Below are 72,089 nucleotides of genomic sequence, written 5' to 3'. Positions count from 1 at the left end.
CGTTGAAGGAAATATTACAGGCAGGAAATAACGGCTTTTCGGTATAATTAGATACTATTATTACGGTCGCTTATTTGTTTGTGGAAAGACGCTTGCAGTACAGATAGAGTCGTTTGGTAATTTTCGGAATCTATTGTATGGTAGGGACGGTGTTGGGTCGAGCGGTCGAGCCACGTATGCTTTATTACTATAGGTAGCTTCTATATACTTTTAACGCGGAACAAAAAGTCTTAGTGGACATGAGGCGAAAAAAGATAGAATTACAATTGGCTTATGTGCAAATGCGTTAGGCACACATAAGATTATGCCTACTGTAATTTATAAATATAAAAACCTAAGAGCTTTGAAACATGTACTTTCATTACCTTACAGGCAGGAAATAACGGCTTTTCGGATAATTAGATACTATCGTTACGGTCGCTTATTTGTGTGTGGAAAGACGCTTGCAGTACAGATGGTGTCGTTTGGTAATTTTCGGAATCTTTTGTATGCTTATGCCCCGACGGTATTGGGTCAAGCGGTCGAGCCGCGTATGCTTTATTAATATAGATAGCTTCTATAATACTTTTAACGCGGAACAATTGCAGTTTCTAAGTTTATGATTTTTTCGAGCCGTCTTCTTTCCGGCAATAAAGTCATTTCTGCATTTTCGAGTAAAGCACGCCTCATCGGCAGCATTTTTTATAACAGGGTCGTTAGCACGCACCGCTTCGGTCGCCCGTCCAGTGTTTCTTGCTACCTGCGGCACTGCGTGCTACGTCACTTTTACATCCCCTTTCATCGCGTCACTGGTCAATCAATTTCTAGTCTTCTGTCCACGAAACGGTATAAAAGCTCGAAACCGATTCTTCTCTTTGTCATTGGTCATGAATTATGAGTCATTGTGTCATTAGTCATCGGCCATTGGTGTCTTGTGTCTTGTTCGCTCAGTAAGTGTCAGTTAAAATAAAACAGCTGTTCATCTTTAATTAGACGAACAGCGATACTAATTAATTCCGTCGCTCAGCGTAATTGGCCTTACAACCCGAGAGATTTTGTAATCGCGGAGTTTTAGTATTGGGTATACTCGACGTGCACCCTACAAACAATGATAACTATTTTTACTAACATCATATTTAAAGGTTAATAATGTATAGCTGGTAATCCTGATATATTAAAATTTGAATTTAAAAGAATTACAACAGAATAATGAATTCTTATCTACTTTAAATAGAATAGTAATTACTGTTTCCATGTATTTTTATCGTCAGTTATGAATACTGTAATAGTCGTTAAATTTGATTAAATATTATTGTTATTATGCAAATAGAATACAGATTCATTTACAATAACTGTTATCGTATACGAATTAATTTTATATGCTTTTAGAGATTACTGATTATTGAAACATTAGACAAGTCCAATTAATAATATTACAATTAGAGCGATTGAAAGTGACACAAAATTTAATGTAAATAAAATCAAAATAATTTTTCTAATAATGCGGGACTTGAAAAAATAGTTGTGCCCTGTTATGATTTATGCAACAAACTGTTACAAAATTGACACAATTGAGAACAAAATAATTTATTCCAATAATGTAGAAGTTGCAATGTTTAAAAATATCTACAAAATTAAAGAAACTACAAAAAACTTATTGAAACAGGAAATGACTCTTGCAACAATGTTGACGTTAAAACAAGGACTGTGTTCCACTATAATTTATGCAACAAACTAGTCTACGTCAAAATGAAAAACCAGAAACATTAAAAAACACCGTAAAAGTTTAAATTTGGTACAAGTTAAAACAAAATAATTCTTGCAACTATTAATCAACGAAGTGAAAAACAACGAAAAAGGTTGACACGATTAAGAACAATGCGATTTGTTTTTCAAATATCATAAATATTAAAAATCCACTCAAAATAAAAAAACTCGCATTTTGTAAAGACAAAATAATTGTTCCAGCAATGTCGAAGTTAAAATATGAGCTCTGTCTCGCTACGGTTTATGCAATAAATTAATCTACTTCGAAGTAAAGAACGGCAAGAAAACTAGACATGATTAGGAACAATGCGATTTAATTTAAAAAAATCGTGAATATTAAAAATCTGCTTAATAATAGGAAAACTCACACAAATAAAGACAAGACAACAATATCGATGTTAAAAAATGAGCTGTGTCTCGCTACGGTTTACGCAACAAATTAAACTACTCTGAAATTAAAAACAACGAAAAAATTGACATGATTGAGAACAATGCGATTTGTTCTGTAAAAATCATAAATATTAAAAATCTGTTGAAAAATAAAAAAGACTCACACGAGTAAATGCGAGATCGTTTTCCCAACAATATGAACGGCGAAAATGTAGCTGTTCCTTTTGGATAGACAACTGGATAAGTCCCCTTAATAGAAACGATCTGACACGTGCTACGTCGCAGCTGTTCTCTCCGTTCCGACGGCGTAGTTCCAATCAAAACCCGGCGGAGATAAGAAAAGTTCATGGTTTCCGATGAAAGGAAGAACCCGAGATTGAGACTTAGTTTTACAGACACACAGAGGGTGGAGAAAGTATCCGTACGTTGCGGATGAAAGAAATAATCCCTGCGCGGAATCGCAGAACAGCTTAAGGTGAACGGAAACGACCGACGAAACCAACTTCTGCCCGGTCAGCTGTGGCTCGATCTACGGTGTATTGAAATCTCTCAACAGTTTGTTGATCAAACGAACACCGTCCTCGCTTCTCCAGATCCAAGAATCAATTTTTTTTCCGCGTCCGAACGCTGAACGTCGACGTTGAAAAATGTTTAATTGGTGTTTTTGATCAATTTCTTGTTCTAATAATTGTAACGTCGACGCGGCAAAACCGACAACCATAATGGCGTACGACATTGTTTAAAAGTCTATTTTATTTGGATAATTATTTTGTACAGTAGAACTTCGGTTATGCGAATTAATTATAACAACGTGGACGTTTGCATAATGGAACAATTACTTAGTATTAGTTATACAAGCAGTATAATTAGTATTACTTATACAGCAGATTTTGGGGTACCCTGTAGTGTTCAGCAGCATCGTTATTGTATTTTTCAGATATAGTAATCAGTGTTTATTGATTTGTGTAATAAATAAGATTATATTCAGTATTAATAATAATAACAATAATAATAATAATTTTATTTCAATCCATACTTTCGCATTGAAGTTTCGAGTGTTTTTACAGTTACTTAAATTTTTTTATTACACTGTTTTGTATTCAATAATACAGATATAGTATATAATTATACTACATCTGTACTATTGAACACAATAGTATGTCGTATAAAGCTTGATTTAGACTGTGACACCAGTTCGTATAATAAAGGCTGCCAATAACAGTTAATTTTTTAAATTTAATGTCGTTAAAAAAATTGTAGCATATTTAATTTCCTAATCAATGTTTCGTTAAATATTTTATCTGGACGAATGTCTTAAAATATTTCCTAAAACAGGCCTGTTATATAATATTGCATAAATACCTGCTCACGATCTAATTTCCAATTGCAATGACTCGAACAGTATTCCATTGATACCATTCTTTTAATGTTAACCGTTTAATTTCATTAATCTCTCATTTCTGTTCCCACGTGACTGAATAAAACACTTAATAATACATTACATAATTACAATATTCATGGAAATTCTCGTCCTCGTACATCATATTACAAAAATTAAAATTGGAGAATTTCCTTTATCATCGAAAAGATTTTTCATTATAAAAATAAAATAAAAACGCTGTTAATCCTTTGTTAATTTATATGTTTTCTTGAATTTAGGAACCAGCACTAATAATAAATGAGTAACTAAATGAATAATAAGTAAATCTGTCGAATTTTATAATTAGACATATCTAATTAGATATGTTTTATAATTGTAATGTTATTATAATACGATTAGACTAAATAATTATATTATAATGTTATAATAGAATTGTTTACGAATGATATTCTATAAATACGACGATTATCAAATATATAATTTTGTATATAAAATTTTTTATGATTTTTGTGAAATGCGTTTATAATTTTGGTAAGATGTTTTTATAATCTTTATTAAATGTTTTGTTAGGGATATCTTCGTATCCCTTAGTGCCTCATCCTGGCCGCCCCGAGGTCGTCGCCGACGCGTCACCGGCGCGTCCACCGCGTACCACTCTGCTTGTTTCTTATGGTCACAGTCTGTGGGACCCATGTGCACGCTAGCCACGTTTTGTACTAATGTTTATTAAACCACGTTGTGTTAAGTAATTAACCTGTGTCTCTCACTTCCATACCTCTTATCATGTTTCTATCATTTTTAGAAAATGTTTCCTCGATTAATAAAATGTAGTTATAATTCTTACAAAATGTAGTTGTAATTCTTACAAAATGTAGTTATAATTCTTAGAAAATGTTTCTATAATTCTTATAAAATGTTTAAATAACTTTTATAAAATGAATGATGAGAAGTTTGATACAAAATTTGCAAGCTTTCCGTGAGATTAGGGTTATCCAGAAGTTCTGGAAAAATATTAATCCTTCGCTCCTGCGTTGTCATATTTTCGTTTCGTTATCGGATATAAATGATTCAGCTAGAGCCGATAATCGAATGCTTTTTTCGAATACAAAAGTGAGTTTGGTTTTTATTTCCTGTGGATTGAGATTCTCTTCGCTCTGCGTGAATACATTGGCATGCATATCATACTAACTGTTGTTGCTGCAGACTGCATTGATTTTAATCGCGCAAATTTTCTCATATATTACCATCGAAATCTAACATGAGTATTTCAACGAGATTTAATGTGCAGTAATATTAGATTAAAAATTACAAAATTTAAATTTGTTGCATTCAATTCATTTATTTTGTGTATAATAATCTAGTTTTATTTTGAGTTTATTCAATATTTATAGTTTATATACATAATTATTTATAGTTCATTTAGAACTCTTTTTACATGTACACAATTATTTATATCTTTTATACGATTTATTCTATATACACATACGTAATTATTTATATTTTATTCAGGGTATATTTTATACGATATATTTTATACAATTATTCATATTTTATTTCTAATTTACTCTATATGTACATAATTATTAATGTCTTCTCGAAAATATACATATCTACATGTAATTTTAGTGACGCCTTATTTCAAATTCATTTTGTATAAACATAATTGTTTATGCTTTATTTATTTGTTCTATATACGCATCATTACATATGCTTTAATTAAATGCTGTCTTAATTGTTATACTTTAAAATTGATTTTATGCGTAACTATTCAAATTTGACTTAAATTTTTCGACAAGATATATTAACGCAACAAACATTCCAAAAATAAAATTGACATTCGCGTAAACGATTCTTGAAAGTATTTCTATTTTAATAAATCAAATACTTGCTCGCCTCGAAATGCAATCAGCCATTTTGCATACAAACATTTGAGCGGAACACTGAATTGACATCCGCAAACTTAGAACTTCGAGTAACAAAACAACGGCTCCATTTCTTGATAAAAATCAAATTTCCCTTTCCAGCTTTATCCATTTCTTTTACCGTACTGTTTTAGAATTTTTCATATATTCCACGCCGGGGAACCGCTACACTCCAGCAGATTAACAATCTTTTTGTTTCTCCTCTCGTTCGGAGAACAAAGCAGGTTGATTTTATGGCCGCCATGCAATCTTTCGAGAGCGCGTTGCAAGAAGCAGTATAATTTCCGACAGAACCATTCCTCTGGCGTGGAAAGAATTTTACAGACTATTCCGGCTTCAGCTAATCTGTCCACAAAGTTTTAAGTCCATGATCTTATTACTCTCGTTTCGAAAAATGACCGAAGATCAATTTCTGTTTTGGTTGTTCCGATTTTTAGAAAAACACTTCTATATAAAAGAATATTCGTACGTTCGTATAATTTTTCCTAAATAAACAGCGAGAATGGGATACTTTTAGATCATTTAAAAGTTATTCATTAATAATATTATTAATATTAATATTATTCATATATTAACAATTTTATTATTAATACTAAAACATTTCAAAATTTCATATATTTGATTAATCATTTAATTGATTAATCAATTAAATTAAACTTGCAAAGCAAAGTAATATGACATCGATTACTATTTCAACATTCTTATCTATTGCAAATCTTAATAGAATTAAGAAACTTTTATGAATGAGCATAGAAATTAGATTTTAAATAATTTTGTCACTCGCATACAGGTGACGTAGTCAAAGTGTTAATGATGCAATTAATATAATTTAATAGTTTCACTTAAGTTGGATACGTTAGAATTAACAGTTAATTTTTGTATAAATAATTTCGAAAATGAATATCTTATCGGTGTTTGGGTCAAAATAATTGGTACAAGTAGCTTTTTCAAGTGTCGGTAATTGGGACATCTGCATTATTTTTATTCTTCATTAATTTCACATCAAATTTATGCTTTCTACAAGTATTTATATATATATATATATATATATATATGCAACAGATGAACAAAAAATCATGCTTAATGTGTCGGTAATTGGGACCCTTACCCTACAGTGCACGTTACAGTGCATTCTTCTAGAGCACATTGAGCGTTACAAAATAATGTACATCCTCGTCCAAAAGTATTGGAACTATATTTATTTAGCATAAATTATAATATTAAAAATAAACAAACATGGAAAATAAAGAAGAAATAAAGAAGTAAATTTAAGAATAAGTTAAAATAATTCAGGCAATTTCCTATCGAATTTTCTGCAAGCCTTCTGATACTTTTGTAGGGGGGTGTACGAAGCACCCGGACACCGAGCGACTGCGATCTCTTTAAAAATCGAACGAGAATCAACGTTCTTGGAGAAAAAGCGCTCGTTTACGATTTGGTCCAGCAATTAATAATTAGTTTATTGGGTTGTTGGCGGTGAAACGTGCTCGACGTGCGGAACGCTTTAATTAAAATTGGAGCAGAAGCGGCTCCGTGGTCAATATTCCATGAATATTTTGCACTTGCGAAAGAACTCCATGAATGCCACCTCCTCTGCCGGCATTATTAAATCGCCGGCGTCTACCGTAATGTATTGTGCGTTACGTATTGTCGGTGTATGAAAACAAGCGCGAACGGCGCCGCGCCGCGCCGGGATAAAGGGAACGCAACCATAATATGCTGACGATAATGAAAGTGTGTTGCCGGCAAGAACGGTCAAAAGTGCCCTAAATTCGGCTCGCCGCGATGTCGAAATACGATGAAGCTGCAAATAACTTGTGCCAGCAGAAACCACCGCCTGCCGAAATATGGCTTTGCAATCGTTATTTGCAACGTTGTTTGTTAAATACGGGCCTTGAAACGCGACGCGGGCGACCTTTACCGCGATTCCGTGCCAATTCCCGTGATTCCGTATTTAATTGTTGAGAAAATATTATTAGCAACGTTATAAGCAATTATTATTATTTTTATTATTTAAATTGGTTTCTTTCATGAATTCGGACGTATTTTGAACGAAGACTTTGTGGAAATTGTGGAAGCTTTCATTGGACGGATGTTTTTTTAAACATTGTTTATACCGGCCTTTATTGGCAAATTTTTGACAATGGATTCGTTGATAAATTTTGTCAGTATCTGATTTATTATACTTGTTTCTTATTTTTGGAATTGTAACTCAATTGTGATTATAAATGTTAATTGAAAATTCGATATTATTTCACTTTATATATAAGTACGATTGTAATATTCAATCTTACTAACTTGGGCACACTTACAATGAAAATCATATAAAAGACTATGACTTTTCTTTTTGGCTTCTTTAATATTATAACTTTTAACAGCAACTTTCATTGTAAGTTAATTGTGATTTAATATCATTGATATTTCAATCAATTAATTTCAATCAGAACTTTGATTTCAATTATCGATATTTATTAAAAATTTGCGGTAACCTCAATGTTATTATTACTGTAATTTTCAAGTTACTTTGGGCACGATTTCAATAAAAATTGTGTAGGAACTGTATTTGAATGATCTTAATTCTTTTCCTTCATTTGATGTTGCAACTTTTAATAGCACATTTAATTGTATCTCTTATAATTTACTACCATTATCTTCAGAACAAAAATTGTAATTTAATTATGATTTACAATAAATACAAGTATCCAATACATTCGAATATACTGTAATTCGAATATACCGTGTCGAATATACTGAATATACTGTAATTATCAGACTGCAGACTTTTATGCATTTATGGCAAAAATGTGTCACACTGTTTTCGACTTATCAAAACTATTCCAAGAAACAATTTATTTTTACACAATGTAGATATTTCTTACAACCGTGTTGGAAAATTGATATTTTGCATAAAGATCCGCAGTTTAGTAATTACAATTATATGAAAACTCGATAAAAATTATAATAACTCCTTGACAAGATAATTTAAGAGGCTTGTCTTAAATAGAACACCCTGTATAACTAGCGTTGACATTTCCAAAATATCACCGTAAACATTAACATGTTCAACTTTCTGAACAAACCCTCCTCAGGCCGTCGTAAAGAAGCAAGCTAACAATAAGTAAATAAAACCGCAGCGTTCATTCGACAGAAAAGTGTACTTTGCAAGTGCAGGGACGTACTCCTTGGAAAAAAGATCACACTCCCCGACGTTTGAGCTTGACACACAATGTAAAATTACCTTGTTCAACTTTCTCCTATTTACTACAGAAACAGCGGCTCTCTCGAAATACCATCGTTCCGACTATTGTACATACAATTTCATTCTCAGCCTCAGTCTAAGTCTCAGTCTAAGTCTCAGTCTCATTCTTAGCCCCATTCTCAGACTCACTCCCATTCACAGTCTTACACTCAGTCTTAATCTGAGTCCCATTCTCGGTTTCAGACCCATTCTCAGACCCATTCTCAGACCTATTCTCAATCCCATTCTCAGCCTCATTTTCAGCCCCATTCTCAGTCCCATTTTCAGTCTCATTCTCAGATTCATTCTTATTCTTATTCTCGCCCTCATCCTCATTTCCCGAAGCCAGTCCCCGCCCGTGCTGCTCTACGTCGGAATTCAGCACGCTCAGCACTATTGCGTTCCGGAAAAAAGTGCGTGAGCGGTGTCGTCACACCGAAAAATCGGTTTAAAAGCCAGCCAAATCGTCCAAGCATTCAGTTCGCTACGATTGTTCAACCGATTCTACATCGATGAATTCGTTAACAGCATGTCTGTGCGGTTTGTTGGTAGCTGCGATGGCAGTGCAAGCAATGCCAGCTGGCAAACTGGAGACCAAGATGGCCGAATCCTCGGCGATCAGTCCCAAGGATTTCCATTTGGAGGATGCGGGTGCTGAGAAGGACAGGCTGAAGAAGCAGGCGTCCTTCTGCGTGGAGATCCGTCCAGGTGCTCAAAATGGACAGCAGGTGTCTCAGGATGGGTCGCAGATGAAAATGCAGGGCCTGAGCGTGGTGCAACAATCGCAGGTGGCGCCAAAGATGCAGAGTTACAGCTTCCAGCAGGCCCCGCAGCCTGTGCAGTCTCTGGGAGTCTTCCAGGCTCCTCAGGTAGCAATTGCGTCGTGCTTTCTAATTTACCATGCTTCTCTCGAGGCATAAATTCACTATGATCTGCATGTATCTTGATTTTGTGTTATTTCTTGAGAATCGTGAGAGATTTAAAGTTTTCGACAAAAGTTGTTCGTTTTTCGTAAGAGCTCTCATTTAGTAAATAATTCATCGATTGTTAATTTCGATCGATGAAAATGTACACGTAATTCTCCATTTTGTGTCATAAGTCTTTGTAATTATTTGTATAATTTAAAGGGAGAACTTATGCGTTCGAAGTTTTTTTTATCGCTTATGGTTACAGTAACACTTAATTTCTCGGTGATTCGAAGAATTTATTCGAAAAATTGATTCAAAGGATGTCTTCGAAACGTTATTCGAGAATTTATTCGAATCATTATTTGAATGTAACATAATTCGAATAAAACTTTACTCGAATCATTATTTGAAAGAAACTTTATTCGCGAATCATTATTTGAATAAAACTTTATTCAAATCATTATTTGAATTCGTTATTTGAATAAAGTTATATTTGAATAATTTATTCGAAAGATTAGTCGAATAAAATTTTATCCGTAAAATTTATTTTCAAACTGTACGAAAAAATATTCATAAAATTTATTCGAATTGTTCAAATGAAATTCTACTTGTATAATGTCCAACTCTGCTATTCCGCCATATCGTTGATTTCATCGCCACTGTGAATTCTGTTGGCGTAGTACCGATCTCCAAACTTCAACTCTAATTGATAGTTCTTAAAAATTCGTACCGACGGAGATTGTGTGTGTTATGAAATAGTTTTCCATCCTCAGGCATACGTGGTGCCCCAGCAGTCGTTCGTGGTTCCCCAGCAGGTGGTGCCCCAACAGGTGGTTCCCCAGCAGATGATGCACCAGCAGGTGGTCCCTTCGGTGCAGACTCTGCAGATCATCCAGCCATCTCAATCTTGCCCTCAGGAGTCGAAGGTGCAGATCGTAGAAAGGAGAGTCGAGGTCCCAGCACCGACTCCAGTCCCCGAAGTGGTCACTGTAAAGCCCCAGCCCCAGCCCGAGAGGATCGTGGAACCGCAGACTCAGGTGATCGAGACCATTAAGCTGGTCCCAGTGCCCCCAGTTTGCAAGGATAAACTGGTTGTCGTGCCCTCCAAGCCCATGGTGGTCGTTCCTGAGCCAACTATCGTCAAGGTGCCTCATTGCACTCATCAAAGCGAAGGGATGACCTGCAACTGCAATCAACAGGCGATAAGGGCTGCCGCCGTAGGACCTGTTGATCACATGCATCACATGCACATGAGGGCTCATACTCATCCCATGCACCTTGGCAAGATGATGACTGACTTTCGTTTCCTCAAGGACCCAAAAGCTTAGAGGTAGGTGAGGAAATGTGTTAAATGAGCATTATTTAGGGACTTCGGAGTGTTAACCAACGCGGGGGTGCTATTGAAATATGAATTCAGGCAATTTTATGAATCTAGGGAATTTCGGTTTCATGAATCGGTGGCTATCTTTCGGGAATTCACAGTAAAACAGGTTAGGGAAGTTTTTGTTTATTTGTTAACCTGGTTTTACGAGATTCACAATGTTGAATTCTGGGGGAAATTCTGTTTTATAATTGCATCAATGCAGAACAGAATTATTTGGAACTTAATTCAAATGGACGGGTTGACTTTTTTAGATCCAAGTTCAGGAAATGTGTGGTTATGTTTGTCAGTTTCCGGCACTCTGCATCGAGATTCCTTCAAGTTAGATGCTTGAGTAAATTGATAGTTCGTAGGGTTGAGAAGGAAAAATTTTCAATTCTGAGTCTAGCAGTTTGGGGAATTCTTGTTTTATGAATTGGTGGCTATCCACAGGGATTCGCAAAGTGGCAAACTAGAGAATTATTGGATTATAAATTCATAACAGTGCAGGTTACTTACGATATTAAATTCTAGGGGATTTTTTACTATGTAGAGCAGAATTGTTTGGACCCATATTCAAATGAAAAGTTGATTTCCTTTTTAGCTTCAGGTGTAAAAAATGTGAGGTTATGTTTAACAGTTTCAGACATTATAATATTGGGATTCCTTCGTGACAGAAGCTTAAGTAAATTAATGGTTTTTCAGCTTGAGATTTTTCAGTTTTTCAGTCCAGGAAATTTTGTGTTTCATAAATTGCTGGCTTGTCTCTGGATATTCAGTGTGTGGCAAGCTATAGATTTGATTTATAAATAGAATGTTTGGGGACAGAGTGGTGGTCTAGTGAAAATGTTATTTTTATAAGTCCATCTATACAGTAAATATCTATTTTAATCTTTATTCAAACGAAAAGTTGATTTTTTAGCTCTGAATCTAGTAAATGTGAGGTTACGTTTGGATACTTTTGCAGCACGACGTATTTCTTACACTACAAAATTAAAATTTCTTCTCTTCTTCTATAAGATGTTTAATTAAACGCATGATTCATGGGGCTCGGGCAAAATCAAAAAATATTAAACGACCTTTCACGAATCCGTGGCAGTTTAAGGCTAGGGAATTATTGGTTTATGTGCTGGCAACAGCGCCTAGGGGATTCAAAATGTGGACTTTTAGCAATTCATGTGAAACAAAATAATTCAAAACTTTATTTCATTAATCCTGAGTGATTTTTATTGAAGTTTCTGGGATTATTAAATAATAATTATTAAGGATATTAAATAGACGGGGACATTAAAAGAGGGAATTAAATTAACATTGCAAAAATTCGTTATCCGATGCGAGAATAATAATTCCAACAATGTGTAGATTTATTTCAGCGAGCCTGGTGAAACTGCGAAATTTAATTTCGGCACATTCTCTGTATCGCAGATGAGCAATACACGTTGGATTTTCTGATGACTCTACAGCGAACGCGATGACGATCGATCTGTAGGACTCTAAAAGTAGATTCCGATGTAATGCTTCTGTACGCTCTGCGAGATCAAATAAAATGAAAAATTTGATGATACAATCACGTTGTTCAGCCGGCTAATTAGCCAACAACTCCCTGTAATAAATTTCCTACGAGCTAATTTAATTCCCCATCGGAAGTTTCCTCACCAATATTTAAATCTTCGGTCCCTCTATTTATTTTAAATTACGCTTTTCGGTTCGGCGGCTTTTCACGTGAAATAATTACACGCCGTTTAATTTATCTCATTACGTTCATACTTGCTACAATTACGTCATTGATTAAACAACGAACAGCCGTACTTTTAATAATGACTCGAACATTTGATACGATTTTAACACACTTCCCGGCCATTAATTATTTTCAGTTTCTATTCTCATCGTTGTTTAAATAATTTATTAAATGGAAGGTATCGCTATTACGAAATATTTAAACAATTTCGCAAAATTAAGCTAAAAAAGGTAGTAGGCTCCTATATATTTTGTGACTTTTATATAAATTAATTTCGAGCGATGGATAAGCATATAATTTTATAAATTTGGCATACTTTGGGCAGACTTGGCATACTTTTACACTGTCCGACACGATTTTTGGGTTCCTATAGCCACTATGAAATTCTTGTAGAGCTACAAGAATCCGTAAACCGAATTACTCCATCACCCTCAGTTTTTTAAATAAACGAACTTTTGTAAAAACCCAAAATTTTCGACAAAAATGAGGTATTGCAAGAGAAAAGTAAAAACGTTAGAAAGTTCTAATTGGTGTTGAAAGATAGAGGAGTTACCAACTCCAAATACTCTGGTGTGATTTTTTGTGTGAAATATAACACAGTTTGGTGATTATTATCCACAGAAATATGTAAAAAAAAACAGAACATTGAAGTACTAAACAAAGTTCAAATATTATTTACGAAAAGTGGATGCCCCATTGGATCTCTCCATCGGTGTCGATTACGCGTAGTTTCGGCCCTGTCAGACAGAGAGAAGCGAGCAGCGAAGCTCATGGCGGCAAAACGTCGTGTACATGTTGCCGTCGAACATTTTCTCGATCTACTCGAAATGTATATCGTTCCGACGCTTTTACCGGGCCGTTTCTTCTTCAGAAATGTCTACAGAATCCGATCCTGGGTAGAGTTTTCGTGCCGAACAAAAAACTTTTCGTAAAAATACAAAAATATTGCGCAGAAACTGCTCACGTCGACACTTTTTTAAATTTTCACATTAATTTATTGTTATTTAGGACCAAAAACAATTAATAAATTGCATGCCATTATATTCGGGAAACTCTCCTCTATCTTTTAACACTAATTAGAACTTTCTAACGTTTTTACTTTTCATGCAATACCTCATTTTCGTCGAAAATTTTGGGTTCTTACAAAAGTTCGTTTATTTAAAAAACTGAGGGTGATGGAGCAATTCGGTTTTCGGATTCTTGTTCAGGGAGTGTCACAATCTTGTCGGACAGTGTAATTAGTGATATATAAATTGTGACAATTAATATCGTTTTTTAAAATCGTTTTACACTCTAAATTACATACACATAGCTTTACTATTAATATTATGGCATCGACATAAAAATATACGTCATTAAACGTGCAGCAACGCTTTTACGCTTTGAAAGATCTTCGAGAAACAGGTCTGTCAATTAAAAATATTGGAAAAAATTATGGCATTGGCATTAGAACAATTCAACGCATTCACATGATGCTACAAAAATGAATGCGCTTGGAAACAAAAATAAACGCGAACTTCAGCGAAGAAAAATAGTAAAGCTACATTATTACGATATACTAAATAAAAAATTATTATCATGGTTCGTACAAAGAGGGATACTAGGAGACCGTATAACCGATGCTCTTATATTAGACAAGGTGGCGGAATTAAGAGAAAATTTTCCGTCATATTCGGGATTTAAAGCGAGTCATGGGTGGTTAACAAGATTAAGAGACAACATGGCATACGCTTATCAAACATAGACAGGGAGAAAGCTAGTGTTGATCAGGATGCATCAAATGCTATTATAATCGATTTTGAAAAGATGGTAGAGGAAGAAAATATAAGTTTGGAAAATGTTTACAATATGGACGAAGGTGGACTTGTATGGAAAGCACTTCCAACAAGAATACTGGCTAGAGGAGAACGTTCCCGGCGAGGTCGAACAGTGAACTGTTAGATCTACGGAGGTCGTAAGTCTCCGATTAAATCGTGTATGACACCGAGTCTGCGCGATTTCCTATGACTCTTTCGAGTGATACGGATGGTAAGTTGATAAAGAATGGTTTTAACATTGGCTGATATCAATAACACTATATTTTAACATAACATAACAATTTTTAACGCTAGGGTGACTAACTGTACTTGGCTTAGAATGAATTGAGTTGATGGTGAGACCATCGACGGAGTCTTAACCAAATTTTTTACGCGTTGATGTCTGGTTAGTATTTATCCGTTCGTTGTCTGTTTTGTTTTTTAAGAAGATTCGTTAGGGGCGTGAAGTTTTCAATGAGACACTCGGATTCAATGTTTTTTCAAGTTTTCCGGATCTAGAAAGAGAGGCAGTCGTTTTGATATATTTATATTATATATTTATATATTTATCACCTAATACAGTATCTGATCTGGAACCAATGGATCAAGGGATCATAGGAAAAACAAAAAGGTGACCGCCCCGAAGTAACAGTCACTTGCAGGTATGAATCGTACCTGCGAGTGAATCTCACGAAGAATCCGCGCGTCTCGAAGGTTGACCGTGGCGCAGGTAATAAGACTGGGGAAAAAGTGGGTAATTGGGTAATTGGTGTTGTGCAGAAGGTAAGGGGAATACGTGACGGTGAGAGAATTTTGGCGACCAGATGTAGGCAGCGTTGAAGGAAATATTACAGGCAGGAAATAACGGCTTTTCGGTATAATTAGATACTATTATTACGGTCGCTTATTTGTTTGTGGAAAGACGCTTGCAGTACAGATGGAGTCGTTTGATAATTTTCGGAATCTATTGTATGGTAGGGACGGTGTTGGGTCGAGCGTTCGAGCCGCGTATGCTTTATTACTATCGATAGCTTCTATATACTTTTAACGCGGAACAACAAGTCTTAATGGACATGAGGCGAAAAATGATAGAATTACAATTGGCTTATGTGCAAATGCGTTAGGCACACATAAGATTATGCCTATTGTAATTTATAAATATAAAAACCTAAGAGCTTTGAAACATGTACTTTCATTACCTTACAGGCAGGAAATAACGGCTTTTCGGATAATTAGATACTATTGTTAATTTTACTATTGGTAATTTTCGGAATCTATTGTATGCTTATGTCCCGACGGTGTTGGGTCGATCGGTCGAGTCGCGTATGCTTTATTAATATAGATAGCTTCTGTAATACTTTTAACGCGGAACAATTGTAGTTTCTAAGTTGATGATTTTTTCGAGCCGTCTTCTTTCCGGCAATAAAGTCATTTCTGCATTTTCGAGTAATGCACGCCTCATCGGCAGCATTTTTTATAATAGGGTCATTAGCACGCACCGCTTCGGTCGCCCGTCCAGGCTTTCTTGCTACCTGCGGCACTGCGTGCTACGTCACTTTTACATCCCCTTTCATCGCGTCACTGATCAATCAATTTCTATTCTTCGTTTCTTGTGTCATTGTGTCATTCAACAAAAAGTCTTAGTGGACATGGGGCGAAGAAAGATAGAATTACAATTGGCGTATGTGCAAATGCGTTAGGCACACATAGCATTATGCCTATTGTAATTTATAAATATAAAAAGCTAAGAGCTTTGAAACATGTACTTTCATTACCTGTAATTTTTAAATCGCAGTCAAATGCACGGATGGGTAGAACGTTATTTTCAGATTGATTTGAAAACCATTTCAAACCATCAGTAAAACAATATCAGGAGGAAAAACAAATATCGGAGAAAGTAAAATGATGTTAAATGATTGCGAAGCCTACAAAATTTCGCTACAAGAAGAGGAAGATTTTAAAATTATATATTTACCATCTAATACAGCATTTGTCCTGGAACCAATGGATCAAGGGATCATGGGAAAAATAAAAAGAATTTTCCGGCACAAGCTTTTGCGACTTGTTTTAACATATGATCAAGGAATAAATGAATTTTATGACGATTACACATTAAAAACCTGTATTGACATTTTATCGGATTCGTGGTTCAAAGTTACAACAAAGAACATAAAAAATGCATGGAATAAACTGCTACATAATAATAATCCTGCTGGCCCTTCAATTCAATCACACATGGGAGAGTTTGAACCTGATTGGCCAGAGATAATGAGTGCAATTACAGGAGAGCAATGCACCCTGATACATGCCACACAATTTTTATTAGACTGTGAGGAGGAAGAAAGAAGGAACGAAAACGAAAAAACAGAACTGCAAAATGAACCAAACAACCACAATAAATTACATGCGGCCCTTAAGTTATTGACATCTTACAGTAAAAGAGAACCACCTTACATACAACACCTTATGGAGGCATTAAAATTATATCTTTTGAGCAAGGATAAATTAAATAAGTAAGTACATACGTATTCATATACAATGGTAAAAATTTGCAGCCAATTTGAATATGAATTATTTACAAATTAATGTTTTTTTTTTACATTATTTGTTATTAGAAAATAGAGGAAAAACACCACCTTGTTATAACGACGTATTTTATTTATTACGTAATTTACTAAAATAAAATGAATTACAGATTAAGTATCAAGTAAATAAATGTTGTTCAGTCTCATTGCAAGGCTGGAAATCTGTTTCGGTTTCCTTCCGTATTCAGGAAGGAGATCCGAAAGAACGAAATTATTTTATTGTGAAAAGGTGAAAGTTTTAGTATTTTAGGTGTACCCGGTGACTACGCGACGCATCCCGATTGCCATAGCCAGGGTGGTACCAGCGATCGCGAACTCTCTGACCACCCTTCGTACCTGCGAAAACTGTGACAGCAGCGCACCAATTTGCATCTGATCGATTGTACCAAACCATCGGAAAATAGCATTTAAAGCGACAAATTTGAATTTTTTGGGAGAATCAAATAAACATCATTGCCTAAACTTTTCACCATCGCACACCACGTGCATCTTGGCAGCGCATTACGCGCAACGTCTATCGTCTTTGATTCTATTGGCAACAGAAATATCTGTCCAAACTATATCACGTTTGGTCTCATTTGAATCAGAAATCCATCAGCAATATGTTAAAAAAAAATCAGTATTAAAATGTTAAAATTAAAAAAAATCTATGTCATTGTATTATGAGCTGTCTTCCGGGAATTCGAGTCAAAGGAGCCGGGGCGCGTGCCGCAGCACACGTGTTCACCGACTCGCATAGCGAGAAAATCGATAAATTACAGGGTCGCGCAATATCTCGGTGTCAGAAGTGGCATACTTAAGTCGCGCCAGGAAGAGAGACACTACTATACATGTATATACGGTCTAAGGACGTAACGCCCACGCGACACAATCTCTCAATAAGAGCGCGGTCCCTAGATCGAGATGTTCGATCTCAATCCATAAAACCGCGGTGTCACCAGTCTGGCTCATAACGCGTCACGGCTGTCTGGCCTCGGAAAGCGACGGAGAGGCTCTTCGGAATCGAGCAGATAGCACCGTAGGACCGCTGTCAGCCGGCAAAGACCGAGCACCCGGCGATCTATCATCCGCGATCCTCTCCCGGGAACGATTGTTAAAGAGTTTCGAATGACGGCCGGCCATTTGCGATCGATGGCCCATCCACGCGCGAGCGCGATATCGGTTTTTCCACCTAGAATTAGTATCTGGCTACGTTCAACCCCCCGTTTGACTCGGCAGCCGTTCCTCCCCCCCTCTCCATAAGAGACGAGAAGAATCCCGGGGGTTATAGGAAGAGGATTCTCGAGGTTCTAATCTCCTGATGGTCGGTCAGCTTAGCTTTTTACGGGGGCCGTATGAAAAATCTATCAGGGTTAAAGCGTCGCTGAATCATTGATCGCTTATGCACACCGGCGCGGCTTTATCGGATGGATTCTCCTGTGAGGAACCGTTTCCGAGCGGCGCGCCGATTTGAAAAATTCAGCCGCGTACCGGGCACTAATAGAGGACTTTTTGCAAGTTGACGAGCCATCCGAACCGGGTGCGCCCGTTAATTATTTTATGACGCGACGTCCACGGGATTCGCGGCGATGCTGGGGGAGGACTTAGGCTGTCTTCCCACTTGGAACCGTTTTATAGCCAATTTCAATCGACCGATTTCAATGAAATTTTCAGCGTGTACAGGGTGTTCCACGTAACCTTTGCCACGATTTTTTCCAGCATCTCCGGCGGTCTAACAAATAAACGTTTCGAACAAATGTTACTCGGTTTTTAGCCGGCTACGGATTGCGATATAAAAAGCTTCGGAAAGAAATATTTTACGTAAAGAAATCAAGGTCACTTTCATTTTTTTTTAAGTTGCACAAGACGAATTCGATGACCTGTTATACCACGACCTTCGGATGACCTTGACGTAACACAGTTTTCAATGACAACATATCACTTCGTTGATCGCATTTTTTGTGCGTCAAGGTTGTCCGTAGGACATGATGTAACATATCATTGGATTCGTCTTGGCACAAGCTACAATGATATGAAGTAAAAGATATAAGATGCAATTTAAGAAAATGAAGGTGACCTTAATTTTTTGGAATAAAACACTTATTTCTGAAACTTTTTATACCGCATTATTCCGACTATTTTTTATTCAAATTAACATTAGATTTACGGAACCCGTTAAAATGGCGTGTCACCAATTTTTTAATTTACGATTACGGCAAATGTTACAATAACACTTGTTGAGAATCAGAATAAACGTCTTATTGTTACTTTTATAAACTCATTTAAAACAGCTGTTTTTTGTCTAAAAATCTAGTATTAAATAAATATTCCAAAATGTATAATCTTATCTACAAACATCAATTCATCGAACAGTAGTATAAATATTCAACAATAACATTTTTAATCGTCGTAAAATCGATGATAATATTATACCCTCTGAAAAGCGTTCCGTAATAGGTACAGTAAATTCTCCTTAATTGATGCTCAGCTTAGAAACAAAAATGGACAATTTGGGAAGAAGAGATACAATTATTCGAGCTTTGCGGCTCGTTTTTATAGTTAACGATCGTCACCAGCTATAAAAGCGAGCCGCAAGGACACGAAAGCATTCTTTTTGGAAGAAAATTGCTGCTATATTTTTAGACATAATCATTTCAAATTTATATTTATTTATATGTAAAATAAAATTTGTATTCTAAAGATTTCTATGGAATTTTCAATGAAATAATCATCAATTATTAATGAATTGAAAATGAAATAAAAATTGAGACCATCTTCAACGAAAAATTTTAATTCTGACCAACGATGCCCTAAAATATTGGTAGCGGTACGGTAAATTTTGTTGGCGCCTCGGAGTCGCCATTCGAGTGCAAAGGGTTAGTTTTTATAATCAATCGTACGTCAGCGGTGTCTGGCATTCTTCGAGCGTCATTTAAAAATGTTTATTGCTCCATGATATAGTAAAAAAATATACGGTTACGATCGCGAGAGTCTACAGAATCGTTCTACGAAAAATTCGTGCCTCTAGCGTCACAAGTTACACCGGGAAAAATTCTCAAACGCGATAATTTGTCTGCTGAAAAAGAAACTCATCTCCCAGCAATTCGAGTTTCAAACTGAAATCTTCGAAGAACCGACAACGAGATCGAGAAAAGATCGTCTCGCGACGTGTAAATGAAATCGGAATCTACGAGATAAAATTCATCGTCGGTTATCATCACGGCCGGAAGCGTGACCGCGGCCTAATAAGTGTCCTCGAGCGGGTGGTTTCGCTCACCTCTTGGAGCTCTGCGCGCCCATCGCGGCGATCACGGCCGATTGGCGGGAAATTCGAACGGGGTTCCAGCGCGTCCGCGGTGCGGCAACAGCAATCAACCGAATAATTTAAGGGTCCATCGAGATAACGGTAGGTTACGACGCGGGTCGCGTCTGTATTTCCGGCATCGATGCGAACCTATTCGCTTAACGACGAGATTTCCCACGATGCGCAGCACGCACGCGTGCACAAATCGAGAGGACCGTTCGATACAGTCTTTTGTCCCACTGTCGCTGTTAAAATAACGTGATTCCGCGAAAGACACCGGGACAGGAGCGTAATAGAAACACTGATACCGAACCGGCCGCGGCCGGCCGATCGTCACCGATTTTACGATTTCCCGCTAGCTCCCATGGACCCCCGTGGACCCCCATGAAACCAATATGGCCGCCGGGAAATAATGGGACAGTAGGGCAGCTCTCTCGCGATACCCTGTGCGCATTTTATGCGAAATCAACTTTAAATTCATCGCGCCCCGCCAGCCGAGAATCATTCTCCCCGACGTGAAACAATTCGCTCGATTCCATTCGAAACGAGATTAGTTTTTTGGTTGATGCGCGCACCGGGACGAACATGAATTCTTCTGGAAATTTGGCGGTACGTCATGCGGCCAGAATATGCCGTGAAATATGATCGCCACGTATCTTTCTTTTAGAAAATTTTAACGTTTTCGTAGAATTTTTAGTCCGTTCTTCGATTTCCCAGGTTTTATTCGTCGATTGTTGTTTATGTATTTAATGTTGTTTTTATGTTGTATGGTTTTTAGTACGGTTTTTTGATGCAGCAATGGCTCGACGAGCATCACGGGTGATCAATTTTATAATTGTATGAAGTGATTGTTTAAACAATTTTTTATCTGGAGCGAGCGTATTTTTACGTTTGCAAGAAAATATTAATATTTCTTGTCCACGACAACATTGAGCTTAATACTAATTTTTAAGCAATTTTTAAGAATTTTTTGGAAAAAAACACGAGACTCTGACCTTTTTTTATAGAAAAATTTTTCGAGTTGGAGTAACTTACTAAAAATTGTTCCGGGTATTCAATTTTATAATCATTAATATCTGATGTTTGTTTAAACTGTTTAATTCTAGGAAAATACGTAGCAAAATATATTTAATGATAATAACAACCTTGAGGAAAACACTAATTTTTTAAAGATTTTCGAAACAACATGAGAAGTTGACGATTTTTTAAATTAGCAACTAAAGCATTCGAATAATTTTCTTTAATTAAATGATTTAATTTTCAATAATAATAATAATTATATAACTATAAACAATTTTCGTTAATTTAATTCAATAATTTTGTTAAATACAATTTAATTTTGTCCAATAAGTGTTAATAAATTATTTAAAAAATGGCATTTTAGAAATCGTTTTCGGTAAAATTATTATATTATTATATTTCATTTTATTATAAATTCCATTTTATTATTATAATTAACTTAACGTCCGACTTTGTTTCACGGGCCTGTCAAAGGGGAAATTTAGAAAATTTTTAAGATTTTGTGAAATATGTTCGAAGTCGCTAGAAGCTACAACGTAGTCACATTTAAACAAAATCCGAAACAGTACTCCGAACGGTGTCCGTTTTCGCGTGAGTAGACCCGAATTTATGGTTGCGTCTGATCGTTACATCGAAAATATCTGCGGATGCCAAGGATTAACCGTAGCAGGTAATAAATCAGAAAAGCGTTTTGTCTCGTAGGAAGCAGAAAGAAATGAGGGACTCGACGAAAACTCGCCACCGACTCTACTTTTGGCAAACGACTGCGGGCGATATATAATACTGTAAAATACTAAAATGTATAAGGGAGAATAACGTTTTCACGAAAATACTGCTTCCCACGGATAGATCGATATTGTCTACAATTCATCATCGGGAGGACAAGCGCAATACAAATTGAATCATTCGGAAATCTTAATCGTTTCTCAATGGTTAATTTTGAAAATAGTGTTTTTTTTATTTTGAAAAATTTAATTTATTATTTATATAACATTAATAATTATAATTATACATTTATTATTTAGATAATGATAAGTTATGTACATGTTAAAAATTTCACTGAAATCGGTTGACCTTCGTACGAGCTGTAAATAATTAATGATCGCAAAAATCGCAGTTTTGTTCCGACCTTTTACACTTTTGATCAATAAGTATGAGAAATTTGCAATTTTTACAATCTTTTAACGCTTGTAACTTACCATTGCGTTAAACGATTTCAATGAAATTTTCAGCATGCGTATAACTTACCGAGATCTACAAAACGCATTTTTTACATTTTCGTTAGATTTCATAATATAAACATCCTTTTTTATTATTAAATAATTAACTTTCATATTTCAAAAGAAGTATTCGAAATTTATAGATTTTGTCATTATTAATAAATATAATTAACTAATGATATATATTGAAATTATTAATAAATATTTTATTAAACATTCATTAATTAAATATCTCGAAGTTCGAAAAATCGGCAAAATTAGCCCAAAAGTGATCAAAAATAGCTTCCTCAGATAAGAAAGTTAAACAACGAGAGTTTTTTACTTCGTTTTGTCATTCCAAGTATGTAATAGCAAAATTGTAACATTATCTATTATACAGGTCCCTCTATGATCTAAAAAAAAATTCAAATCGTCTACTCTAATTTTAAAAAAGTTAAAATAGCACCTTGAAAAGTGTTCGAATATCAGTGGGAGTCACTGTATACATATAGCTGATGGCCGGCCTCGGCGACCAAGGGTTGTATTCGCGAGGCATTTTCATGCCCGGCATCTTTTTCGCCGGCATTGTTCGTCCTTGACGAATACGAGGTTCTCTGTTCTTCAGCAAGGGCGAAATGAACAGTCCTCTGAAGCATTGGCGGATTAATGCGTACTGGTGCCCGAGGCGCGATACAAAATTGAGATCCCCAATACGCTATGACACGCTATGACAAATAGAGCGATTATTAAAAAAAGTTTTATTTGAAAATAAAAACTTTATTTATGGCATTGAGAAATTAATTTCAATAACAGCTTTTCGGGACTTTTGCTAGTGCACAGTCGAATGCATGTGTAGATTTCAGCTAGCGACTTGCGTTCATTTGTCGCATATGCATTGCATTTATATCATTTTACCACATGAAATAATATCACGTCGTTCGTTTCAACAGACAGCTGTTATATTATGTACAAAAAAAACAAAATACTACTAATTTATCAATATGTAATTTAATCAAAATAATACATGTTTGCTGGCTTTAAATGGACTTACATCATTTTCATAATTAGTCAATTGTAATAATCATTTAATTTCAGTTATGAAATTTTAAATATCATTTGAAATATATTTTCTATTAATCCATATAATTTTGTTTATTAATAATAACAATAAATAAAATAGGAGTCTGGTTTCTTATTTTGAACGTCAAACATATTTATACATTGTTAAACTTAAAATAAGATATTGTTTTATTTATTTACCGTAAATAACCAGACCCTGTTTAGTCCCGGTAGGTTCTGCTTTCCCTTGCAAATCATAATTTTCATCAAGGCTCGGTGCGAGCCTGTTTACAATGGTTCCTTCATTGACTCATTTGCACTGGCTCGGCCTAATCCGCCGCTTCTCTTTTTTTTTTTAATTTAACCGAACGAGCCAATCCTTGCAAAATCCGTATGACACGACCGGTCATCGCAGGTACATGTGCTTACCTGATAGCCGGCAGCGGTGGCTAATGGTTTTCCACGGGAGACGTTTTCATACCTGGCGCATCTTTTCCGGTAGTATCCTTTTGTCATTGTTCGTCCTTGCTGATTAGGACGTTCTGTCCTTTAGCAAGGACAGTATAAATAGCCTGCCGATGTCAACGGAAACACTCATTCTGTGATCAGTGCAGCAACAATCAGCAATCAGCAAACAGCAGTGATCAGTGCGAAGACTTCGGCGAATTTTCTCAGTTAATTTTCCCAGTGAAGCATAGTGACAATTTCTTAGTGAACTAAAATGGCATGGTACGTACATTTTTGCTATATTTTTCCGCGAACATTCTTCAGTCACTTGTTTTGACTAATGTTTTCCGTGTGTCGGGTATAAGAAAGAACAATTTATTTTTACGAATTTAAATATTTATAAATAAAATATATTTTTCATCGAGACACGAATCAACCTCTAGTTTGGCCGGATACGGAGAATTCTCTCTAATTGATGCTCGGATAGTGCACGAAGATGGACAAGTCGGGAAGAGGAGATACGATTATTCAAATTTTTGTAAATTGAAATCTTGAAAATTATAACATTTAAATACTAGATAATTTAAAAAATGTACATTTAGAAATCGAAGAACTTAAAAATCGTGAATTTGTAAATCAAAGAATTTAGAGATTGAAATCTTAAAAATTAGATCATATAGAAATCAGCTAACTTCGAAATTGTAAATTTATAAATCAGAGAATTTAAAAACCGTCAATTTGAAAATCGGACGATTCAGACATTGGAATCTTAAAAATCAGAAAGTACAGAAACCAGATAATTTCGAAATTATGAATTTAGAAGTATGCGCATTGAAACATCGTGCCATTCGAAACGGTTGGATCGAGAAATTGCAAGTTTCTCGGAACGGAAAAATGTGTTTAATCCTGGCGTATAAATATTTCCAATTTATTCGCTTATAAAAACGAGTCGTCTACAAAGTTGTCGATTCACCGATAACTATAAAAACGAGCCGCGAGGCTCGAGTAATCGTGTCTCCTCTTCCCAGATTGTCCATTTCTGTGCGTAATCCGAGCGTCAGTTAGGGAGACATTACTGTATCTCCAAACGTTTCTGCAAACTTGATTCGATTAAAGCTTCCGTCGTTTAATATACCGTTTAATATTACTATACCACACGCCATCAGAAGCTGCAAGATACGTGCATACTAATTAATAGTTTCTTTTCGTTCAGTTCCAGAACACAACTGAATCCTGCATTCAGTGGGGCTCCATAAATGGTGGAGAAATCGAGTTCGAGTCTCTGACGGAGAATACTTTGGAGGGAGCATTAGAAGTAATAAGGAAAAGCTTTTTCCCCAACGAGAGCATCTGCAAAGGCATAAATCTGTTATCGGATCCTTGTAGCGTCAAAGCGCTCGAGGAGGTGTGTTTGGCAGTTACTAGAGACGGTGTCAGCCTTGTCGCAATCGAAGTCAAGACTCAGAAAGTTGTTGGTGTCGTTCTCAATAAAATTAAGAAAATAAAAAGAGATGAAATTGACCCGCGGTGGTTGTGGGGGCAACCACCGTACGATCGACTTCCCCCGATCATCAGGCATCCTCCTGAAATGACTTGGCTTGAGAGCTTCAGAGAAGATTGTGAACATCACACGGCCAATGCCTACCTAGATTTGATGATTGCTATAAACGACCAGATAAATTTATTCGAATATTATGATGTTGATTGTATTATGGAGTGTATGTTCCTGGCTACGCTGCCGGAGATGCAGCAGCAAAATATTGGCGAGAGCTTAGTGTGCTTGTCCGTGGATGTTGCCAATGCGCTGGGTAGTGGAGAAGATGTGAAAGTACCATTAGCCGATACTGGAGGTGATAGTATAATCCGTCATTACCTGGGCGTACCGAAGTTAGTGACTGCCGTCATGACTTGCAATTACGCGCAGATCATCGCGAGGAGGTGCCGCTTTAAGGTCTTTAAAAGGATCAATTACAGGAACTTTGGCTGGGATAACGTACCGTTCCGCGAGAGAATCGGGGATGAGCATCGTGACTTCACTGTAGTAGTCAAGAAAATAAAGAACTTGTACGATTCTTAAAGAAGATATCGCGATATCAAGAAAATTATATTTTATTTAGTATTTACGTGTGTTTAGCACGATTACGATAATATAATTTTGACCGAAGTTGTCAATTATTATCCTCGAAATTATCTTTGGAATTATTAATTTTGAACTTATCATCTTCGAAATTGTTATCTTCGACATTGTGATCATCTTCGACATTATTATCTTCGAAATTATTATCTTCGAAGTGATCCTAGAAATAATTATCTTTGAAATTGTTATCCTAGAAATTATTATCTTTGAAATTGTTATTCTATAAAGTGTTATCTCCGAAATTGTTATCTTTGGAAATATAGATCTCGAAATTATTATCCTTGAAATTATTATCCTTGAAATTATTATCCTTGAAATTATTATCCTTCAAATTATTATCTTTAGAATTATCATCGAAATGATTAAAATAACACCAATTGACCAAAATATATTCGCTATGCATTGCTATTGGAATCTCGTCGATTTATCAATCGACTTATCAATGAAAAGTGTAGAAATAAAACAATGAAATTTATACTTTTCTGCCTGGTTACTCGTCGTTTAAGCCACTTCATGAAGGAACGGAGATCAGGCACTCGCGCATTTGCATCAACATTTGCATTGTTGCGGCGCAACGCCGACGTAAAATAAATAAAGCAAATCGCCGAGAATTCCGGAATTCATAAAGTTCGCACGGAATCGCAGTTATTCTTTTCTGATTATTATTCATGGTCGTGATGAATAAGTCGCGTCCGTTCCTTCGGAACCAACATCTTTTTCTGTGAAATATCAGCGGAACGATGCCGCCGTAGAAACAAATTGGAAATATTTATACGCCGGGATTAAACACATTCTTCCTTTCCGAGAAACTTGCAGTTTCTCGATCCAGCCGTTTTGAAAGGTACGATGTTTCAATGCGCATACTTCTAAATTCACAATTTCGAAATTATCTGGTTTCTGTAGTTTCCGATTTTTAAGATTTCAATTTCTGAATTGTCCGATTTATAAATTCACGATTTTTAAGTCTTCTGATATCTAAATTAACAACTTTGAAATCATTTGGTTTCTAAATTTCCTGATTTTTAAGATTTCAATTTATAAATTCTTCGATTTTTATGTTATTTGATTTTTAAGATTGCAATTTATAAATTCTTTGATTTTTAAATTCACGATTTTTATGTCATTTGATTTTTAAATTTAGAATTTTGAAGTCATCTGATTCCTAAATGTTTTAATTTTTGAGATTCCGATTTCTAAATTCTTCGATTTTCGAATTTGTAATTTTTAATTTTTCAGATTATGGTACCTAAATGTTTCGATTTTTGAAATGCGATATCTTGATTGTTATTTCGGAACAGTTTGTATTCCAATCGGCGATCTATGGATTATTGTAGAGTGGTTTAAACGACGCCGTTATTAACACTGTCCGGAGGTTTGTCGTTTTCACGTTCGAACTAGCCAGCGGTTAATCGAACCTTGGTAATGTCCCGCGTACACGCGGAATTAGAAACGTATAATTCCAATCCAATTCGCCTGCCACGTTGAATTTCATTTACACCGGCGCGACGGCGGTTTTGGTGCGTCCGATTTGATTAGCAGTAACAATTCGGTTGACTGCAGTTTGTTTAGACGATTTAGATTCAATGGATTCAATCCGCGAAGCCGCTCCAAAGGGAAACCGAACGGTTCGCACGATTAGCACTTTTCTTTTCGTTATTAGCTATTGTTATTATCTTGTGTTATTATCCACAGCTTGGTTGTGTTAAATACAAATTGTCTACGTCGATCGCGACATACAAATACAATACTCTATAATATGACCGAATTTGGCTTCCGATGATTCCACCATTTTGCATTTGAATAATGATGTTTCGTCATAAATTTATAAAATTCTATTGCCATTATTAACAATTGATCTTACTTTTCGTAGATTATTATTAAAAGAACAGGATTTGGAACGACTTTATCGCCTAATAAATGCTCTGTGACGAAAGCTAACCCAAAATCGACAATTACTGTTTAGCAACGTACGCTTTCAAAATATGCAAATATCATAATTATACAAAGTTCTCGCTATTAATAATTGTGGCTTGTTAACAATTGTTGTTGTGATAAAATTGTTCGTAATTCATTGTAAATATATTGTCAACAATTGTTGCTGTAATAAAATTGTTCATAATTCATTGTAAATATAATGTTAATAATTTGTATCATTTGTCGTAGACAAATGTATACAAATTCTTGAGCAATTAATAAATTCTCAGTCTGCTTCATTGATAACAAATTTTGCAGTATGTTTTCAATTTCTTTAAAAATAAATATTGACGCAACGATAAAGAAATGTTCAGAATTTTATGAATATAATACGATGATAAATAAAAAGGGAAGTTTGTAAATACGGATATGTAGTTACAATAGAGGAATAATCAAAGTGGTGCACACATCCGATTGACTGCTGCGTTCTCACTGTAATTTCCGATCCGCGTCGCGATCTAGTGGATTAACAGAAGCTTGCGGTCTCGTGTTAAAACGGATATTAACAGACTGCAACTAAAATAATCAATTAAACCCCTTTAACAGAATTGCATGCAGACGTGAATCCTATTAGCGGCTTTGCTCAGCCTCTAATACATTCGTTATGTAACAGAGTTGCAATCATTGTAGAGAGGATAGCGAATTACATGTTTTTGAAAATCCATTGCTTGAATTTTGAATAATTTCCGTACACAGAAAATGGCATCAAATGGTATAAAATAGCATAAAATTGCCTAAAATTGCATAAAATGGGATAAAGTAGCATAAAATGGTGTAAAATGGCAGAAAATGGCAAGGAAAGCTAGTAGATCACTGTTTTTGGTCCCAATGGAAAGAGGAGACTTCATTCTATCAGATCATAGTCATTTCAATCGCTATGAAAAGTTTAAATTATGAGAGAAATGTGAATTTGAAAATAACCAAAAAATTACCATCTCTACTTAGAATGGGGGGTCTTAAAGATACAAAGGCACTAATACTGAATAATCCAAACGGCGCGAAAGCTAAGATTTCACCCTTTGAAATGTATCTAAGGACACCATTTTATAGTTCTTTTTGTTAACAAAGTTACGATATTTTGAATTTCAGGATTTCATTCGGAAGAGAATCCAAGGTGCTATACGATGGCAAACAAAAATCATAGATCAATATTTTCGGGCTCATTCGAAAGGGGAGACTTCGTTCGTTAAAATAATTGTGAACTAAACAATTTTTTGAACCACTCAGACGTATGCGAATATGAGAAATCGACAAGACGGAAACATTTGTATTTACAGTGCAGGGTATTAACGAAATAAAATTTATTAAACAGAAGAATTAAGATGCTACGAAACTGGAAACTTGGACTTTTAAAATGAGTCGAAGAACACCACCCTAAAAAATGTTCGCCTAGAATTCCACGACCTCAGAAATCACACTAACCTTGGACACTTTTTTTCAAAACTGCCATGAATTGGCAACAAAATATCGCAGATCAATGTTCTTGGACTCGTTGGAAAGGGAATACTTCGTTTCACAGAATCACGGTGATTTCGTACGCCGGAGAAACGTTTCGAACATATTAGAAGCACGCGAATTTGAAAAACGACCAACAATGTTCCATTTTCGCTTATCGCTCGAGTTCCATCGAACCATTTTTCGTTTCGTGCGATTTATGGTGTAGTGCCGGCAGTGCACAGAGCCAAAAATATTCGCGCCGAATCGGAAATGTGATTATCATGTTCGCGCGACCCCCAGCCGCCGAAATTCAATTGGTCCAGCAAGTTTCGGTTGATCCAGCAAATTAGAACTTGGTGAAATATCGTTGGCGCACTTGTAACAATGACACGGAGTCACTAGAGCTTCAGATGATAGCGATTAGGGCAAATTTCGCAGGAGTTAGACGATTACGCTAGTTCTGGCTTGTCGTCGACGGATAATAAAACGGATAATAAGAGCACGCGTCGCGACGGATAATTTACGATTTTTCGATGATTTTTAGCGCTGGTTGACAAGAATCGCCGGTACGAATGTCGGACAATTTTATTTCATAATTTTAATTGCTCCTGGACAAAATATTCTCCTTTTTATTTTCTGCACTGTGAAACTGCCCCTTTAACAACGACATCCTGATGTTATTCTATTTTCTTGTATATTCATCAAATTTATCAGATATTAAAATAATGTGTATAATAAAACGTGAACTCTTTATCCCCTTTTCCTATTTTCTTTTAGAGCGGAACAGCCCTTTTTTAATTGCGATATGTAGATGTTACCTTATTTTTTTATATGTTTTAAAAAAAATAATATTAAATTATATGTTATTAAGGAATTTTCAATAAAAGCAAAATGTCGAAGAATTTTCAGAGTTGTTCAATACTGTTGATAATCAAATTTCATCAATTTATTTTGTCAATTGATTATACAAAAACTTGAAATATACAAGCGAATATTTACGCTAATTTTACGCACAAAATTCTCGACATATGTAAATAACAATCTCAATCGCCTCTCACTTCTCATTCATCATCCGATCATTGAATACATTGATCACGCATCATTCGTTTCCGCATTTATACTAATTATACAATTTTAATAAAAATAATCCCGAAAATATTAAATAAATAATTAAAAATTATTTCAATTATTTTTTTCATTCTTAACACACTCAATACATAGCTTTCTTATTATTAAATAAATGAATTTCCTTATATATCAGGTATGGAATTGTTATGTGTACAGTAAATTCTCCCTAATTGATGCTCAGCTTAGAAACAAAAATGGATAATTTGGGAAGAGAAGATACGATTAATCGAGCCTTGGAACTGGTTTTTATAGTTGCTGACAATCGGTATCTATAAAAAGGAGCTGCAAGGCTCGAATAACCGTATCTCCTATTTCCAAATTGCCCATTTTTCTTTAGAAGCCGAAAGAAAATTGGGAAGAATTTAATATACAATGTACTATGAATGTATATGGAAACGTGGAAATATCTAAAAAATATAGGTGATACGAACAATGTTTTAAAACGAATATTATAAGATATCGATGATCAGATTCGATGCTTTGTACATGCTATTCAACAAAACTATTTGTTTATACTATTCGTTATTTCTCGATATAATCATCGATTTTTCAAGTTCCATCGTATAGATATTAATCAGTGAGGTATGTAAACACTTTTACAATACAATTCGAAAAGTCGTCGACTAGAACAACCGTGCCTGGGTTAAAGATTCGTTCTCGATGATCGCAAAGGATCGCATCTTAATGTCGATATTTACATCGATTTTTAAGTGAAAAAGAAAGAACTTTTATCATTAAATATATATATAATAATATAATGCGTGCCATAAACTCGAGGACCGGTCGTAAAAGTATCAAAGTCGAGATCCTGGGTCTGGCCCCTTGAAAGTCCTTATAATTTTACAACCGGTCCTAAGAACCGACCGTTCATGTCACGTATTTGGGTATGCTAGAATTTCTGATTTTAATTTCTGCTTGCCCCTTCCCCCATCGGACAATGTTCTGCCCATCATCAGCACGGCATTCTAGTCTATTGATTACGGGTGAATAATGGTGGGGGAGATTAACCAAGAAATTCTTATTTGTATTCTCTTCGATCGTGAATGGCCGTAACGGTACCTTAAGGGGTGAACGTTTCCTCTGCCCAATCCGCTGGAAGGTCCGCGGACTGTACGCATTCTTGTAAATGAACAAGAAAACAATGTACGCAACAATCTACGTTTTCTTGGCTAATGACCGTGCCCGGCCGCTCGGTCTCCCGTGCAATTTACCGTACGGTGCAGTAAATCCACCCTAATTGACGCTCAGATTGTGCACGAATTCTGTTTACACAGCTATACATATATCGATTTACCAGTGAAATTCATGATGTTCGAAATAAAAATCGAGCCGTCGAAAAACTTTCGGTGTTGTTAATTATAATTGTTCAATATTGTTGATAATCATATTTTATCGATTTATAATAGTAAATACTATAAATTATAACAATAGTAAATTCTAGCCGGACTACATAGCTTATGTGTTAATTTTATAGTAATTAATACGAATGTTAATTTCAGCAATGCTAATGCGAAAATTGACAGCAATTTCAATTTCGATGATATTAAATAATATGTTATTAAGGAATTTTCAATAAAAACAAAATGTCGAAGAAATTTCAGAATTGTTGTATACTGTTGATAATCAAATTTCATAAATTTATATTGTCAATGGTTATACAAAAGATTAAAATATACACGCGAATATTTACGCTAATTTCACGCTCAAAATTCTATATATGTAAATAACAATTTCAATCGCCTCTCACTTCTCATTCATCATCCGATCATCGAATACATTGATTTTCACTGCTCACGCATCATTCGATTCCGCAGTTATACCAATTATACAATTTTAATAATAATAACCCCGAAAATATTAAATAAATAATTAAAAATTATTTCAATTATTTTTTTCATTCTTGATACATTAAATACATATCTTTCTTATTATTAAATAAATGAATTTCCTTATATATCAAGTATGGAATTGTTATGTGTACAGTAAATTCTCCCTAATTGATGCTCAGCCTTAGAAACAAAAATGGACAATTTGGGAAGAGGAGATACAATTATTCGAGCTTTGCGGTTCGTTTTTATAGTTAACGATTGCCACCAACTATAAAAACGTGCCGCGAGGCAACGAAAGCATTCTTTTTGAAAGAAAATTGCTGCTATATTTTTAGACATAATCATTTCAAATTTATATTTATTTATATGTAAAATAAAATTTGTATTCTAAAGATTTCTATGGAATTTCCAATGAAATAATCATCAATTATTAATTAATAGATAATGAAACAAAAATTGAGACAATCTTCAACGAAAAATTTTAATTCTGACCAACGATGCCCTAAAATATTGGTAGCGAAATATATTTCTTGAAATGAGGGACTCGACGAAAACTCGCCTGCGACTCGACTTTTGGTGAACAGATGCGGACGATATATAATACTGTAAAATACTAAAATGTATAAGGGAGAGTAACGTTTTCACGAAAATACTGCTTCGCACGGATAGATCGATATTGTCTACAATTCATCATCGGGAGGACAAGCGCAATACAAATTGAATCATTCGGAAATCTTAATCGTTTCTCATTGGTTTATTTTGAAAATGGTGTTTTTTTTATTTTAAAAAATTTAATTTATTATTTGTATAATATTAATAATTATAATTATACATTTATTATTTAGATAACGATAAGTTATGTACATGCTAAAAATTTCACTGAAATCGGTTGATCTTCGTACGAGCTGTAAATAATTAATTATCGCAAAAATCGCACTTTTTATCAAGAAGTGTGAGAAATTTGCAATTTTTACAATCTTTTAACGTTTGTAACTTACCATTGCGTTAAACGATTTCAATGAAATTTTCAGCATGCGTATAACTTACCGAGATCAACAAGACGCATTTTTTACATTTTCGTTAGATTTCATAATATAAACATCCTTTTTTATTTTTAAATAATTAACCTTCATATTTCAAAAGAAGTATTCGAAATTTATAGATTTTATCATTATTAATAAATATAATTAACTAATGATATATATTGAAATTATTTATAAATATTTTATTAAACATTCATTAGTTAAATATCTCGAAGTTCGAAAAATCGGCAAAATCGGCAAAATTAGCCTAAAAGTGATCAAAAATAGCTTCCTCAGATAAGAAAGTTAAACAACGAGAGACTTTTACTTTGTTTTGTCATTCCAAGCATGTAATAGCAAAATTGAAACATTGTCTATTATACAGGTCCCTCTATGATCTAAAAAAAAATTCAAATCGTCTACTCTAATTTTAAAAAAGTTAAAATTGCGCCTTGAGAAGTGTTCGAATGTCAGTGGGACTCACTGTATACATATAGCTGATGGCCGGTCTCGGCGACCAAGGGTTGTATTCGCGAGGCATTTTCACGCCCGGCATCTTTTTCGCCGGCATTGTTCGTCCTTGACGAATACGAGTTCTCTGTTCTTCAGCAAGGGCGAAATAAAGAGCCCTCCCAAGCATTGGCGGATTAATGCGTACTGGTGCCCGAGGCGCGATACAAAATTGAAATCCCTAATACGCTATGACACGCTATGACAAATAGAGCGATTATTAAAAAAAGTTTTATTTGAAAATAAAAACTTTATTTATGGCATTGAGAAATTAATTTCAATAACAGCTTTTCTGGACTTTTGCTAGTGCACAGTCGAATGCATGTGTAGATTTCAGCTAGCGACTTGCGTTCATTTGTCGCATATGCATTGCATTTATATCATTTTACTACATGAAATAATATCACGTTGTTCGTTTCAACAGACAGCTGTTATATTATGTATAAAAAAATAAAATACTACTAATTTATCAATATGTAATTTAATCAAAGTAATACATGTTTGCTGGCTTTAAATGGACTTACATCATTTTCATAATTAATCAATTGTAATAATCATTTAATTTCAATTATGAAATTTTAAATATCATTCGAAATATATTTTCTATTAATCCATATAATTTTGTTTATTAATAATTACAATAAATAAAATAGGAGTCTCGTTTCTTATTTTGAACGTTAAATATATTTATATATTGTTAAACTTAAAATAAGATATTGTTATTATTTATTTACTCTCTTTATGTGGCGGTGTTTTGAAATAGTCATGATGCACAGGCGTTACATAATGTAATAACTGTTTCATATCCTTATATTTTTCGTATGTAACAGATCTCTCGGCATCGCTATACAAAGATGACATTTGAAAACATTAATTCCACTTGGATATCTCCCGCATCACTATACCTGCAGGAAAATTCTTCATACCATCGAATGCCCCCTTTCATGCTAAACAACTTTTGTAGGAACATGTTTTCGATAACTTCACCCTGTAAATATATCCAATAACAAAGGTACTGTAAATAACCAGGCCCTAATTAGTCCCCGTAGGTTCTGCTTTCCCTTGCAAATCATAATTTTCATCAAGGCTCGGTGCGAGCCTGTTTACGATGGTTCCTTCAATTGACTCATTTCCACTAGCTCGGCCTAATCCGCCGCTGTTCTTTTTCTTTTAATTTAACCGAACGAACCGATCCTTGTAAAATCCGTATGACACGACCGGTCATCGCAGGTACACGTGCTTACCTGATAGCCGGCCGCGGTGGCTAATGATTTTCCACGGGAGACGTTTTCATACCTGGCGCATTTTTTTCGGGTAGTATCCTTTTGTCATTGTTCGTCTTTGCTGATTAGGACGTTCTGTCCTTTAGCAAGGACAGTATAAATACCCTGCCGATGTCAACGGAAACACTCATTCTGTGATCAGTGCAGCAGTGATCAGTGCGAAGACCTCGGCGAATTTTCTCAGTTAATTTTCCCAGTGAAGTATAGTGAGAATTTCTTAGTGAACTAAAATGGAATGGTACGTACATTTTTGCTATATTCTTCCGCGAACATTCTTCAGTCACTTGTTTTGACTAATGTTTTCCGTGTGTCGGGTATAAGAAAGACAATTTATTTTTACGAATTTAAATATTTATAAATAAAATATATTTTTCATCGAGATATGAGTCAACCTCTATTTTGGCCGGATACGGAGAATTCTCCCTAATTGACGCTCGGATAGTGTACGAAGATGGACTATTTGGGAAGAGGAGATACGATTATTCAAATTTGTAAATTGAAATCTTGAAAATTAGAAAATTTAAATACTAGATAATTTAAAAAATGTACATTTATATATATAGAAATCGGAGAACTTAAAAATCGTGAATTTGTAAATCAAAGAATTTAGAAATTAAAATGATAAGATTTAGAAAATTTGGGAAGCAGATGATTTAAAAATTTGTAAATTTAAGAGTCGGAAATCTTAAAAAGCGTAAATGCAGAAATCAAACAATTCAGAAATTGAAACGGTAAGAACTAGAACATTTAGAAACCAGTTGATAACAATTAAAATTTCAGAAAACTGAAAAATCGTGAATTTATAAATCAAAGAATTTAGAAATTGAAATCTTAAAAATTTGATCATATAGAAATCAGCTGACTTCGAAATTGTAAATTTATAAATCAGAGAATTTAAAAACCGTCAATTTGATTTGAATTGGAATTGGAATCTTAAAAATCAGAAACTACAGAAACCAGATAATTTCGAAATTATGAATTTAGAAGTATGCGCATTGAAACATCGTACCATTCGAAACGGATGGATCGAGAAATTGCAAGTTTTTCGGAACGGAAAAATGTGTTTAATCCTGGCGTATAGATATTTCCAATCTATTCGCTTATAAAAACGAGTCGTCTACAAAGTTGTCGATTCACCGATAACTATAAAAACGAGCCGCGAGGCTCGAGTAATCGTGTCTCCTCTTCCCAGATTGTCCATTTCTGTGCGTAATCCGAGCTTCAGTTAGGAAGACATTACTGTATCACCAAACGTTTCTGGAAACTTGATTCGATTAAAGCTTCCGTCGTTTAATATACCGTTTAATATTACGTGCATACTAATTAATTGTTTCTTTTCGTTCAGTTCCAGAACTAATACTGAATCCTGCATTGAGTGGGGCTCCATAGAAGGTGGAGAAATCGAGTTCGAGTCTCTGACGGAGGATACTTTGGAGGGAGCATTACAAGTAATAAGGAAAAGCTTTTTCCCCAACGAGAGCATCTGCAAAGCCGTAAATCTGATATCGGCGCCTTGTAGCGTCAGAGCGCTCGAGGAGCTCTGTGTGGAAATTGCTAAAGACGGTGGAGTTGATGTTCCTGGCTACGCTGCCGGAGATGCAGCAGCGAAAAATTGGCGAGGGCTTAGTGTCCGTGTCCGTGGAGGTTGCCAATGCGCTGAATAATGGACAGCAAGTGAAAGTACCGATATCTGACACTGGAATTAATAGCGTGATCCATAATTTTCTGAGCATACCGAAGTTAGTGACTGCAATCATGACTTCCAATTACGCGCAGATCATCGCGAGGAGGTGCCGCTTAAAGGTCTTGGAAAGGATTAATTACAGGGGCTTTCGTTATAGTGACGTATCGTTCCGCAAGAGAATAGGGAAGGAGCATCGTGACTTCACTGTTGTAGCCAAGAAAATAAAGAACTAATCGACGGTTCAGAAGATATCGCAATGTCAAGAAAATTATATTTTATTTAGTATTTGCTTGTATTTAACAGGATTTCTATAATTTCGACCGAAATTGTCAATTATTATCTTCGAAATTATCATCTTTGAAATTATTAATTCTGAAATTATCATTTTCGAAATTGTTATCTTCAAAATTGTTATCTTCGACATTGATATCTTCGAAATCATTATCTTCGAAATTACTATCTTCGATATTATTACCTTCGAAATTATCCCAGAAATTATTCTAGAAATTATTATTTTTGAAATTGTTATCCTAGAAATTACTATCTTTGTAATTGTTATTCTAGAAAGTGTTGTCTCCGAAATTGTTGTCTTTGGAAATATAATTCTCGAAATTATTATCTTTGAAATTATTATCCTTGAAATTATTGTCATTAAAATTATCATCGAAATGATTGAAATAACACCAATTGGCTAAAATATATTCGCTATGCAATCTCGTCGATGTAACACTTATCAATGAAAAGTGTAGAAACAAAACAATGAAATTTATACTTTTCTGCCAGGTTTCTCGTCGTTTCAGCCACTTCATGAAGGAACGGAGATCAGGCACTCGCGATCGGGCACTAATACTAAATAATCCAAACGGCGCGAAAGCGAAGATTTCACCCTTTGAAATGTATCTAAGAACACCATTCTACAGTTTTTTTTGTTAACAAAGTTACGGTATTTTGAATTTCAGAATTTCATTCGGAAGAGAATCCAAGGTGCTATACGATGGCAAACAAAAATCATAGATCAATACTTTCGGGCTCATTCGAAAGGGGAGACTTCGTTCGTTAAAATAATTGTGATTGCGTTTGCCAAACAATTTTTTGAACCACTCAGATCTATGCGAATATGAGAAATCGACAGGACGGAACCATTTTTATTTACAGTGCAGGGTATTAACGAAATAAAATTTATAAAACAGGAGAATTAAGATGCTACGAAACTGGGAAATTGGACTTTTAAAATGAGTCGAAGAACACCACCCTACGATATTTTTTAACGAAGTTATGGTATTCTGAATTTCGAAAAATGTTCGCCTAGAATTCCACGACCTCAGAAATCACATTAATCTTGTATACTTTTTTTCAAAACTGCTATAAATTTGCAACAAAGTATCGCAGATCAACGTTCTTGGATTCGTTGGAAAGGGAATACTTCGTTCCACAGAATCACGGTGATTTCATACGCCGGAGAAACGTTTCGAACTTATCAGAAGCACGCGAATTTGAAAAATGACCAACAAAGTTTCATTTTCGCTTATCGCTCGAGTTCCATCGAACCATTTTTCGTTTCGTGCGATTTATGGTATAGTGCCGGCCGTGCGTAGAGCCAAAAATATTCGCGCTGAGTCGGAAATGTGATTATCATGTTCGCGCGACCTTTACGAAGGCGGCTGGCCACCCCCGGCCGCCGAAATTCAATTGGTCCAGCAAGTTTCGGTTGATCCAGCGAATCAGAATTTGGTGAAATATCGTTGGCGCACTTGTAACAATGACACGGAGTCACTACAGCTTCAGATGATCGCGATTAGGGCAAATTTCGCAGGAGTTAAACGATTACGCTGATTCTGGCTCGTGAGCACGCGTCGCGACGGATAATTTACGATTTTTCGATGATTTTTATGTCGAAATTATGAATGTCGGACAATTTAATTGCTCCTGAACAAAAAATTTTCATCCCCTTTTTATTTTCTGCACGGTGAAACTGCCCCTTTAACAACGACATCCTGATGTTACCCCTTTTTCTTGTATATTTTGCAAATTTATCAGGTATTAAAATAATGCGTATAATAAAATTTGAACTTTTTATCCCCTTTACCTATTTTCTTTTAGAGCGGAACAGCCCCTTTTTAATTGCGATATGTAGATGTTACCCTATTTTTGTATATGTTATCAAAATTCTCATGACATTAAAAAGCTGTTTATAACATAAATTAAATTTTTCATGCCTTCCTTACTTTCTTCAGGGTGAAACTACCGCCTTAATAACGATGTCTAGATATTACCTATCTCCATGTTTATTTCTAAAATTTTACCGTATATTAATAAAATATTTGCAGTGAAAATTAAATGTTTCATCCCTTTTTATTTTTCGTAGTACGAAACTACCCCCTGAATGAATGTGGTATCTTGTAGATGTTTCCCTCTCTGCATAATTATTTCTACAATTTTATTGGATATTAAGAAATTACTTCCAGCGAAAATTAGATTTCGCACCCCTTTTTATTTTCTTTGAGATAGAACTTCCATATTTTTAAAATTGCACCAGATATTAAAAAAATTTAAGATAAAAATTTAAAGATATTAAAAAATTGAATTTCTTTCCTTCGTTTATATTTTTAAGGGTAAAACTATCCCCTCCTTGCTCGAATGATATATATTCGATATGTACTAAATGTTCAAAAATATGTTACAATAAAAATTGAATATGTTGTCATTTAAAACAATGCAGTCATATAATGTAACAAATATAAATTTTCTGTCTCGTGTAGAATTTATTAACGACAGAGTATGCTAATCAACATGACAATGAAAGAAATCGTATTTCAAGGGGTTAATTACGTCGGAGAATCTGTAAAATTTTTTCTCCGAGGAATTTATAAATAGCCCGAGGCTATACGAATATTAAAAACTTTATAATGAAGGGATCGGAATAGTTGAATTTTGTGGAAGGGTAATTATTCCTCAGACGAAGTTTGGTTGTTGACAGGAACAGCGATTCTTCGAACGAAATTTAAAATAAAAATTGAAATATCATAAGAATTTTATATTGTTCAACATTGTTGATAATCATATTTTATCAATTTATAATGGTAAATAATATAAATTATAACAATAGTAAGTTCTAGCCAGACCACATAGCTTATGTTAATTTTATAGCAATTACAATTTGAACGACACCAGTTAATGTTAGATTAATACGAATTTTAATTTCAGCAATGCTAATGCGAAAATTTACAGCAATTTGAATTTCGATGATATTAAATGATATGTTATTAAGGAATTTCAATAAAAGCAAAATGTCGAAGAATTTTCAGAGTTGTTGTATACTGTTGATAATCAAATTTCATCAATTTATATTGTCAATTGATTGTACAAAAAATTAAAATATACACGCGAATATTTACGCTAATTTCACGCACTATATTCTCGACATATGTAAATAACAATCTCAATCGCCCTCACTTCTCAATCATCAGCCGATCATTGAATACATTGATTTTCACTTCTCTCGCATCATTCGATTCCGCAGTTATATCAATTATACAATTTTAATAAAAATAATCCCGAAAATATTATATAACTAATTAAAAATTGTTTCAATTATTGTTTTCATTCGTGATACACTAAATACGTAGCTTTCTCGTTATTAAATAAATGAATTTCCTTGTATATCAATTATGGAATTTATATACATCCATATTTCGGTTTCGTGAAATACTAAATAGAATTGATTCTCATATTATACAATAATTGAATTTTCGAACGTGATAATTATGGCATGGAACTCTTCGGAATTATAGCTGTGTTTGATTATTGAAGCACATTAGCGAGCCGAGAGATGACCAAGCAATATTAATTATGATTTCGAAAGTTTTCTTTTCGAAAGAAAATTACTGCTATATTTTTAGACACAATTTTTTTAACTTTATATTTATGTATATATGTACAAGAAAACTTTAATTCTGAAGATTTCTACTTAATTACCAACGAAATAATTATCAATTATGAATGATTTGAAAATTAAATAAACATTGAGACAATCTTTAACAAAAATGTACGTGTACATATCCATTTATTACTAATGATTTTATTCTCCACGATCTTCATGAAACTTCTTTGAAAATAGGTTTTAATAATTATTTCATATAAGTTCGTAACTAAAATAAATATTATAATTAAAATAAATATATTTATTTATGGAAAATGTTTTCTGTTCTTGATTTTCACGTAACTTCAACCAATGTAATATTTAATTATCATTACACATAAATTCAATTTAAATGAATGTTGAAATAATCGTAAGAATAATACGCGGTTGTATTTGTTTATAGAAGGTGATTTTCTCTCGTTAATTTTCATCGAACTGCAGAGGAAATAATAATAATAATAATAATTATTATGAACAAATTTCATTAAAATGGTTCCCAATTATTAAAAGGAGAATACGTTCGATAATGAATTTCTCCTGACGAATTGCACAGAGATTATTACAACAACAAATGTATATTTTATATAGACATGTAAAATCAGTGGCCTAATCGAAGCTTATCAAACATTCACGAAACCAGTACGAAATAATCCTTGCGCTGATAGCTGGCTCATTATCAATCCATCAAATCCATAATCCCCTATGCAACAAATACGACGTGAACTCGAAAGTCGATCATTCTCTTTCTCGTCGATCAATACCGTTGAGAGTTTCGCAAAATTTTCCGCGAAAATCTCGCATCAAACATAATTCCGCTATTCGAGTTTAGTTAAATGTGAATTCGAGCCGAATGATTTCGCACGATCCATCAAATGATAAATGTCGTCGACTGTAGAAATACTATACATTAAAAAATCACAGCAGAAGCTCAATGATTGTAAGAATCGTTGTAATACATGGCAGAATTCCGATACATGCAAAATACAATTAAGAAGAAAATGAGAGAAATATTAGAAACTTGACGAAATACAATAATCAAATATAAAGATAGTAAAATGTAGAAACTATATAAATTCAGTAATCAAATGTAGATATATTCAAATATGGATACTATTTATTATATATTACTATATATATTATATTTATTATATTATTATATTATAATATAGATTATTAATATACAACAAATATAAAATTTACTGAATTTTTGAATTCATGTAGCTTCTACATTTTAGTATTTTTATATTTGGCTATATGTATAAACAATATAAATAGAGCATACGTAATAAATAAAGAAATATTAAAAATATAAAAACTGCACGAATGTAATAATCAAATATAGAAATACTAAAGCCATAGAAACCACTAAAATGCAACTGGCGAATATAGAAACACTAAAATATAGAAACTACGTAAATGGAATAGTCAAATACACAAGAACTAAAAATTTAAAAATTATGAAAGATGCAAAATAGGGGAAAACTATAAAAAAAGACCGGTGTAAGTTGTGATTACGAAAAATATAGAGTCTACAGAAAATGCAATAGTCAAATATACAAGTACTAGAAATTTAAAAATTGTAAGATATGTAAACTGGGGGAAAACTATAAAAAATACCCGCTGTAAATCGTGGTAGTACTAATATAAATGACAAATAAAATTAATAACTAATTACCAATGATCAAATATAGAAATACCAAAAATTTTAGAAAGTGTAGAAGATATAAAATAGGCGGGGAATATAACAAACAATATTATAAATGATAAAATTATCGTTATCATCATTTTACACTTTTAAACATTACACGAAGCAAAATTGTGTAACTTAACAAAAAAAAAATTATTGTGTGTGTATTATACTATTTTCTATATTTAATATACATATAATTGGGTTGATGGTTTTAATCAATCATCTTCTCCTAATAGCATGTAATTACAGTCGCATTACAATATTCATCATACTCCAATCACAATCACAAATGGCGAGTTCTAATTACATTACAGCCAATATCGTATAATATTATATGTACATAGTCACCTTGTCACCGTCCACTCACCACAAACCACATCCAGTCTCTCACGAAATCAATATTAGCTTATAAGAAATTTATATTTCGACAACAGGAAACAATAATACCTCTCATCATATTAGTTTATGTCAATTTAACAGCAATTTGAATTTTAACGACACTAATTAATGTTAGGATAATATGAATTTTAAGTTCGAGAATATAATATTTTAATATATATAATAACATATATAATAATAATTTAATAATATTTTTTGTACAGAACTTCAACTCTCATGCTATTAAATAATATTTTTTGTTCAGGTATTAAAGCTCCAATAATATTGAACGGAATTATAATAACATCGATACGAATTTTATATTAAATTTATGGGATATATGATGCTCAATGTTATATTTTCATATGATATTGTTTAAAATTGTCTCATATTGTTCTTTTTAACAATGTTTGTTATATGACGTACAATGATTATTTATTGATATCACATTTATGAGGAATTTAGATATCAATAATTACTATCGCATAAATAACGATAACTAGATTGTTGCATCATTAAAATATTTGAATAATACAACGAGGAACTCAAATTTCCATGATTTTAAATAATGTTTAATTTATTAGGAATTCCAGGATCAATAACATTATACACAATGTAATCGTACTAAACCATTCTTATTAGGTTAATGCATAATTTAATACGGTAATAATGTATTAAATGCTGCAGCAATAAAAAAATATAAAAAATGTAAATTTGATAATATTATTAATTATATATATTTTATATATAAATATATATATATATATAATTAATAAAATATTATTAAATTAACATTTTTTATATTTTATAATATATAATTATAATTATGTATATATATATATATATATATTATACTGTATATTATACTAAATTATTATATCGTGTATTATATAGTATAATTAAATACATTTATACTGTATATCATACTAAAAACTGTACATTATATATAATATAATGTAATACATTAAATACTATTTCTAGTATTTTACATAATTGCCAAAAGCTGAGTAATTAAATTATGTTACGTTCGCTATCAGCATAGTTATATTTATTGTATTTATTGCATTAAATACATTGTATCATCTTACGCGACATGATGAAAATGCCGCCAAAGTGAAGGCATCAATTCTCTAAATATCATGCTATGTGCTATAATTTTAAATAATTATATTCAGAACATTAATATGACGTTCTTTATGCTGCGGGCGAACGTGTTAAGCAATGATCCAAACGCCACGGGTTGAAATGACCTCGACGGTCCATAAACCAAAAATAATATTCTTCGTAATTGATCGCATTTTTTAATTCGAATCTTAACCGTTAGAAGCGATACGCAATTTCAATGCGTTCCTTTTAACGCTGCCAAAAACCTGTTCCCAGTCACGTCCCACCAAAATTGATATTCCCCGCCGTCGCCACAAATTTCCAATAAACTCGCCGCACCAACAGCGCCGCCGAAACCGAAGAAGGAAAACTCGATCGACACTCGCGTGTTTCCCGGTAACGAATCGTCGCTTTCGCCACTCCAACCACGAGTGCAAACACTACGTGGCTGCATCACCGACACCTTTAGGTGCTGGATCGGGGTGGGGTGGGGGGTCGTCGTTGGTGTTCGCTAAAGGTTGCCTCTGTGTTGTAAATAAACGGCGCGACCCGATCGTACTGAAGATAGAAGCCAATCATCCAGCAGGATTTCTGGTTTCCTTTAGTTCCGTCCCCCTCCACCGCTTTCTTCCGTACCTTATGGAGCATAGCAGTACTATCCCCCCCCCAAAAAAAAAAATTTGCCGGAAAGCGATATTCGGAGTACGTATAGACTAACGGTCGTAAGACGTTGCCCGCGACCATCGAAACCGTCTTCCGACGGTTAATCCGATACATGGAGTTGCGAAATTTCAGCGACACGGTTGTTTTTATGTTTCTGGTCTCCTGACTTCTGCGAACGGCGGATTACGATCGCCGGATATCCATCTCGGTGGACGTAGAATAAAGCAGACCCGATTTTCTGAAGCTTCGCAGATTATGGTATTCGGAAATAAAAGAATTTCGTAGCTTGCTTTCAAGAGCCTTTTAGAGTGTAACGTACGGAGAATCTTCCCACGAATTTTTTATATTCCCTCCTGAAGGCATACGCCAGGCTGGCGCCAGCCAGCCGGGGATTCATTTGTATATCGCGAGTCGAGTACCTCCGAGAGAGTACGACGACGAACATTTCTGGAGTCGGACCACATAGGATCATCCCCACTACCATTTTTCCACAGAAAAACTGACTATATAAAGGGCCCAAACGCGACCGGGAATTGGGCTAGTTTCGAGTCATTCGTCGACGCGGAAACATTAGTAACATCGAGTTTCAATTCTTCTTCCGCGAAAACTTACTTACAGTTGTAAAACCCAACGCGTAATAATTTAGTTTTTACCAGTTTTCTTTGGTTTCAAGTTTAATCATTTCCACCTCCTGTTTCAAACCAGTAGTTGGTATAACCCACCAAGATATATCTTAACCGCTCGAGGTATATCTTTATTTCTTTTCTAACCCTAATATCAATTTCTCCAAACACCTTATCCTAATTTTAAAGGTAGCTACCCGTGTCGAAATAAACATCGGCTGGTCTACGCACCTCATCCAAAAATTCCAATTACATGCAACCTCCGGCCACCCAAACTGCCTGGCCCTCGGCTCGTAACAAGAGCATGATAAGACGAGTAGTATTGTGGTCATTTAATCCTGAGATAGTAGCGTCTGAAAGCAGAGGAACTTAAATATTTTTGATAAATTATTTTCGTTTAATTTTAAATAGAATCGTACGTGTTTTGATGAAGGGCGAAGAAACGAATCCAACAAGTATAATGATTGAATACTTTCGATTGTTTAACCTCGATATGTTTGCGTTTGAAAGTTGATTACTTAATGTTTCGGACACGATATTGTTACAAGAATTATATCTCTTTTTTAATGTTTATGATAATATTGTTACGGCGACTTGTCCAAATCAAGTGGCTGTAATGTGAAACAGCCCTGTTGTGAACACCTCCTTAAAGAATAATAGAAGAGAGGGGTTGCCACGGAGGTGTGTTATCAACGGACAATCGAAGAGTCGGGATCGGACCGTCGAGCGGTCCAAAGATCTCAAACATAATTGAATTGAGTTGTATTATAGTTTATGTACTTTATTGTAAATAAAATGCCGCGACGCGAAAGAAATGCAGTAATTCGCAACAATATTATTGAATCAATTGTTTTCTCATATAATAAAGCACTCCTTAAAGTAAGTAGAAACATAAATTTTGTTTATTTATTGCACATGTCCTTTTGTATAATAAGCGATAAACAAGATAGTGACGAAATTTAACGTCACAAAAATAATCGGACAGTCCGTAGGTATAGGTGAACTAGTTTTTATCGATGGTATTATGGATAAAATGAAATATTTGGACATTTTTTAAAGAAAATTTAATTACAAGTGTTATAAATATGGGTGTACGTACAGTTTTAAGTTTTATTAGGACAGTGATCCTAAACACAAGGTCAGAATTGTACAGGAATATTTGTTAAACAATTGTCCAAAAGTACTGCATCCTTCTCCTCAATCGCCTGATTTAAATCCAATTAAAAATTTATGGGATCAACTGGACCACAAAATTCGTACAATACTTACAAAGACAACAACAAAGATAAAACAACGTTTGTTAGACGAATGGAAACGAATTTCGTCGGATTATTTAAATAAAGTCATCTGTAACATGCCCAAGCGATTACATGAAGTAATAAAACAAAAGGGTCAACCGACAAAATATTAATATTATGATAACGTGATTAAAAAGATTTTCATTTTATATAAAATTAATGTAATTCATTCACTGTCCGAATATTTTTGTGACGTTAAATTTCCTCACAATCTTGTTCATCGCTTATTATACAAAAGAACATGTGCAATAAATAAACAAAATTTATGTTTCTACTTACTTTGTATGAGAAAACAATTGATTCAATAATACTATCATAAACAATAAAAAGGAGCAATTGTTCTTGTATCAATATCGTGTCCGAATATTAATGCGAGTCACTGTATATATTCATTATACTCGTTGCATTTGTCTTTCGATGCTCTACAAGAATATCGGTAACAATATACAGAGTGTTGTATAAAAGTGTGCTGGAAACAGGAGTAGTCCTCAGGAGTAGTATCTTTTTTTCAGATACAAATATCAAGCGGATTACGAAAAAAAAACGAAAAAATGGACGTCGGATCTGTTGTACATACGAAAACCACACAATGGAGCGATAGAAAAAGACATATCCCTAGTTAACAATACATATGTAACAATAATTTAAACAATATTTATAATTGATTATGTTTTTCTTATTACATTGTCTATAATCATATTGTTCATAACTGATAATATTCTTTATTACTACTTTAGACAATATATTTGTACTACGTGACCTATAATATTATTTAAAAAAAATTGGTTAAGTAAACATTTTTATCACAATTAAATACAAAAATTACTTAACACGAAGATCGTCGTATGAAATTTTATATTCCAATCATATAATTGTAGTAAAAAATCGTAGGCAAATATTGTAGCTAAAATAGAAAAATATTGACATCCACAAAAAATAAGTACTTGGTCAATGAAAATATATAAAGTAAAATGTACAACTAAAATGTTTAGAATAAAATGTTCAAACAAACTGTTCGATAAACATGCTTAAAATAAAATGTTCAACTAAAATGTGTAAAATAAAGTATTCACAACCAATATGTTTAAAATGAAGTGTTCAAAATAAAATGTTCAACTAAAATTAACATCTACGAAAAATAAGTTCGAAACAATGCTTGTGTACGTCGATAGCGTCTGGTGTCGCATTTCGTATCGACAGCGCATTCAAATTCAGGAAACCTCGAAAACATGAAAACACCGATTTTCATAAAAGTCGCACGAAGTTGTGGATTGTGGCCAACTCTTTGAGCGAAAAGTGCGACGTGTGGCGTCGGGTGTCATCTGTCGAAGGAACGTGCAAACGTCGGAATACAAAAATTCTCCCCTCCACACTCTCGCCGATCCCATCGCACACTCTAACCGCCATTTCTGGCGCGGCTCCTATCGGGTCCCTTATTTCGTCGACGAAAAAATGGGGAGGTGGGTGAACTGGAAGAATGCAGTCTCAAGCCTCCGCGACCTAACCCAGTGAAATGAATTGGAGGATCGTGCCCCGACCGTGAAAATCAACGCCAGAAAAATATTTTCCTGGCCTTCGTGCTCCGGGCAACGAACGATGCCGATCTTTTGCGTAAGCCGCTTCCAGATATCTCGCAGAGTCGCTGAGATCGCTCGGTCCCCGAAAAATTCCGTTGGAAAAGTCGTTCGCCCATCGATAGCAAAGATTTCTCGCAGACGGAAGTGGTCACGATTTTTTTTCTTGCGGATTTTAGGGTCGAAGGTTTAGGTTAGGTGGACGGGTTTTTATGGAGCTTGGTGGATGGCGTATGAAATGGAGGGTTCGGGGTGTAGTGAAAAAAAAAGATTGCAAATTGAATTGATATTTTATATTGCTAGTAATAATAAAATTTTTTATTTCATTAAAAAATCATTCAAATAATTCGACAAATTATTTATTTATTATTGCAAATGATAAAAAAAATATTTATTATGCAAATAAAATGTTATTTTTCATTTGGGTTTTAGAGAGGGACGAAAAGATTTAGAATACTATTTGCGCTGATATACATATGTATACTTAGTGAATAAATTTAGGATAATGTAAATTAAAGGGTTGGAACTTGAGTTCCAATATATCAATTACTAAAGAATTGAATTTGTATTACAAAGTTTCAATTATTTAAATCTCAAAATTTTAATTTTTTTAATTTTAATTTAAATATTAAGTTACACTTCTGCTTATGTCTACATGCTCCTATGTATTCAATAAATAGATTTTGGCTAGATTTTCTTTCTAATGTAAATTAAGGGTTGTTGACCAAGGTGATAATTACTGAAGGGGTGAATTCGGAGTGCATAGTTAATATTTAAAATAATTTCGAAATATTGATGAGTATTGATTTATTTTTGTCAATAGATTTAAGCTAGAACTCCATTTCCTTATAAATTTAAAGGTCCAGGGTTAATGACTGACGTGTATTAGTTACTGCTGAAGTAAATTTGGGGTGTAAGGTGAGTATTTTAAATTACTGTGAAATATTCACGAATGCTGATTTCAGTCAATAAAGGTCCGGCTTCCCTTTTCGATGTGAATGGAATGGTCGAGGGTTAATGACCGATTGATCGTGGGCAAAGTGAACATTTACAATCATTCCGGAATATTTCTGCATGCCGACGTATTTTTATAAAATCGACTTAGACCAGGTTTGCTAATACATTTCTATTAAATACGTTAAATAAATTTAAGTTAGCTTTCCTTTATTTTCTGAATCAGGGCGCCGAGGCTTGATGATAAAGATATCAACTATTGAAAGGGTGATTTTGAGGTGCAAAATTGACAGTTAAGATTATTCTAAGACACTCCCTGCGCTCTGATAATATTTTCTTGTCTACACGTATTCTGTAAGCAAGGGTTCGAGGTTCCCCTCTTGTACACAAGTTACCCAAAGGGGTGAGTTTGGGGTGCAAAGTTGGCAGTTTGTATTATTTTGGAAAGTTTGTTGATACTAATATTATTTATGTCATGTAAATTTCGGCTGGGTTCTCCTCTTTTTAATGTAAATCAGCTGGTTGCGGGGCGGTGTTGTACATCTAATTTACAGTAGGGACGAATTTTGGGGTGGAAAATTCACATAATTTTCGGAAGCTCGCAGATACTTACATATCTTTATTATGTAAGTTCATGTTGTACTTCCCTTTTAATATAAATCGGGGGATTGAGGGTTGAAGCTTCAAATGTTGATTGCCGAAAGGGTGAATTAGGGGTAGAAAGACATTTCAAACATTTTAGACGAATGATTCATTTCAAACATTTAATTGTAAACATTTTAGTTGTGTGTGTGTGTGTGTGTGTGTGTGTGTGATTATTTTAGATGATCATTTTAGTTAAACATTTTAGTGAAACATTTTATTTGAAACGCTTAAATAGAATGTCCTTTTGAAATGAATTTATAAACGCGTCTGAAAATATTATAGAAATTAAAATTTCAGAAAAATTAGAAGTCAGTGATGTTTTTGATGAAGCCGACTTACAATTAGAGAGTTTAATGATCCCTTCGAATGCCCGAAATATCTCTCTTAAGATGGAATTTTGCGGATCGGCATAATGGCTGATCTAATTTCACCGAATTACTCGCGCGACGGATTCTGGGACGATATGGGATTACCAAATCGCGTAATAACCTAATATTTCACCAGACTTCCCTCAGTCACGATGACAGTTTTCCATTTTCCTGGGCGCTTATGCCGCGAGAAAATACACGGGGTCGACACCAGCGCGAATGTTTAAATAAAAAGCGAGCAACGAACGCTTTCGGACCGCTTGTTGCTGATCGAGTATGTATAATTACCCCGACGTTATTGATACTTTTGGACCACGTTCGTAGTGTGCAATTCATTTTATTATTTACTTTATTAACGTCGATCACAGAAGTTACTAGGTAAACTGAAAAGTCACTAGCGAGGCACGACAAAATTGTCCATCAACTTTTAAAATATTTTGACCAGAAGTTTGCATAAAAATGGTTTAGTGATTATGAATAATATAATTTATATTAAATTTTTTAACGACGACCGCAGAAGTTACTAAATCAACCGAAAAACCACTAGCAAAATGCTGAAAAATTATCACAATCAACTACCAAGAATATTCGATTATTTTGCATAAAAATGGTTTCGAGACAGTGATTAATAATTTCTTAATTTTACTAATGCTGACCACGTAAGTTACTTGTTAGATAAACTAAAAAGTTAATAGCCAATGTTATGTTAAGAAATTAGCATAATATTAAGATGATTTATGGGAAGAGCGAATGTTTCAGAAAGTAAGATTTGCCTTTATACATGTACTCACGACTACTCTCGAAAATAGTCTGAGCACGAAAATGGGCACCGGATACATTACGATGACAGTCAGCTCCATCAACCGTGTTACGGCAGCGAGAGAGAACAGGAATGCGGTTAGAATCAGAAGTATCACCAGCTTCAACAGACCTATGATTGCCTAGAATTATAGTTCTGGTCATTACAACGTCATGAAAATTACTGGCTACCACATAAACGTACCCGCATAAAAATAGAGTCTACGACCTCCTCGGAAACTACGTAAACCCTCGCACCCTAAATTCACCCTTCTAGTAACTGATGCCTTAAACATACCGCACTCAACCCTTGCACGCATATTGGGAAGCTAATTTACGACACATTTAGTCAATTAATTTTTCTAAGAACGAAGAAATATCTTGGAATAGTTTAGACCGTAGTCTTTCTACCCCTAATTCACCCTTTCGGCAATCAACATTTGAAGCTTCAACCCTCAATCCCCCGATTTATATTAAAAGGGAAGTACAACATGAACTTACATAATAAAGATATGTAAGTATCTGCGAGCTTCCGAAAATTATGTGAATTTTCCACCCCAAAATTCGTCCCTACTGTAAATTAGATGTACAACACCGCCCCGCAACCAGCTGATTTACATTAAAAAGAGGAGAACCCAGCCGAAATTTACATGACATAAATAATATTAGTATCAACAAACTTTCCAAAATAATACAAACTGCCAACTTTGCACCCCAAACTCACCCCTTTGGGTAACTTGTGTACAAGAGGGGAACCTCGAACCCTTGCTTACAGAATACGTGTAGACAAGAAAATATTATCAGAGCGCAGGGAGTGTCTTAGAATAATCTTAACTGTCAATTTTGCACCTCAAAATCACCCTTTCAATAGTTGATATCTTTATCATCAAGCCTCGGCGCCCTGATTCAGAAAATAAAGGAAAGCTAACTTAAATTTATTTAACGTATTTAATAGAAATGTATTAGCAAACCTGGTCTAAGTCGATTTTATAAAAATACGTCGGCATGCAGAAATATTCCGGAATGATTGTAAATGTTCACTTTGCCCACGATCAATCGGTCATTAACCCTCGACCATTCCATTCACATCGAAAAGGGAAGCCGGACCTTTATTGACTGAAATCAGCATTCGTGAATATTTCACAGTAATTTAAAATACTCACCTTACACCCCAAATTTACTTCAGCAGTAACTAATACACGTCAGTCATTAACCCTGGACCTTTAAATTTATAAGGAAATGGAGTTCTAGCTTAAATCTATTGACAAAAATAAATCAATACTCATCAATATTTCGAAATTATTTTAAATATTAACTATGCACTCCGAATTCACCCCTTCAGTAATTATCACCTTGGTCAACAACCCTTAATTTACATTAGAAAGAAAATCTAGCCAAAATCTATTTATTGAATACATAGGAGCATGTAGACATAAGCAGAAGTGTAACTTAATATTTAAATTAAAATTAAAAAAATTAAAATTTTGAGATTTAAATAATTGAAACTTTGTAATACAAATTCAATTCTTTAGTAATTGATATATTGGAACTCAAGTTCCAACCCTTTAATTTACATTATCCTAAATTTATTCACTAAGTATACATATGTATATCAGCGCAAATAGTATTCTAAATCTTTTCGTCCCTCTCTAAAACCCAAATGAAAAATAACATTTTATTTGCATAATAAATATTTTTTTTATCATTTGCAATAATAAATAAATAATTTGTCGAATTATTTGAATGATTTTTTAATGAAATAAAAAATTTTATTATTACTAGCAATATAAAATATCAATTCAATTTGCAATCTTTTTTTTTCACTACACCCCGAACCCTCCATTTCATACGCCATCCACCAAGCTCCATAAAAACCCGTCCACCTAACCTAAACCTTCGACCCTAAAATCCGCAAGAAAAAAAATCGTGACCACTTCCGTCTGCGAGAAATCTTTGCTATCGATGGGCGAACGACTTTTCCAACGGAATTTTTCGGGGACCGAGCGATCTCAGCGACTCTGCGAGATATCTGGAAGCGGCTTACGCAAAAGATCGGCATCGTTCGTTGCCCGGAGCACGAAGGCCAGGAAAATATTTTTCTGGCGTCGATTTTCACGGTCGGGGCACGATCCTCCAATTCATTTCACTGGGTTAGGTCGCGGAGGCTTGAGACTGCATTCTTCCAGTTCACCCACCTCCCCATTTTTTCGTCGACGAAATAAGGGACCCGATAGGAGCCGCGCCAGAAATGGCGGTTAGAGTGTGCGATGGGATCGGCGAGAGTGTGGAGGGGAGAATTTTTGTATTCCGACGTTTGCACGTTCCTTCGACAGATGACACCCGACGCCACACGTCGCACTTTTCGCTCAAAGAGTTGGCCACAATCCACAACTTCGTGCGACTTTTATGAAAATCGGTGTTTTCATGTTTTCGAGGTTTCCTGAATTTGAATGCGCTGTCGATACGAAATGCGACACCAGACGCTATCGACGTACACAAGCATTGTTTCGAACTTATTTTTCGTAGATGTTAATTTTAGTTGAACATTTTATTTTGAACACTTCATTTTAAACATATTGGTTGTGAATACTTTATTTTACACATTTTAGTTGAACATTTTATTTTAAGCATGTTTATCGAACAGTTTGTTTGAACATTTTATTCTAAACATTTTAGTTGTACATTTTACTTTATATATTTTCATTGACCAAGTACTTATTTTTTGTGGATGTCAATATTTTTCTATTTTAGCTACAATATTTGCCTACGATTTTTTACTACAATTATATGATTGGAATATAAAATTTCATACGACGATCTTCGTGTTAAGTAATTTTTGTATTTAATTGTGATAAAAATGTTTACTTAACCAATTTTTTTTAAATAATATTATAGGTCACGTAGTACAAATATATTGTCTAAAGTAGTAATAAAGAATATTATCAGTTATGAACAATATGATTATAGACAATGTAATAAGAAAAACATAATCAATTATAAATATTGTTTAAATTATTGTTACATATGTATTGTTAACTAGGGATATGTCTTTTTCTATCGCTCCATTGTGTGGTTTTCGTATGTACAACAGATCCGACGTCCATTTTTTCGTTTTTTTTTCGTAATCCGCTTGATATTTGTATCTGAAAAAAAGATACTACTCCTGAGGACTACTCCTGTTTCCAGCACACTTTTATACAACACTCTGTATATTGTTACCGATATTCTTGTAGAGCATCGAAAGACAAATGCAACGAGTATAATGAATATATACAGTGACTCGCATTAATATTCGGACACGATATTGATACAAGAACAATTGCTCCTTTTTATTGTTTATGATAGTATTATTGAATCAATTGTTTTCTCATACAAAGTAAGTAGAAACATAAATTTTGTTTATTTATTGCACATGTTCTTTTGTATAATAAGCGATGAACAAGATTGTGAGGAAATTTAACGTCACAAAAATATTCGGACAGTGAATGAATTACATTAATTTTATATAAAATGAAAATCTTTTTAATCACGTTATCATAATATTAATATTTTGTCGGTTGACCCTTTTGTTTTATTACTTCATGTAATCGCTTGGGCATGTTACAGATGACTTTATTTAAATAATCCGACGAAATTCGTTTCCATTCGTCTAACAAACGTTGTTTTATCTTTGTTGTTGTCTTTGTAAGTATTGTACGAATTTTGTGGTCCAGTTGATCCCATAAATTTTTAATTGGATTTAAATCAGGCGATTGAGGAGAAGGATGCAGTACTTTTGGACAATTGTTTAACAAATATTCCTGTACAATTCTGACCTTGTGTTTAGGATCACTGTCCTAATAAAACTTAAAACTGTACGTACACCCATATTTATAACACTTGTAATTAAATTTTCTTTAAAAAATGTCCAAATATTTCATTTTATCCATAATACCATCGATAAAAACTAGTTCACCTATACCTACGGACTGTCCGATTATTTTTGTGACGTTAAATTTCGTCACTATCTTGTTTATCGCTTATTATACAAAAGGACATGTGCAATAAATAAACAAAATTTATGTTTCTACTTACTTTAAGGAGTGCTTTATTATATGAGAAAACAATTGATTCAATAATATTGTTGCGAATTACTGCATTTCTTTCGCGTCGCGGCATTTTATTTACAATAAAGTACATAAACTATAATACAACTCAATTCAATTATGTTTGAGATCTTTGGACCGCTCGACGGTCCGATCCCGACTCTTCGATTGTCCGTTGATAACACACCTCCGTGGCAACCCCTCTCTTCTATTATTCTTTAAGGAGGTGTTCACAACAGGGCTGTTTCACATTACAGCCACTTGATTTGGACAAGTCGCCGTAACAATATTATCATAAACATTAAAAAAGAGATATAATTCTTGTAACAATATCGTGTCCGAAACATTAAGTAATCAACTTTCAAACGCAAACATATCGAGGTTAAACAATCGAAAGTATTCAATCATTATACTTGTTGGATTCGTTTCTTCGCCCTTCATCAAAACACGTACGATTCTATTTAAAATTAAACGAAAATAATTTATCAAAAATATTTAAGTTCCTCTGCTTTCAGACGCTACTATCTCAGGATTAAATGACCACAATACTACTCGTCTTATCATGCTCTTGTTACGAGCCGAGGGCCAGGCAGTTTGGGTGGCCGGAGGTTGCATGTAATTGGAATTTTTGGATGAGGTGCGTAGACCAGCCGATGTTTATTTCGACACGGGTAGCTACCTTTAAAATTAGGATAAGGTGTTTGGAGAAATTGATATTAGGGTTAGAAAAGAAATAAAGATATACCTCGAGCGGTTAAGATATATCTTGGTGGGTTATACCAACTACTGGTTTGAAACAGGAGGTGGAAATGATTAAACTTGAAACCAAAGAAAACTGGTAAAAACTAAATTATTACGCGTTGGGTTTTACAACTGTAAGTAAGTTTTCGCGGAAGAAGAATTGAAACTCGATGTTACTAATGTTTCCGCGTCGACGAATGACTCGAAACTAGCCCAATTCCCGGTCGCGTTTGGGCCCTTTATATAGTCAGTTTTTCTGTGGAAAAATGGTAGTGGGGATGATCCTATGTGGTCCGACTCCAGAAATGTTCGTCGTCGTACTCTCTCGGAGGTACTCGACTCGCGATATACAAATGAATCCCCGGCTGGCTGGCGCCAGCCTGGCGTATGCCTTCAGGAGGGAATATAAAAAATTCGTGGGAAGATTCTCCGTACGTTACACTCTAAAAGGCTCTTGAAAGCAAGCTACGAAATTCTTTTATTTCCGAATACCATAATCTGCGAAGCTTCAGAAAATCGGGTCTGCTTTATTCTACGTCCACCGAGATGGATATCCGGCGATCGTAATCCGCCGTTCGCAGAAGTCAGGAGACCAGAAACATAAAAACAACCGTGTCGCTGAAATTTCGCAACTCCATGTATCGGATTAACCGTCGGAAGACGGTTTCGATGGTCGCGGGCAACGTCTTACGACCGTTAGTCTATACGTACTCCGAATATCGCTTTCCGGCAAATTTTTTTTTTGGGGGGGGGGATAGTACTGCTATGCTCCATAAGGTACGGAAGAAAGCGGTGGAGGGGGACGGAACTAAAGGAAACCAGAAATCCTGCTGGATGATTGGCTTCTATCTTCAGTACGATCGGGTCGCGCCGTTTATTTACAACACAGAGGCAACCTTTAGCGAACACCAACGACGACCCCCCACCCCACCCCGATCCAGCACCTAAAGGTGTCGGTGATGCAGCCACGTAGTGTTTGCACTCGTGGTTGGAGTGGCGAAAGCGACGATTCGTTACCGGGAAACACGCGAGTGTCGATCGAGTTTTCCTTCTTCGGTTTCGGCGGCGCTGTTGGTGCGGCGAGTTTATTGGAAATTTGTGGCGACGGCGGGGAATATCAATTTTGGTGGGACGTGACTGGGAACAGGTTTTTGGCAGCGTTAAAAGGAACGCATTGAAATTGCGTATCGCTTCTAACGGTTAAGATTCGAATTAAAAAATGCGATCAATTAGGAAGAATATTATTTTTGGTTTATGGACCGTCGAGGTCATTTCAACCCGTGGCGTTTGGATCATTGCTTAACACGTTCGCCCGCAGCATAAAGAACGTCATATTAATGTTCTGAATATAATTATTTAAAATTATAGCACATAGCATGATATTTAGAGAATTGATGCCTTCACTTTGGCGGCATTTTCATCATGTCGCGTAAGATGATACAATGTATTTAATGCAATAAATACAATAAATATAACTATGCTGATAGCGAACGTAACATAATTTAATTACTCAGCTTTTGGCAATTATGTAAAATACTAGAAATAGTATTTAATGTATTACATTATATTATATATAATGTACAGTTTTTAGTATGATATACAGTATAAATGTATTTAATTATACTATATAATACACGATATAATAATTTAGTATAATATACAGTATAATATATATATATATATTTATATACCATATATATATATTATACTGTATATTATACTAAATTATTATATTGTATATTATATAGTATAATTATATATATATATATATATATATATATATATATATATACATAATTATAATTATATATTATAAAATATATATATATATATATATATATATATATATACATAATTATAATTATATATTATAAAATATAAAAAATGTTAATTTAATAATATTTTATTAATTATATATATATATATATATATATATATATTTATATATAAAATATATATAATTAATAATATTATCAAATTTACATTTTTTATATTTTTTTATTGCTGCAGCATTTAATACATTATTACCGTATTAAATTATGCATTAACCTAATAAGAATGGTTTAGTACGATTACATTGTGTATAATGTTATTGATCCTGGAATTCCTAATAAATTAAACATTATTTAAAATCATGGAAATTTGAGTTCCTCGTTGTATTATTCAAATATTTTAATGATGCAACAATCTAGTTATCGTTATTTATGCGATAGTAATTATTGATATCTAAATTCCTCATAAATGTGATATCAATAAATAATCATTGTACGTCATATAACAAACATTGTTAAAAAGAACAATATGAGACAATTTTAAACAATATCATATGAAAATATAACATTGAGCATCATATATCCCATAAATTTAATATAAAATTCGTATCGATGTTATTATAATTCCGTTCAATATTATTGGAGCTTTAATACCTGAACAAAAAATATTATTTAATAGCATGAGAGTTGAAGTTCTGTACAAAAAATATTATTAAATTATTATTATATATGTTAGTATATATATTAAAATATTATATTCTCGAACTTAAAATTCATATTATCCTAACATTAATTAGTGTCGTTAAAATTCAAATTGCTGTTAAATTGACATAAACTAATATGATGAGAGGTATTATTGTTTCCTGTTGTCGAAATATAAATTTCTTATAAGCTAATATTGATTTCGTGAGAGACTGGATGTGGTTTGTGGTGAGTGGACGGTGACAAGGTGACTATGTACATATAATATTATACGATATTGGCTGTAATGTAATTAGAACTCGCCATTTGTGATTGTGATTGGAGTATGATGAATATTGTAATGCGACTGTAATTACATGCTATTAGGAGAAGATGATTGATTAAAACCATCAACCCAATTATATGTATATTAAATATAGAAAATAGTATAATACACACACAATAATTTTTTTTTTGTTAAGTTACACAATTTTGCTTCGTGTAATGTTTAAAAGTGTAAAATGATGATAACGATAATTTTATCATTTATAATATTGTTTGTTATATTCCCCGCCTATTTTATATCTTCTACACTTTCTAAAATTTTTGGTATTTCTATATTTGATCATTGGTAATTAGTTATTAATTTTATTTGTCATTTATATTAGTACTACCACGATTTACAGCGGGTATTTTTTATAGTTTTCCCCCAGTTTACATATCTTACAATTTTTAAATTTCTAGTACTTGTATATTTGACTATTGCATTTTCTGTAGACTCTATATTTTTCGTAATCACAACTTACACCGGTCTTTTTTTATAGTTTTCCCCTATTTTGCATCTTTCATAATTTTTAAATTTTTAGTTCTTGTGTATTTGACTATTCCATTTACGTAGTTTCTATATTTTAGTGTTTCTATATTCGCCAGTTGCATTTTAGTGGTTTCTATGGCTTTAGTATTTCTATATTTGATTATTACATTCGTGCAGTTTTTATATTTTTAATATTTCTTTATTTATTACGTATGCTCTATTTATATTGTTTATACATATAGCCAAATATAAAAATACTAAAATGTAGAAGCTACATGAATTCAAAAATTCAGTAAATTTTATATTTGTTGTATATTAATAATCTATATTATAATATAATAATATAATAAATATAATATATATAGTAATATATAATAAATAGTATCCATATTTGAATATATCTACATTTGATTACTGAATTTATATAGTTTCTACATTTTACTATCTTTATATTTGATTATTGTATTTCGTCAAGTTTCTAATATTTCTATCATTTTCTTCTTAATTGTATTTTGCATGTATCGGAATTCTGCCATGTATTACAACGATTCTTACAATCATTGAGCTTCTGCTGTGATTTTTTAATGTATAGTATTTCTACAGTCGACGACATTTATCATTTGATGGATCGTGCGAAATCATTCGGCTCGAATTCACATTTAACTAAACTCGAATAGCGGAATTATGTTTGATGCGAGATTTTCGCGGAAAATTTTGCGAAACTCTCAACGGTATTGATCGACGAGAAAGAGAATGATCGACTTTCGAGTTCACGTCGTATTTGTTGCATAGGGGATTATGGATTTGATGGATTGATAATGAGCCAGCTATCAGCGCAAGGATTATTTCGTACTGGTTTCGTGAATGTTTGATAAGCTTCGATTAGGCCACTGATTTTACATGTCTATATAAAATATACATTTGTTGTTGTAATAATCTCTGTGCAATTCGTCAGGAGAAATTCATTATCGAACGTATTCTCCTTTTAATAATTGGGAACCATTTTAATGAAATTTGTTCATAATAATTATTATTATTATTATTATTTCCTCTGCAGTTCGATGAAAATTAACGAGAGAAAATCACCTTCTATAAACAAATACAACCGCGTATTATTCTTACGATTATTTCAACATTCATTTAAATTGAATTTATGTGTAATGATAATTAAATATTACATTGGTTGAAGTTACGTGAAAATCAAGAACAGAAAACATTTTCCATAAATAAATATATTTATTTTAATTATAATATTTATTTTAGTTACGAACTTATATGAAATAATTATTAAAACCTATTTTCAAAGAAGTTTCATGAAGATCGTGGAGAATAAAATCATTAGTAATAAATGGATATGTACACGTACATTTTTGTTAAAGATTGTCTCAATGTTTATTTAATTTTCAAATCATTCATAATTGATAATTATTTCATTGGTAATTAAGTAGAAATCTTCAGAATTAAAGTTTTCTTGTACATATATACATAAATATAAAGTTAAAAAAATTGTGTCTAAAAATATAGCAGTAATTTTCTTTCGAAAAGAAAACTTTCGAAATCATAATTAATATTGCTTGGTCATCTCTCGGCTCGCTAATGTGCTTCAATAATCAAACACAGCTATAATTCCGAAGAGTTCCATGCCATAATTATCACGTTCGAAAATTCAATTATTGTATAATATGAGAATCAATTCTATTTAGTATTTCACGAAACCGAAATATGGATGTATATAAATTCCATAATTGATATACAAGGAAATTCATTTATTTAATAACGAGAAAGCTACGTATTTAGTGTATCACGAATGAAAACAATAATTGAAACAATTTTTAATTAGTTATATAATATTTTCGGGATTATTTTTATTAAAATTGTATAATTGATATAACTGCGGAATCGAATGATGCGAGAGAAGTGAAAATCAATGTATTCAATGATCGGCTGATGATTGAGAAGTGAGAGGCGATTGAGATTGTTATTTACATATGTCGAGAATATAGTGCGTGAAATTAGCGTAAATATTCGCGTGTATATTTTAATTTTTTGTACAATCAATTGACAATATAAATAGATGAAATTTGATTATCAACAGTATACAACAACTCTGAAAATTCTTCGACATTTTGCTTTTATTGAAATTCCTTAATAACATATCATTTAATATCATCGAAATTCAAATTGCTGTAAATTTTCGCATTAGCATTGCTGAAATTAAAATTCGTATTAATCTAACATTAACTGGTGTCGTTCAAATTGTAATTGCTATAAAATTAACATAAGCTATGTGGTCTGGCTAGAACTTACTATTGTTATAATTTATATTATTTACCATTATAAATTGATAAAATATGATTATCAACAATGTTGAACAATATAAAATTCTTATGATATTTCAATTTTTATTTTAAATTTCGTTCGAAGAATCGCTGTTCCTGTCAACAACCAAACTTCGTCTGAGGAATAATTACCCTTCCACAAAATTCAACTATTCCGATCCCTTCATTATAAAGTTTTTAATATTCGTATAGCCTCGGGCTATTTATAAATTCCTCGGAGAAAAAATTTTACAGATTCTCCGACGTAATTAACCCCTTGAAATACGATTTCTTTCATTGTCATGTTGATTAGCATACTCTGTCGTTAATAAATTCTACACGAGACAGAAAATTTATATTTGTTACATTATATGACTGCATTGTTTTAAATGACAACATATTCAATTTTTATTGTAACATATTTTTGAATATTTAGTACATATCGAATATATATCATTCGAGCAAGGAGGGGATAGTTTTACCCTTAAAAATATAAACGAAGGAAAGAAATTCAATTTTTTAATATCTTTAAATTTTTATCTTAAATTTTTTTAATATCTGGTGCAATTTTAAAAATATGGAAGTTCTATCTCAAAGAAAATAAAAAGGGGTGCGAAATCTAATTTTCGCTGGAAGTAATTTCTTAATATCCAATAAAATTGTAGAAATAATTATGCAGAGAGGGAAACATCTACAAGATACCACATTCATTCAGGGGGTAGTTTCGTACTACGAAAAATAAAAAAGGATGAAACATTTAATTTTCACTGCAAATATTTTATTAATATACGGTAAAATTTTAGAAATAAACATGGAGATAGGTAATATCTAGACATCGTTATTAAGGCGGTAGTTTCACCCTGAAGAAAGTAAGGAAGGCATGAAAAATTTAATTTATGTTATAAACAGCTTTTTAATGTCATGAGAATTTTGATAACATATACAAAAATAGGGTAACATCTACATATTGCAATTAAAAAGGGGCTGTTCCGCTCTAAAAGAAAATAGGTAAAGGGGATAAAAAGTTCAAATTTTATTATACGCATTATTTTAATACCTGATAAATTTGCAAAATATACAAGAAAAAGGGGTAACATCAGGATGTCGTTGTTAAAGGGGCAGTTTCACCGTGCAGAAAATAAAAAGGGGATGAAAATTTTTTGTTCAGGAGCAATTAAAATTATGAAATAAAATTGTCCGACATTCATAATTTCGACATAAAAATCATCGAAAAATCGTAAATTATCCGTCGCGACGCGTGCTCACGAGCCAGAATCAGCGTAATCGTTTAACTCCTGCGAAATTTGCCCTAATCGCGATCATCTGAAGCTGTAGTGACTCCGTGTCATTGTTACAAGTGCGCCAACGATATTTCACCAAATTCTGATTCGCTGGATCAACCGAAACTTGCTGGACCAATTGAATTTCGGCGGCCGGGGGTGGCCAGCCGCCTTCGTAAAGGTCGCGCGAACATGATAATCACATTTCCGACTCAGCGCGAATATTTTTGGCTCTACGCACGGCCGGCACTATACCATAAATCGCACGAAACGAAAAATGGTTCGATGGAACTCGAGCGATAAGCGAAAATGAAACTTTGTTGGTCATTTTTCAAATTCGCGTGCTTCTGATAAGTTCGAAACGTTTCTCCGGCGTATGAAATCACCGTGATTCTGTGGAACGAAGTATTCCCTTTCCAACGAATCCAAGAACGTTGATCTGCGATACTTTGTTGCAAATTTATAGCAGTTTTGAAAAAAAGTATACAAGATTAATGTGATTTCTGAGGTCGTGGAATTCTAGGCGAACATTTTTCGAAATTCAGAATACCATAACTTCGTTAAAAAATATCGTAGGGTGGTGTTTTTCTACTCATTTTAGAAGTCCAATTTCCCAGTTTCGTAGCATCTTAATTCTCCTGTTTTATAAATTTTATTTCGTTAATACCCTGCACTGTAAATAAAAATGGTTCCGTCCTGTCGATTTCTCATATTCGCATAGATCTGAGTGGTTCAAAAAATTGTTTGGCAAACGCAATCACAATTATTTTAACGAACGAAGTCTCCCCTTTCGAATGAGCCCGAAAGTATTGATCTATGATTTTTGTTTGCCATCGTATAGCACCTTGGATTCTCTTCCGAATGAAATTCTGAAATTCAAAATACCGTAACTTTGTTAACAAAAAAAACTGTAGAATGGTGTTCTTAGATACATTTCAAAGGGTGAAATCTTCGCTTTCGCGCCGTTTGGATTATTTAGTATTAGTGCCCGATCGCGAGTGCCTGATCTCCGTTCCTTCATGAAGTGGCTGAAACGACGAGAAACCTGGCAGAAAAGTATAAATTTCATTGTTTTGTTTCTACACTTTTCATTGATAAGTGTTACATCGACGAGATTGCATAGCGAATATATTTTGGCCAATTGGTGTTATTTCAATCATTTCGATGATAATTTTAATGACAATAATTTCAAGGATAATAATTTCAAAGATAATAATTTCGAGAATTATATTTCCAAAGACAACAATTTCGGAGACAACACTTTCTAGAATAACAATTACAAAGATAGTAATTTCTAGGATAACAATTTCAAAAATAATAATTTCTAGAATAATTTCTGGGATAATTTCGAAGGTAATAATTTCGAAGATAGTAATTTCGAAGATAATGATTTCGAAGATATCAATGTCGAAGATAACAATTTTGAAGATAACAATTTCGAAAATGATAATTTCAGAATTAATAATTTCAAAGATGATAATTTCGAAGATAATAATTGACAATTTCGGTCGAAATTATAGAAATCCTGTTAAATACAAGCAAATACTAAATAAAATATAATTTTCTTGACATTGCGATATCTTCTGAACCGTCGATTAGTTCTTTATTTTCTTGGCTACAACAGTGAAGTCACGATGCTCCTTCCCTATTCTCTTGCGGAACGATACGTCACTATAACGAAAGCCCCTGTAATTAATCCTTTCCAAGACCTTTAAGCGGCACCTCCTCGCGATGATCTGCGCGTAATTGGAAGTCATGATTGCAGTCACTAACTTCGGTATGCTCAGAAAATTATGGATCACGCTATTAATTCCAGTGTCAGATATCGGTACTTTCACTTGCTGTCCATTATTCAGCGCATTGGCAACCTCCACGGACACGGACACTAAGCCCTCGCCAATTTTTCGCTGCTGCATCTCCGGCAGCGTAGCCAGGAACATCAACTCCATAATACAATCAATATTATAATATTTGAATAAATTTATCTTGCTGTGTATAGCAATCAGAAAATCTACGTAGCCCCTGGCCCGGTGATGTACGCAATTATCCTTGAATCTTTCAAGCCAACTCTTTTGGCAAGGTCGCCAGAGGACCGGGCGATGTCGACGAAACGGTGGGCGCCCACACGGACGTCGCGGGTTAGTTACAGGATCTCTCGGCATCGGATGATCTCTCAATATCTTAATTTTATTGAGAACAACACCAACAACTTCCCCAGTCTTGACGTCGACTGCAACAATGCTGACACCGTCTTTAGCAATTTCCACACAGAGCTCCTCGAGCGCTCTGACGCTACAAGGCGCCGATATCAGATTTACGGCTTTGCAGATGCTCTCGTTGGGGAAAAAGCTTTTCCTTATTACTTGTAATGCTCCCTCCAAAGTATCCTCCGTCAGAGACTCGAACTCGATTTCTCCACCTTCTATGGAGCCCCACTCAATGCAGGATTCAGTATTAGTTCTGGAACTGAACGAAAAGAAACAATTAATTAGTATGCATGTAATATTAAACGGTATATTAAACGACGGAAGCTTTAATCGAATCAAGTTTCCAGAAACGTTTGGAGATACAGTAATGTCTTCCTAACTGACGCTCGGATTACGCACAGAAATGGACAATCTGGGAAGAGGAGACACGATTACTCGAGCCTCGCGGCTCGTTTTTATAGTTATCGGTGAATCGACAACTTTGTAGACGACTCGTTTTTATAAGCGAATAGATTGGAAATATCTATACGCCAGGATTAAACACATTTTTCCGTTCCGAAAAACTTGCAATTTCTCGATCCATCCGTTTCGAATGGCACGATGTTTCAATGCGCATACTTCTAAATTCATAATTTCGAAATTATCTGGTTTCTGTAGTTTCTGATTTTTAAGATTCCAATTCCAATTCAAATCAAATTGACGGTTTTTAAATTCTCTGATTTATAAATTTACAATTTCGAAGTCAGCTGATTTCTATATGATCAAATTTTTAAGATTTCAATTTCTAAATTCTTTGATTTATAAATTCACGATTTTTCAGTTTTCTGAAATTTTAATTGTTATCAACTGGTTTCTAAATGTTCTAGTTCTTACCGTTTCGATTTCTGAATTGTTTGATTTCTGCATTTACGCTTTTTAAGATTTCCGACTCTTAAATTTACAAATTTTTAAATCATCTGCTTCCCAAATTTTCTAAATCTTATCATTTTAATTTCTAAATTCTTTGATTTACAAATTCACGATTTTTAAGTTCTCCGATTTCTATATATATAAATGTACATTTTTTAAATTATCTAGTATTTAAATTTTCTAATTTTCAAGATTTCAATTTACAAATTTGAATAATCGTATCTCCTCTTCCCGACTTGTCCATCTTCGTGCACTATCCGAGCGTCAATTAGGGAGAATTCTCCGTATCCGGCCAAAATAGAGGTTGACTCATATCTCGATGAAAAATATATTTTATTTATAAATATTTAAATTCGTAAAAATAAATTGTCTTTCTTATACCCGACACACGGAAAACATTAGTCAAAACAAGTGACTGAAGAATGTTCGCGGAAGAATATAGCAAAAATGTACGTACCATTCCATTTTAGTTCACTAAGAAATTCTCACTATACTTCACTGGGAAAATTAACTGAGAAAATTCGCCGAGGTCTTCGCACTGATCACTGCTGCACTGATCACAGAATGAGTGTTTCCGTTGACATCGGCAGGGTATTTATACTGTCCTTGCTAAAGGACAGAACGTCCTAATCAGCAAAGACGAACAATGACAAAAGGATACTACCCGAAAAAAAATGCGCCAGGTATGAAAACGTCTCCCGTGGAAAATCATTAGCCACCGCGGCCGGCTATCAGGTAAGCACGTGTACCTGCGATGACCGGTCGTGTCATACGGATTTTACAAGGATCGGTTCGTTCGGTTAAATTAAAAGAAAAAGAACAGCGGCGGATTAGGCCGAGCTAGTGGAAATGAGTCAATTGAAGGAACCATCGTAAACAGGCTCGCACCGAGCCTTGATGAAAATTATGATTTGCAAGGGAAAGCAGAACCTACGGGGACTAATTAGGGCCTGGTTATTTACAGTACCTTTGTTATTGGATATATTTACAGGGTGAAGTTATCGAAAACATGTTCCTACAAAAGTTGTTTAGCATGAAAGGGGGCATTCGATGGTATGAAGAATTTTCCTGCAGGTATAGTGATGCGGGAGATATCCAAGTGGAATTAATGTTTTCAAATGTCATCTTTGTATAGCGATGCCGAGAGATCTGTTACATACGAAAAATATAAGGATATGAAACAGTTATTACATTATGTAACGCCTGTGCATCATGACTATTTCAAAACACCGCCACATAAAGAGAGTAAATAAATAATAACAATATCTTATTTTAAGTTTAACAATATATAAATATATTTAATGTTCAAAATAAGAAACGAGACTCCTATTTTATTTATTGTAATTATTAATAAACAAAATTATATGGATTAATAGAAAATATATTTCGAATGATATTTAAAATTTCATAATTGAAATTAAATGATTATTACAATTGACTAATTATGAAAATGATGTAAGTCCATTTAAAGCCAGCAAACATGTATTACTTTGGTTAAATTTGATAAATTAGTAGTATTTTATTTTTTTATACATAATATAACAGCTGTCTGTTGAAACGAACAACGTGATATTATTTCATGTAGTAAAATGATATAAATGCAATGCATATGCGACAAATGAACGCAAGTCGCTAGCTGAAATCTACACATGCATTCGACTGTGCACTAGCAAAAGTCCAGAAAAGCTGTTATTGAAATTAATTTCTCAATGCCATAAATAAAGTTTTTATTTTCAAATAAAACTTTTTTTAATAATCGCTCTATTTGTCATAGCGTGTCATAGCGTATTAGGGATTTCAATTTTGTATCGCGCCTCGGGCACCAGTACGCATTAATCCGCCAATGCTTGGGAGGGCTCTTTATTTCGCCCTTGCTGAAGAACAGAGAACTCGTATTCGTCAAGGACGAACAATGCCGGCGAAAAAGATGCCGGGCGTGAAAATGCCTCGCGAATACAACCCTTGGTCGCCGAGACCGGCCATCAGCTATATGTATACAGTGAGTCCCACTGACATTCGAACACTTCTCAAGGCGCAATTTTAACTTTTTTAAAATTAGAGTAGACGATTTGAATTTTTTTTTAGATCATAGAGGGACCTGTATAATAGACAATGTTACAATTTTGCTATTACATGCTTGGAATGACAAAACAAAGTAAAAGTCTCTCGTTGTTTAACTTTCTTATCTGAAGAAGCTATTTTTGATCACTTTTAGGCTAATTTTGCCGATTTTGCCGATTTTTCGAACTTCGAGATATTTAACTAATGAATGTTTAATAAAATATTTATAAATAATTTCAATATATATCATTAGTTAATTATATTTATTAATAATGATAAAATCTATAAATTTCGAATACTTCTTTTGAAATATGAAGGTTAATTATTTAAAAATAAAAAAGGATGTTTATATTATGAAATCTAACGAAAATGTAAAAAATGCGTCTTGTTGATCTCGGTAAGTTATACGCATGCTGAAAATTTCATTGAAATCGTTTAACGCAATGGTAAGTTACAAACGTTAAAAGATTGTAAAAATTGCAAATTTCTCACACTTCTTGATAAAAAGTGCGATTTTTGCGATCATTAATTATTTACAGCTCGTACGAAGGTCAACCGATTTCAGTGAAATTTTTAGAATGTACATAACTTATCGTTATCTAAATAATAAATGTATAATTATAATTATTAATATTATACAAATAATAAATTAAATTTTTTAAAATAAAAAAAACACCATTTTCAAAATAAACCAATGAGAAACGATTAAGATTTCCGAATGATTCAATTTGTATTGCGCTTGTCCTCCCGATGATGAATTGTAGACAATATCGATCTATCCGTGGGAAGCAGTATTTTCGTGAAAACGTTACTCTCCCTTATACATTTTAGTATTTTACAGTATTACATATCGTCCGCATCTGTTCACCAAAAGTCGAGTCGCAGGCGAGTTTTCGTCGAGTCCCTCATTTCAAGAAATATATTTCGCTACCAATATTTTAGGGCATCGTTGGTCAGAATTAAAATTTTTCGTTGAAGATTGTCTCAATTTTTGTTTCATTATCTATTAATTAATAATTGATGATTATTTCATTGGAAATTCTATAGAAATCTTTAGAATACAAATTTTATTTTACATATAAATAAATATAAATTTGAAATGATTATGTCTAAAAATATAGCAGCAATTTTCTTTCAAAAAGAATGCTTTCGTTGCCTCGCGGCTCGTTTTTATAGTTGGTGGCAATCGTTAACTATAAAAACGAACCGCAAAGCTCGAATAATTGTATCTCCTCTTCCCAAATTGTCCATTTTTGTTTCTAAGGCTGAGCATCAATTAGGGAGAATTTACTGTACACATAACAATTCCATACTTGATATATAAGGAAATTCATTTATTTAATAATAAGAAAGATATGTATTTAATGTATCAAGAATGAAAAAAATAATTGAAATAATTTTTAATTATTTATTTAATATTTTCGGGGTTATTTTTATTAAAATTGTATAATTGGTATAACTGCGGAATCGAATGATGCGTGAGCAGTGAAAATCAATGTATTCGATGATCGGATGATGAATGAGAAGTGAGAGGCGATTGAAATTGTTATTTACATATATAGAATTTTGAGCGTGAAATTAGCGTAAATATTCGCGTGTATATTTTAATCTTTTGTATAATCAATTGACAATATAAATTTATCAAATTTGATTATCAACAGTATACAACAATTCTGAAATTTCTTCGACATTTTGTTTTTATTGAAAATTCCTTAATAACATATTATTTAATATCATCGAAATTGAAATTGCTGTCATTTTTCGCATTAGCATTGCTGAAATTAACATTCGTATTAATTACTATAAAATTAACACATAAGCTATGTAGTCCGGCTAGAATTTACTATTGTTATAATTTATAGTATTTACTATTATAATTCGATAAAATATGATTATCAACAATATTGAACAATTATAATTAACAACACCGAAAGTTTTTCGACGGCTCGATTTTTATTTCGAACATCATGAATTTCACTGGTAAATCGATATATGTATAGCTGTGTAAACAGAATTCGTGCACAATCTGAGCGTCAATTAGGGTGGATTTACTGCACCGTACGGTAAATTGCACGGGAGACCGAGCGGCCGGGCACGGTCATTAGCCAAGAAAACGTAGATTGTTGCGTACATTGTTTTCTTGTTCATTTACAAGAATGCGTACAGTCCGCGGACCTTCCAGCGGATTGGGCAGAGGAAACGTTCACCCCTTAAGGTACCGTTACGGCCATTCACGATCGAAGAGAATACAAATAAGAATTTCTTGGTTAATCTCCCCCACCATTATTCACCCGTAATCAATAGACTAGAATGCCGTGCTGATGATGGGCAGAACATTGTCCGATGGGGGAAGGGGCAAGCAGAAATTAAAATCAGAAATTCTAGCATACCCAAATACGTGACATGAACGGTCGGTTCTTAGGACCGGTTGTAAAATTATAAGGACTTTCAAGGGGCCAGACCCAGGATCTCGACTTTGATACTTTTACGACCGGTCCTCGAGTTTATGGCACGCATTATATTATTATATATATATTTAATGATAAAAGTTCTTTCTTTTTCACTTAAAAATCGATGTAAATATCGACATTAAGATGCGATCCTTTGCGATCATCGAGAACGAATCTTTAACCCAGGCACGGTTGTTCTAGTCGACGACTTTTCGAATTGTATTGTAAAAGTGTTTACATACCTCACTGATTAATATCTATACGATGGAACTTGAAAAATCGATGATTATATCGAGAAATAACGAATAGTATAAACAAATAGTTTTGTTGAATAGCATGTACAAAGCATCGAATCTGATCATCGATATCTTATAATATTCGTTTTAAAACATTGTTCGTATCACCTATATTTTTTAGATATTTCCACGTTTCCATATACATTCATAGTACATTGTATATTAAATTCTTCCCAATTTTCTTTCGGCTTCTAAAGAAAAATGGGCAATTTGGAAATAGGAGATACGGTTATTCGAGCCTTGCAGCTCCTTTTTATAGATACCGATTGTCAGCAACTATAAAAACCAGTTCCAAGGCTCGATTAATCGTATCTTCTCTTCCCAAATTATCCATTTTTGTTTCTAAGCTGAGCATCAATTAGGGAGAATTTACTGTACACATAACAATTCCATACCTGATATATAAGGAAATTCATTTATTTAATAATAAGAAAGCTATGTATTGAGTGTGTTAAGAATGAAAAAAATAATTGAAATAATTTTTAATTATTTATTTAATATTTTCGGGATTATTTTTATTAAAATTGTATAATTAGTATAAATGCGGAAACGAATGATGCGTGATCAATGTATTCAATGATCGGATGATGAATGAGAAGTGAGAGGCGATTGAGATTGTTATTTACATATGTCGAGAATTTTGTGCGTAAAATTAGCGTAAATATTCGCTTGTATATTTCAAGTTTTTGTATAATCAATTGACAAAATAAATTGATGAAATTTGATTATCAACAGTATTGAACAACTCTGAAAATTCTTCGACATTTTGCTTTTATTGAAAATTCCTTAATAACATATAATTTAATATCATTTTTTTTAAACATATAAAAAAATAAGGTAACATCTACATATCGCAATTAAAAAAGGGCTGTTCCGCTCTAAAAGAAAATAGGAAAAGGGGATAAAGAGTTCACGTTTTATTATACACATTATTTCAATATCTGATAAATTTGATGAATATACAAGAAAATAGAATAACATCAGGATGTCGTTGTTAAAGTGGCAGTTTCACAGTGCAGAAAATAAAAAGGAGAATATTTTGTCCAGGAGCAATTAAAATTATGAAATAAAATTGTCCGACATTCGTACCGGCGATTCTTGTCAACCAGCGCTAAAAATCATCGAAAAATCGTAAATTATCCGTCGCGACGCGTGCTCTTATTATCCGTTTTATTATCCGTCGACGACAAGCCAGAACTAGCGTAATCGTCTAACTCCTGCGAAATTTGCCCTAATCGCTATCATCTGAAGCTCTAGTGACTCCGTGTCATTGTTACAAGTGCGCCAACGATATTTCACCAAGTTCTGATTTGCTGGATCAACCGAAACTTGCTGGACCAATTGAATTTCGGCGGCTGGGGGTCGCGCGAACATGATAATCACAT

General features: G+C 33.8%; 3 protein-coding genes across 3 annotated transcripts; 2 read left to right on the top strand and 1 right to left on the bottom strand.

Annotated features, from left to right (window-relative positions):
• The first annotated feature begins 9,219 nt into the window (after positions 1–9,219).
• Positions 9,220–12,512, top strand: LOC143261742 (uncharacterized). The gene is made up of 3 exons (XM_076527968.1): positions 9,220–9,546; positions 10,359–10,915; positions 12,371–12,512. The coding sequence occupies exons 1-2, from the start codon at positions 9,235–9,237 to the stop codon at positions 10,911–10,913; spliced, it is 867 nt and encodes a 288-aa protein (XP_076384083.1). The 5' UTR covers positions 9,220–9,234; the 3' UTR covers positions 10,914–10,915; positions 12,371–12,512.
• Positions 12,513–35,534: 23,022 nt separating this feature from the next.
• Positions 35,535–51,237, top strand: LOC143261749 (uncharacterized). The gene is made up of 3 exons (XM_076527976.1): positions 35,535–35,630; positions 36,738–37,007; positions 51,102–51,237. Exons 1-3 carry the CDS (start codon positions 35,623–35,625, stop codon positions 51,235–51,237), a joined length of 414 nt encoding a protein of 137 aa, XP_076384091.1. The 5' UTR covers positions 35,535–35,622.
• A 118-nt stretch (positions 51,238–51,355) lies between these two features.
• Positions 51,356–66,450, bottom strand: LOC143261748 (uncharacterized). Its single transcript, XM_076527975.1, has 3 exons — positions 66,355–66,450; positions 64,555–65,247; positions 51,356–51,419 (listed from the first exon to the last, which is right to left on the bottom strand). Exons 1-3 carry the CDS (start codon positions 66,360–66,362, stop codon positions 51,356–51,358), a joined length of 765 nt encoding a protein of 254 aa, XP_076384090.1. The 5' UTR covers positions 66,363–66,450.
• Between the last annotated feature and the right edge of the window lie 5,639 nt (positions 66,451–72,089).

The sequence above is a fragment of the Megalopta genalis genome, unplaced genomic scaffold, assembly GCF_051020955.1.
Source record: "Megalopta genalis isolate 19385.01 unplaced genomic scaffold, iyMegGena1_principal scaffold0066, whole genome shotgun sequence".
Lineage (NCBI taxonomy): Eukaryota > Metazoa > Arthropoda > Insecta > Hymenoptera > Halictidae > Megalopta > Megalopta genalis.
The sequence above is the reverse complement of the archived record's forward strand: the minus strand, read 5'-3'. Positions and strand labels throughout refer to the sequence as shown.

Bases quoted from the DNA above. Each gene is read 5' to 3' on its own strand.
- LOC143261742 (XM_076527968.1), top strand. From the start codon at position 9,235: ATGGCAGTGCAAGCAATGCCAGCTGGCAAACTGGAGACCAAGATGGCC. The intron at 9,547-10,358 runs GTAGCAATTGCG...TTCCATCCTCAG, and splicing joins GAGTCTTCCAGGCTCCTCAG to GCATACGTGGTGCCCCAGCA.
- LOC143261749 (XM_076527976.1), top strand. The intron at 37,008-51,101 runs GCGAGGGCTTAG...TCTCGAAAATAG, and splicing joins GATGCAGCAGCGAAAAATTG to TCTGAGCACGAAAATGGGCA.
- LOC143261748 (XM_076527975.1), bottom strand. The intron at 51,420-64,554 runs GTTAGTGACTGC...GTCGTAAATTAG, and splicing joins AATTTTCTGAGCATACCGAA to CTTCCCAATATGCGTGCAAG.